General features: G+C 44.9%; 1 protein-coding gene across 2 annotated transcripts; it reads right to left on the bottom strand.

Moving 5' to 3' along the window:
- Positions 1-1,827: 1,827 nt before the first annotated feature.
- On the bottom strand, positions 1,828-29,859 carry LOC138676260 (carboxypeptidase A1-like). Of its 2 annotated transcripts, XM_069765373.1 has the most exons (12): positions 29,642-29,715; positions 27,988-28,055; positions 27,734-27,815; positions 27,000-27,134; positions 25,616-25,720; positions 17,411-17,512; positions 16,087-16,185; positions 14,762-14,872; positions 14,551-14,641; positions 14,227-14,426; positions 14,018-14,102; positions 1,828-3,470 (listed from the first exon to the last, which is right to left on the bottom strand). In XM_069765373.1, the coding sequence occupies exons 4-12, from the start codon at positions 27,063-27,065 to the stop codon at positions 3,286-3,288; spliced, it is 1,044 nt and encodes a 347-aa protein (XP_069621474.1). In that variant the 5' UTR covers positions 27,066-27,134; positions 27,734-27,815; positions 27,988-28,055; positions 29,642-29,715; the 3' UTR covers positions 1,828-3,285. The 2 variants fall into 2 exon arrangements, with proteins under 2 accessions (XP_069621474.1, XP_069621473.1); XM_069765372.1 differs by lacking the exon at positions 27,988-28,055 and having other exon boundaries at positions 29,642-29,859.
- Positions 29,860-72,089: the final 42,230 nt, after the last annotated feature.

Raw genomic sequence — 72,089 nt, forward strand, 5'->3', positions numbered from 1 at the left:
AAACTTCACCCCGTGCTTTATCGTCCAAACAAATCCCGCCTTCCTTCTCCTTTTCGGTTTCCACGGACACCGACACGGGCTCAGATGCGCTACTGGGCGACAATGCACCCCCTCCCGACACTCCAAAACCCAAATCCGTGGGACCAACCCACACGGCCGGGGACGGCACCGACCTAACGCCTCCCAATCGTGCGAGCAACTCACGGACACTAGACAACAACTCATCCACCCCTTCGTTCCCTGAAACCGACCGAACCCCCCCTGCTCCCCCATAACCGCTGCCCCACTCGCCTGACTAACCCCAACCGCTGGGGAAAAAGATAGCGCCGGTAACAAAACAGACATAGAGTCTTGCTTACCAGGCTGCAGGGGAGCCAGGATCCCCCCAGCCGCAGATGTCCCGCTCGTCCAGCGGCTGGGGGGATCCCATCCGCTCCGTGGAACCCCGCGAGGCTGCGTCTCACCGCGTGATGAGGGACGTGAAGATCCGGCCCCGTCCAGACCCGCTACTGATGATCCCGATGCGGCCCGGAAGGAAAGGACACCCGGCGTAGGCCCACCGTAGGATGCAGGCTCCTCGGACCTCCGACCACGGCTCCTTCTGGATTCGGCTGACGACCCTGGCGACCATCCCAGCTCGCTGGACGGGCCCGGCAGCCCCGAACTGCAGTAGTGGCTCTCCCCTGCTGTCTCTGTGCTGTGGCAGAAGCAGGTCACCCGGCGGCAGCTGCACCGCGGCGACCCGCCGTGACGTCACCGGCAGTTGACGATCCGGCGCGTGGAGGCCCCGCCCCCGAAGTGAGGGCAAAGCAGGCCTCTCCACCGCCGCAGGCCCCAGCGCAGCAGGCTGATTCCTCCTGGACCGGGCCCTGCGGGCGGGCGCTCGGTCCGGAGGGTCCCTGGAGGGGCTCCTGCTCCTGCGCTGGGGTTGGAGGGCATCCGGGGACAGCCGCTCCAGAGGCCGTACGTGCCGAGAGCGCCACTCACCTCCCGATGCCGCCTGTACGCTCCCGCTGCTGCCGCTCAGGATTCCGGCCACCTGGGCTTCCAGCCAGCCAGGAGGCTGATGCTCCGCCGCCGCCCACAGCTGCTGCAGCACGCCGTCCACGCCCGACTTTGTGCTGGTGTCTCCGTGAGGCCTCCAGAGCGGGAACTGGTAAGACCCACCCTCCCACCCTATAAACCCCCTCCTCATGCATATGACTCCCCTACCATAATTAACCCCCACCCCCTCTGACCTTCTGCTCCCAAACCCCTGTCATGACTGCCTGCACGTACGCCGTCTGTGGGGGGAGGGGACGGCTCGCTCCGGCCTGCTCTTTCCAAAACGTCACTCCTTCTTTACTGAGCTCTGTCGTATCACAAACAGCAGATTATCTCAACATATGGGTTGTCTGCATATTCAGGAGAAATTGCACAACAAATTTTGGGTTCCATTTTCTCCTGTTACCCTTGTGAAAATATAAAAATGGGGCTAAAATAACATTTTTGAGAGAAAAATTTGATTTTGTTATGTTCATTTTTCTAGGTTATAAACTTCTGTAAAACACCTGGGGGGTTTCATGGTGCTCATCACACATCTAGATAAGTTCCCTGATGGGGTCTAGTTTCCAAAATAGTGTCACTTTTGGGGGATTTCTACTGTTTAGGCACACCAGAGGCTCTCCAAATTCATCATGGCATCGGCCAATTATTCCAGCAAATGTTGCTTTCAAAAAGTCACATGGTGTCCCTACCCTTTCAAGCTTTGCTGTGCACCCAAACATTAGTTTTCCTCCACATATTGGGTATCGGCATACTCAGGATAAATTGCACAACAGACTGTATGGTATAATTTCTGGTGTTACTTTTATTGAAAATGCAAAATTTGGAGCTAAAAACATTTTTATGGGAAAAATTTGATTTTTTTTATTTTCACAGCTCAATGTTATAAACTTCTGTGAAGCACTTGGGGGTTCAAAGTGCTCACCACACACCTACATAAGTTTGCTGAAGGGTCTAGTTTCCAAAATGGTGTCACTTGTGAAGGGTTTCCACTGTTTAGGCACATCAGGGGCTCTCCAAATGCTACATGGCATCCGCTAATTATTTCAGCAAATTTTTCTTTCCAAAAGTCAAATTGCGCTCCTTCCCTTGCGAGCCCTGCCATGCGCCCAAACAGAGGTTTTCCGCAACATATAAGGTATCGGCATGCTCAGGAGAAATTGTACAACAAACTTTGGGTCTATTTTTTCATTTTACTCTTGTGAAAATAAAAAAAATTTGTGACTAAATTAAAATTTTTGTGAAAAAAAGTAAAATGTTAATTTTTTTCTTCCACATTCATGTGAAGCAGCTGAAGGGTTAACAATCTTCTTGAATGTGGTTTTGAGCACAATGAAGGGTGCAGTTTTTAGAATGGTGTCACTTTTGGGTATTTTCTGTCATTTAGATCCGTCAAAGTCACTTCAAATATAATGTGGTCCCTGAAAAATTATTTTTGTAAATTTTGTTGAAAAATTGAGAAATCGCTGGTCAACTTTTAACCCTTATAACTTCCTAACAACAAAAAATTATGTTTTAAAAATTGCGCTGATGTAAAGTAGACATGTGGGAAATGTTATTTATTAACTATTCTGTGTTACACATCTCTCTAATTTAAGGGCATAAAAATTTAGAAAATTGCAAAATTTAATTTTTTTTTTCACAAATAAATGCAACTCATATCGAATAAGGCTGCCGTCACGCTAGCAGTATTTGGTCAGTATTTTACATCAGTATTTGTAAGCCAAAACCAGGAGTGGGTGATAAATACAGAAGTGGTGCATATGTTTCTATTATACTTTTCCTCTATTTGTTCCACTCCTGGTTTTGGCTTACAAATACTGATGTAAAATACTGACCAAATACTGATAGTGTGACGGCAGCCTAAATGTTACCACTATCATGAAGTACAATATGTCAAGAAAAAAATCAGAATCAGTGGGATCCGTTGAAGCATTTCAGAGTTATTAGCTCATAAAGTGAGACTGGTCAGAATTGTAAAATTTGGCCTGGTCAGGAAGGTGAAAACAGGCTTGGGGGTTGAAGGGGATAAGATCTAGTCTAACTTAAAGATAGAAAACCAGACTTTTGCTAACTGGACTGCATTGATACATTTTGCCTATGTTAGAAGAGCATAGGAATAATTTATTTGCCTAGACTTTTGGTATATGTTTTTACATGATATATTTCAATATCATTTGGAATATTCCAACAACATGATCTTTAGTCTCAGTAATAATTTTTATTGCATTGCACGTTTTATTACGAGTTATCACGAGTGTGCTCAATAATCTTAGTAAGGGCCAGCCAGGTCTCCTCAGCGGTTGGGATAATCTGGTTGGCTGGCAGGGTAAAGCCGTAACGGCCGGTATCACGAAGCTCAAAGGTGTAAGAGTACTTGATGCCCTGGTTGTAGGTCCAGTCAACGGTACCTCCACTGGCTTGGTCTGTAAAACAAGAATAGTATGTAAAGATCACTGACAGTGTCCATAACATGATACCTTATCTAAAAGGAACAGAAATCCAGTCTGGTGCAGGCGCTCCCGAAAATTGTAACGTGATAGATCGGCTTATTAAAAAAATAAAATTTAAAAAAGATTTTTATTCTGAAATGTACCAAGTTAAAAACAACACGTTTCGACTTTAAAAAAAGCAGTATTTGGTCAGTATTTTACATCAGTATTTATAAGCCAAAACCAGGAATGGGTGATAAACACAGAAGTGGTGCATATGTTTCTATTATACTTTCCTCTAATTGTTCCACTCCTGATTTTGACTTACAAATACTGATGTAAAATACTGACCAAATACTGCTAGTACTAGTATGACGGCAGCCTAATAATGGTAATCATAAAATAAGAGACATCCTTGAAAAATGTTGGTACCTTTTAATTAAAGACCCCATCTTAAAGAATTTGTTACCGAAAAAACTGGCATTACCTTTAAGAGGGGTCGCACCATAAGGCCGGGATCACACATGCGAGAAACACGCGTGCGGCTCCATGTGTTCCTATGCGGCCGCACGCTCCGCTCTGGAGTGCCGGCGCCAGAGCTTGGATTTCACATGCGAGACACGGACGTGTTTCTCGCATGTGTGATCCCGGCCTAAGAAAGTTAATAGCGCCCAGCAACCTAAAAAAACCCCACAGATTCCACTTGTGGGTTTTCAAAAGCTGCCTCTAGAAATTCATCTCCGGGCGTCTACAAATGTGGATCGAGAAATTGCTATACATGCAACATCTTACAACATGGGGCTTGCTCGATCACTTCATATAGTATGGGTGAGGTCTTTGAGATTAGGCAACATCTGTCTTCGACAGTGACTATGTTGTTTACGAGACCACGTGTTGTTGCGGCCTCCAATATGTTGGCTGCACAACACAAACTATCATAGCAAGAATGAATGGACACCGTCATAGTACTAAAATCGGTTTCCTTCAGCATAGTTTATCGCGGCACATTTTATTAATGCACAACAGAAAATTCCAAATAACAGTTACACCAGTAGAAATGATACCTTCTGGAGTGATGAATCGCAATCAAATATTAAACAAGAAGGAATCTTTTTGGATTTTTCGGTTACAAACCCTGTGCCCGAATGGTTTGAACGATGTGATCGAGAAAGTTTAGAGATGCTATACCTATTGACATGGCGATTAGGTTTATTATAAAAAAAATTTGGGGTGATGCTGCTTTATTTCTTTATTTATTGATTTGTGGGTTTTTTTCTTTGCTTTATAATGGATTATTACCTTTCACTAGAGCATAATTTTTTAAGTTATGTGAATTATGTCTTTTATCCACCTGTGCTAAAGAGTTAAACCAATTAAGAGGAGTATGCAAATTAAGTGAAGGATTGGTGCTAGTAACAAACACCCCTCCCTTTCCATTTGTAAAAAGGCTTTATAAAGACATGGTATGTATATATGTATATTTTACCTGATGAACGATTTTTTTTAAAGCCGAAACGCGTTGTTTTTACTTCGTACATTTCAGAATAAAAATCTTTTTACATTTTTTTTTCTTAAATAAGCCAATCTATCATGTTACAATTTTCGGCACCTGCACCAGACTGGATTTCTGTTCCTTTTATTCTTCACCTGCGGAAGACTGAGAATCGCCCCTTTGACCAGGAGCCGTGCAGCAGACCGTGTAACTAGGACCTTGGTTTGGGACACTCCCCCAGGGCCAATACGCTGTTCCTTCAACCTCAGTTTGGTGAGTGCATCAGCTTTGCACTTTTATTTGTGACATTTTTAATATTGCGCTTAGATCCTGCTCGGTGCTGTCCCTGTTATATTCCCTATCCTCAGGGTACTATGTATATGAAAATTATATCTTGTCTACCTGCTTAGTTTGTTTGATAATTATATACAGTACAGACCAAAAATTTTGACACACCTTCTTATTTAAAGATTTTTCTGTATTTTCATGGCTATGAAAATTGTACATTCACACTGAAGGCATCAAAACTATGAATTAACACATGTGGTATTATATACTTAACAAAAAAGTGTGAAACATCTAAAATTATGTCTTATATTCTAGGTTTTTCAAAGCAGCCACCTTTTGCTTTTATGACTGCTTTGCACACTTTTGGCATTCTCTTGATGAGCTTCAAGAGATAGTCACTGGGAATGGTCTTCCAACAATCTTGAAGGAGTTCCCAGAGATGCTTAGCACTTGGTTTTCACTTCACAGGTGTGCCCTGTCAGGTTTAATAAGTGGGATTTCTTGCCTTATAAATGGGGTTGGGACCATCAGTTTTGTTGTGCAGAAGTCTGGTGGATAAACAGCTGATAGTCCTACTGAATAGACTGTTAGAATTTGTATTATGGCAAGAAAAAAGCAGCTAAGTAAAGAAAAATGAGTGGCCATCATTACTTTAAGAAATGAAGGTCAGTCAGTCCAAAAATTGGGAAAACTTTGAAAGTGTCCCCAAGTGCAGTGGCAAAAACCATCAAGCGCTACAAAGAAACTGGCTCACATGAGGGCCACCCCAGGAAAGGAAGACCAAGAGTCTCCTCTGCTTCTGAGGATAAGTTTATCCAAGTAACCAGCCTCAGAAATCACAGGTTAACAGCAGCTCAGATTAGAGACCAGGTCAATGCCACACAGAGTAGAACTCTGTGTGGCATTGACCTGGTCTCTAATCTGAGCTGATTGTGGTGTGGGGGTGCTTTGCTGGTGACACTGTTGGGGATTTATTCAAAAAATTGAAGGCATACTGAACTAGCATGGCTACCACAGCATCTTGCAGCGGCATGCTATTCCATCCGGTTTAGTTGGACCATCATTTATTTTTCAAAAGGACAATGACCCCAAACACACCTCCAGGCTGTGTAAGGGCTATTTGACCAAGAAGGAAGAGTGATGGGGTGCTACGCCAGATGACCTGGCCTCGACAGTCACCAGACCTGAACCCAATCGAGATGGTTTGGGGTGAGCTGGACTGCAGAGTGAAGGCAAAAGGGCCAACAAGTGCTAAGCATCTCTGGGAACTCCTTCAAGATTGTTGGAAGACCATTCCCGGTGACTACCTCTTGAAGCTCATCAAGAGAACGCCAAGAGTGTGCAAAGCAGTCATCAAAGCAAAAGGTGGCTACTTTGAAGAACCTAGAATATAAGACATAATTTCAGTTGTTTCACACTTTTTTGTTAAGTATATAATTCCACATGTGTTAATTCATAGTTTTGATGCCTTCAGTGTGAATGTATTACTTTCATAGTCATGAAACTACAGAAAAATCTTTAACCCCTTCATGACCCAGCCTATTTTGACCTTAAAGACCTTGCCGTTTTTTGCAATTCTGACCAGTGTCCCTTTATGAGGTAATAACTCAGGAACGCTTCAACGGATCCTAGCGGTTCTGAGACTGTTTTTTCGTGACATATTGGGCTTCATGTTAGTTGTAAATGTAGGTCAATAAATTCTGCGTTTATTTGTGATAAAAACAGAAATTTGGCGAAAATTTTGAAAATTTTGCAATTTTCACCTTTGAATTTTTATTCTGTTAAACCAGAGAGTTATGTGACACAAAATAGTTAATAAATAACATTTCCCACATGTATACTTTACATCAGCACAATTTTGGAAACAAAATTTTTTTTTGCTAGGAAGTTATAAGGGTTAGAATTTGACCAGCGATTTCTCATTTTTACAACAAAATTTACAAAACCATTTTTTTTAGGGACCCCCTCACATTTGAAGTCAGTTTGAGGGGTCTATATGGCTGAAAATACCCAAAAGTGACACCATTCTAAAAACTGCACCCCTCAAGGTACTCAAAACCACATTCAAGAAGTTTATTAACCCTTCAGGTACTTCACAGCAGCAGAAGCAACATGGAAGGAAAAAATGAACATTTAACTTTTTAGTCACAAAAATTATCTTTTAGCAACAATTTTTTTATTTTCTCAATGGTAAAAGGAGAAACTGAACCACGAAAGTTGTTGTCCAATTTGTCCTGAGTACACTGATACCTCATATGTTGGGGTAAACCACTGTTTGGGCGCACGGCAGGGCTTGGAAGGGAAGGAGCGCCATTTGACTTTTTGAATGAAAAATTGGCTCCACTCTTTAGTGGACACCATGTCACGTTTGGAGAGCCCCCGTGTGCCTAAAAATTGGAGCTCCCCCACAAGTGACCCCATTTTGGAAACTAGACGCCCCAAGGAACTTATCTAGATGCACAGTGAGCACTTTGAACCCCCAGGTGCTTCACAAATTGATACGTAAAAATGAAAAAGTACTTTTTTTTCACAAAAAAATTATTTTAGCCTCAATTTTTTCATTTTCACATGGGCAACAGGATAAAATGGATCCTAAAATTTGTTGGGCAATTTCTCCCGAGTACACCAATACCTCACATATGGGGGTAAACCACTGTTTGGGCACATGGTAAGGCTCGGAAGGGAAGGAGCGCCATTTGACTTTTTGAATGAAAAATTATCTCCATTGTTAGCGGACACCATGTCGCGTTTGGAGAGCCCCTGTGTGCCTAAACATTGGAGCTCCCCCACAAGTGACCCCATTTTGCAAACTAGACCCCCCAAGGAACTTATCTAGATGCCTAGTGAGCCCTTTAAACCCTCAGGTGCTTCACAAATTGATCTGTAAAAATGAAAAAGTACTTTTTTTTCACAAAAAAATTCTTTTCACCTCAATTTTTTCATTTTCACATGGGCAATAGGATAAAATGGATCATAAAATTTGTTGGGCAATTTCTCCCGAGTACGCCGATACCTCATATGTGGGGGTAAACCACTGTTTGGGCACACGGCAGGGCTCGGAAGGGAAGGCGCGCCATTTGACTTTTTGAATGGAAAATTAGCTCCAATTGTTAGCGGACACCATGTCGCATTTGGAGAGCCCCTGTGTGCCTAAACATTAGAGATCCCCCACAAATGACCCCATTTTGGAAACTAGACCCCCAAAGGAACTAATCTAGATGTGTGGTGAGGACTTTGAACCCCCAAGTGCTTCACAGAAGTTTATAACGCAGAGCCATGAAAAAAAAAAAAAATTATTTCCTCAAAAATGATCTTTTAGCCTGCAATTTTGTATTTTCCCAAGGGTAACAGGAGAAATTTGACCCCAAAAGTTGTTGTCCAGTTTCTCCTGAGTACGCTGATACCCCATATGTGGGGGTAAACCACTGTTTGGGCACATGCCGGGGCTCGGAAGTGAAGTAGTGATGTTTTGAAATGCAGACTTTGATGGAATGCTCTGTGGGCGTCACGTTGCGTTTGCAGAGCCCCTGATGTGGCTAAACAGTAGAAACCCCCCACAAGTGACCCCATTTTGGAAACTAGACCCCGAAAGGAACTTATCTAGATGTGTGGTGAGGACTTTGAACCCCCAAGTGCTTCACAGAAGTTTATAACGCAGAGCCATGAAAATAAAAAATAAAAATTATTTTCTCAAAAATGATCTTTTAGCCTGCAATTTTTTATTTTCCCAAGGGTAACAGGAGAAATTTCACCCCAAAAGTTGTTGTCCAGTTTCTCCTGAGTACGCTGATACCCTATATGTGGGGGTAAACCACTGTTTGGGCACACGTCGGGGCTCAGAAGGGAAGTAGTGACTTTTGAAATGCAGACTTTGATGGAATGGTCTGCGGGCGTCAGGTTGCGTTTGCAGAGCCCCTGGTGTGCCTAAACAGTAGAAACCCCCCACAAGTGACCCCATTTTAGAAACTAGACCCCGAAAGGAACTAATCTAGATATGTGGTGAGAACTTTGAACCCCCAAGTGCTTCACAGACGTTTACAATGCAGAGCCGTGAAAATAAAAAATCATTTTTCTTTCCTCAAAAATGATGTTTTAGCAAGCATTTTTTATTTTCACAAGGATAACAGAAGAAATTGGACCCCAATAATTGTTGCGCAGTTTGTCCTGAGTATGCTGATACCCCATATGTGGGGGTAAACCACTGTTTGGGCACACATCGGGGCTCGGAAGTGAGGGAGCACCATTTGACTTTTTGAATACAAGATTGGCTGGAATCAATGGTGGCGCCATGTTGCGTTTGGAGACCCCTGATGTGCCTAAACAGTGGAAACCCCTCAATTCTACCTCCAACACTAACCCCAACACACCCCTAACCCTTATCCAACTGTAGCCATAACCCTAATCACAACCCTAACCGCAACCCTAATTCCAACCCTAACCCTAAGGCTATGTGCCCACGTTGCGGATTCGTGTGAGATTTTTCCGCACCATTTTTGAAAAATCCGCGGGTAAAAGGCACTGCGTTTTACCTGCGGATTTACCGTGGATTTCCAGTGTTTTTTGTGCGGATTTCACCTGTGGATTCCTATTGAGGAACAGGTGTAAAACGCTGCGGAATCCGCACAAAGAATTGACATGCTGCGGAAAATACAACGCAGCGTTTCCGCGCGGTATTTTCCGCACCATGGGCACAGCGGATTTGGTTTTCCATATGTTTACATGGTACTGTAAACCTGATGGAACACTGCTGCGGATCCGCAGCCAAATCCGCACCGTGTGCACATAGCCTAATTCTAAAGGTATGTGCACACGCTGCGGAAAACGCTGCGGATCCGCAGCAGTTTCCCATGAGTTTACAGTTCAATGTAAACCTATGGGAAACAAAAATCGCTGTACACATGCTGCAGAAAAACTGCATGAAAACGCAGCGGTTTACATTCCGCAGCATGTCGCTTCTTTCTGCGGATTCCGCAGCGGTTTTACAACTGCTCCAATAGAAAACCGCAGTTGTAAGACCGCAGTGAAATGCGCAGAAAAAACACGGTAAATCCGCGATAAATCCACAGCGGTTTAGCACTGCGGATGTATCAAATCCACAGCGAAAAAATCCGCAGAGGAACAGAATACGTGGGCACATACCGAAACCCTAAGCCTACCCCTAACCCTACCCCTAACCCTACCCCTAACCCTAACCCTCCCCCTAACCCTAGCCCTAACCCTACCCCTAACCCTAACCCTAACCCTACCCCTAACCCTAACCCTACCCCTAACCCTAGCCCTAACCCTAATCCTACCCCTAACCCTACCCCTAACCCTACCCCTAACCCTACCCCTAACCCTAACCCTACCCCTAACCCTAACCCTAGCCCTATTCTAACATTAGTGGAAAAAAAAAATTCTTTATTTTTTTTATTGTCCCTACCTATGGGGGTGACAAAGGGGGGGGGGGTAATTTATTATTTTTTTATTTTGATCACTGGGATAGATTATATCTCAGTGATCAAAATGCACTTTGAACGAATCTGCCGGCCGGCAGATTCGGCGGGCGCACTGCGCATGCGCCCGCCATTTTGGAAGATGCCGGCACCCGGGGAGAAGACGGACGGACCCCGGCAGGATCGGTAAGCATGATGGGGTGGGAGGGAAGCACGGGGGGGGGGATCGGAGCATGGGGGGGTGGATTGGAACGCGGGAGGGGTGGAACGGAGCACGGGGGGGTGGATCGGAGTGCAGGGGGGGTGATTGGAGCACGGGGGGGTGATTGGAGCACGGGGGTGAGCGGACAAGAGCACGGGGGGGAGCGGAGCACAGGACGGAGGGGAGCGGGGCAGTGTACCGGGGCACCGACTTTCATGACGCATACGCTGTGTCACAAATCGGGAAGGGGTTAAATGAGAAGGTGTGTCCAAACTTTTGGTCTGTACTGTATGTGTCCAAATAAAACTTGATTTATCCAGAACTCATCTACCTTCTCTATAATAATGAGGGCATTTGTCTGTACGGTTGTTTAGTGGTTATTGTTTTCCTGTGAATTTATTCATAGCTATGAATATGAGTGGTTGGATCGCTCAAAACGCATCAGTTTTTATGTTCCCCTGTATGTGCGTTTTTGTTTTTCATTTTTTAATGGATCCTCAATGAAACAACTTTTTTATGCTATCTGCAGATGGTTGTGTAGAAATTCTTCCTCTATTGCCCATTCATATAGCCATCATGTAACACATACTTACCAACTGTCCCAAATTTTTACTGTCCCAGCAAAATTGGGCTGTCATAGGCCAAAATGGGGCAGAGTTTATGTAAACCTCACCCAAAAAGCTGGCAGTCCTGGGCAGGTTTGGGTGTTTTCAGGAGTTTCAAGTCCAAAACTTAAATATCCCTAGTAGTGATGAGAGAGTGTGCTCGTTACTCAAGTTTTCCGAACATGCTCAGGTGTTTTTCTGAGTATCTTGGGCGAGCTCGTAGATTATGTTTGTGTCCCCGCAGCTGTAAAATTTCCGGCTGTTAGACAACCTAAACACATGCAGGGATTGCCTGTTTATTAGGGAATTCTCACATGTATTCAGGCTGTCTAGCAGCCACACATCATGCAGCTGCGGAGACACAAACATAATCTACAAGCATAACCAAAATACTCGGAGAACACCCGGGCATACTCGGAAAACCGGAGTAACGAGCATACTCACTCATCACTAATCCCTAGTTTCCCAACATTATTGGTGGTACTCCTAGTAATGTAGCATTTCTTGTGTTTAGCCTGGCATTGATCCATGATGGGCGTAACTATAATAGTTGTAGGAGCAGGGCTGGCGTCAGCACCCGGCGTACCCGGGCAAGTGCCGGGGCCCTGGCGAGACGGGGCCCATTCAGGGCCGGCGTTAGGGGCAGGCAGGCATCTGCCAGTGCCTAGGACCACCAGGAGGGGGAGCGGCTGGGGGCTGTCTAATTATACTCACCTACTCCTGGCGGCTGGCACGGTCCCTGCAGGTCCCTGGCTCCTCAGCTTCTTCCCGTACTGAGCGGTCACATGGTACCGCTCATTACAGTAATGAATATGCAGCTCTACCTCCCATAAGGGTGGAGCTGCATATTCATTACTGTAATGAGCGGTAACGGTGACCGCTCAATACAGGAAGAAGCTGCCGAGCAGGGACTGCACCGCTCCAGGAGCAGGTGAGTATAACGGGGAGGGAAGCGCTGCGCTGCGTTATACTCACCTGCTCCTCGTTCCAGCCGCCGCTCTGCCTCCGTCTTCAGCGTCTTCTGCAGTGACGCTAAGGTCAGAGGGCACGGTGACGTGGTTAGTGCGCGCCCTCTGCTTGGCGTCAGTGCAGAAGACGCTGAAGAAGATGGAGCGGCGGCTGGAATGAGGACAGGTGAATCTTGAAAGTGCCGAGGCCTGAGCGACGGAGAGGTGAGTATGTGATTTTTTTTTTTGATCGCAGCAACAGCAAATGGGGCAAGTGACTGTATGGAGCATATTATGGGGCCATAACGTTTGTGCAGCACTATATGGGGCAAGAGTCTATATGGGGCCATAACGTTTGTGCAGCGTTATATGGGGCAAGTGTCTATATGGGGCCATAACGTTTGTGCAGCACTATATGGGGCAAGTGTCTATATGGGGCCATAATGTTTGTGCAGCACTATATAGGGCAAGTATCTGTATGGGGCCATAACGTTTGTGCAGCACTATATAGGGCAAGTGTCTGTATGGGGCCATAACGTTTATGCAGCACTATATGGGGCAAGTGTCTATATGGGGCCATAACATTTGTGCAGCACTATATGGGGCAAGTGTCTGTATGGGGCCATAACGTTTGTGCAGCACTATATAGGGCAAGTGTCTGTATGGGGCCATAATGTTTGTGCCGCACTATATGGGCTAAGTGTCTGTATGGAGCATCTTATGGGGCAATAACGTTTGTGCAGCACTATATGGGGTAAGTGTCTATATGGAGCATCTTATGGGGCCATAATCAACGTTTGTGTAGCACTATATGGGGCAAGTGTCTGTATGGAGCATCTATGGGGCCATAACGTTTGTGCAGCACTATATGGGGCAAGTGTCTCTATGGCTCATAGCTGTTCTATATACTAGGTGGGCTGTTATATGCTACGTGGGCTGTGCTATATACTATGTGGCTGTGCTATATACTAGATGGGCTGTTATATGCTACGTGGGCTGTGCTATATACTACGTGGCTGTGTTATATGCTACGTGGCTCTGCTATATACTACGTGGGCTGTGTTATATACTACATGGCTGTGTTTATATGCGATCATGAATCGTGGTATGTGTTAAAGGGGGGGCCCACTGAGACTCTTTCGCCCGGGGCCCTCAAAAACCTGGAGCCGGTCCTGTGTAGGGGTTACAATTCCACACGGTTCCTGGAGACTAGAGGGGCCACAAAGATCCCTTTGCCCCATATAAAAAGTCTATTACTATTAAAGACCTGTGTCAGTTGGGGTCCATATTGGAGATTTTACATTATGGCCCACAATCTTCAAGTTATGCCACTGGTTCCCCCAACAGCTGATCTTCCTGAGATAACCTTTTTTTATATATATTATCTGTCTGCTTATTCTGCTGTCCTATGGTCTTTTTGTTCTGTTTTGGCTACTAGGAGTCTGGACCCATAACTGTAACATACTGTCCTTCATAGGAGAGCATATTATCCTGACGCATCCACTTTAATAAAAGCACATTTCCTCTATATTTTGAGAGAAAAAAAGTGCGCCGAGTAAAAACATTACTTACAGATGGTGGTGATGATGGTTCCATATGTGTACTTTGTTCCATACAGAGAAGTCAATGCATTTACTGCCGCTTTAGCAACACTGTCCTGTGTACAGAGGCAGAATAAGATGAAATATCGATAATAAAAATCAGATTCCTATATATTCATAAACAAATTATATATTTTTTATTTATTATAATACATTATAAAAAATGTTTAAAAAATGTACCAATTCAGCATTATCTGGGGTACGAACAGACGTGTAGCCGTATGGATAGAGGAGCATCTGGGAATAACTGTGGATGGAAACAAATCCCTTGATTTTGCCATGGCTCTTCACAAAGTCAACAATAGACTTGACTTCTGGCTCAGAATGAGCAGAACGTCCACGGTAGGTCTCAGAGCAAGGGTTTGAGCTTGATCCACCACCTAGATATTAACGGTATAATGTAATTAGAAAAGAAGTCTCTTATTTGGTTATTAGGTCCTGATATTGTGGTTTATATACTGTATATTCCTGATTGATAACACATGAATAAAATCAGCATGTTACCTCCAAAGCCAGCATCCCAGTTTCTGTTGGGGTCAGTTCCAATACAGGTAGAGCCAGAGTTTGAAGATCTGGTCTTTCGCCACATACGGTTCTGTCATGTAATAATGATAATGAGTGAAGAGCTTCATATCAATTCAAAAATATCCACCACCACTGTTATAAATTGTGACACATGTAAAGAAGGAAGACATTGAGCTCAGAAGATATTTACTGAGGTGTGGGTGTAAACAAAGCCATCGGGGTTGGTCACAATCTCCAGGAAGATATCCATTTTGTTCAAAGTGGCAGTAAGAGATGGGTCATTTCCATAATCCTTAACGATCTACAGATAATAAAATACAGAAGATCATTAATGTCTCATAACAGTTACCTTTTGCTGTCCCCCACATACTGTATGTCTTAAGCCCCCACATACATATGTGCTTCATTTTTTTTCCCTAATGCTGTGGTTCCTAATTGTAATCATTGTTCCAATATTGAAACAAATAATGTTCACATTAATAAATTGGTTAAATAAAATTTACAGCCTTTTATCTCCATAAAATGTAAGGAACAAACATAAAGGGGTATTCCTATCTCCAAGAGCCTATGTAGATGTAATAATAATAATATTAGCAAAAGCCTCTAATTAGAAATGTAGCATAGTTCTTCTGATTCACTATGTTGCTTACCACATGCGCAGGGCATTGCAGGACCTTAAGTATCCATGGTTACCACCACTCATATAGTGAGATAGTTGTTAGTGGTTATAACCATGGATGCCTAAGCCACTACCATTCCCTGCACATAGCTTATCAGAATACCTATATTAAATTTCTAATTGGAAGTATTTGCCTATGTAATTATTATTGCACCTACTACAAACTTTCTACTTTTATTCTGTCAGTCTCCATATTGATCCCTAGATTTCATCCTGCATCTTATTTCTCCAAGTTTTGCTATAAATCCCATGATCATGATGCATCTGTACAGCATCACATGATCGAATACAGCCAGCAGTTCCATTTCTGTCTGTTGGGACGATGCTGTGATCATTCTTCCCTCTATATTCTCCTAAATAAACCGATATAGGTATACCAACAGGGGGGCTGAACTGTGATATTCTACATTAATATTGTGTGATAGGCACTGTGCAGTCATCATCATTATCGTTGATATGCGCTTCTTCCCCTGCCTATCCTGGTACAGTCCATGAAAATCATTATATAACAACTTCTGATTACTAAGGTGGTGACCCCTTTCAGAAAACATAAAGCCATGTAATTCCCAGGGTGGTGGTCACCATGTGATTACATGACCTAATTTAAGATAAGTATGCCATGAATTTCAAGTTAGAAATTGAGAACTAAATAAATTTAGAATATGCTGTATTAATTTTATGTTGAGGGACTAATGACTAGTTGAATTAAAAAAACAAACTTGGAGTGCTACTTTAAGAAGCTCAATTATAATAATTGTCAAGCCATGATATATAAATATATTATAACATATTTCTCCACTCAACATAAACAAGTGTAAAAAAATGTGATTACATACCTTCTTAGCAAACCATAGACCACTGGCCTGAGTAACCCACTCACGGGAGTGAATTCCAGTATCAATCCAGAAAGCTGGTCGGTTAGAGCCAGTGCTGAACTAAAATAGAAAACAAAATGCAAAATTACTGTACCAGTATCCTGACCGAAGCAGCAGGGGACGGGTGTAGAAGTATTAAAATTTTTTTTTTAATGTAGTGTGGTGTCATTATACTGTATGGAGCACTATGTGAGGTTATTATACTGTATGGATAACTATATGAGGCTATTATACTGTATGGAGCACTATTTGAGGCTATTATACTGTATGGAGGACTGTGCGAGGCCATTATACTGCATGGAGGACTGTGTAAGACAATTAAACTGTATGGAGCAATAAATATGTGAGGCAATTATACTGTGTGGAGGACTATATGAGGCTATTATACTGTATGGAGCACTATGTAAGGCCATTATTCTGTATGGAGCACTAGGTGGTACTATTATTCTGTATGGGAGACTATGTGGTGCTATTAAACTGTATGGAGGACTATGCAGGATCCATTATTCTACATGGGTGACTATGTGGGGCCATTATCCTATATGAAATGATAAGGAAAAACTTTCTCAATTGGAGCCATGTTTTGAATAAATATCAAGGTTGGCTCATGACTTTGTCCAAGTTTTTCATTTTGGCCCTCTGCATATTTGAGTTTGACATCCTTGCTCTATAAGAATGTAGGGGATGATGAAACGCATGGGATGGGGTGGGCATTCTTGTTCCTTACCTGTGGTCTGTATTATGTATATGCACTTCTCTATACCATTCTTCAGCTAATGTCCACATGTTATGGTCTCTAGTTATGGTTTATGCATGGTGTCTGATGTGCAATGTTATCGTTTTTGTTACTGGTACTGAGTCTGATTTACTATCGATGAATTCATTCCATGTACTTATACATCATTCCCATATTTATTATTATATCTGATAAGTGCAATTTGTTCACTATCTTCCTATGATACGACCTTCAGATGCCTGCAGCAATATATGCATATCTGTAGGGTCTCAAGTTGTTCCACCTTTTTTATTCATTTTGTGGATTCATTTTTTATCTCTTTTTTTCCATTAGTTTTATTCATATATTTTATCAATAAAGATTATGATTTTTTCATCTGGTCGTTTTTCATGCCTTATTCATAGATTTGGTGTATTTCTAGTGCACAAGACCTTATGTACATATGTCTTTGAATTATATTGGTCACAACAATATATAAAATGATCACAAAACTCACTTGCCTAATTATTGTGCACACAGTGTATGTCAGCAGTTTTAGACCACTCTTACCTTCAGAACGTTCAGTGGGCGACCCTCGGTACTTTTGCCAATCTGAATTTTGCTGACAAATCCAGGATTTTCAGCCACCAGAGTGTCAATAAAGCTGTTAATCTATGAACACATAAAATCTGAGCATTACATTGATCTTTTTATAAGACTTTTATTATTTTTCCTTAACAACTTTACTTATCCAGATTTTCAGACAGATTCATGTAATGCAACTTTTACCAAATGTCACATTTTTTGGCGCATCTCCCTCCAGTCTCTGGCCGGAGTAACGTTTCTGGAGGAATTTTTATTTTGGGGTTGTTTGGTCTAAATTGCTAAGTCCCTTTGTGTGACTGCAGACCTATGAATCCCCCCAGAGCACGCGCTGTGAGGATTCACCAGTTTGTGAGCCAGGACCAACGGGTACGTATGCGTTATGCATACTCCTGCCCAGAGCCGTCTAATGGGCTTGTATAGAGTGATGCCACACCCCATCTAGTGATGTGTCCGCCTAGTGGGCATGCCCGTCCAGTGGGCATCAATACAAGTGTAGGAAGCGACGCCACGCCTATTATTCAGCCCCTGGCTGGGAGTATGTTTAACTCATACACACCCTCTGATCCCGGGTCAGAAGCCAGCGAATCCCCACAGCGCACAGTGCATGTGCTGGGGGGATTCATAAGTCTGCAGTCACACAGAGTGACTGCAGACTTATCAACTTAGATCGGACAACCCCTTCAACTAAAATTATTAAAGTGAAGCAGGAAGTGGTGTAAGAGGGTGAACTGTAGTCCCACTGAGAGGGCACTAGGACCCTGTGGTTTTTGCCTATTGCAGAAGAGAACAGACCGTGCAAAACTCCCAGAGACAGTGTGTGCTGCTGGGTGGGGTCTGGTGTCTCGGGTGTAAAGTGAAACTAGGAAGTGAGAGCTGAGAGAGAAAAAGGCGGGAAGCAAAGGCAGAAGCTGCTGTGATATCTTAAAGAGAGACTGTGTGTGGATTTACTGCAAGTGTTTTTGGAGGAAAAGAAGCTTTTGAGAGACTTTTTGTTGCTAACGTTCCCCTGGAGAAGAATTAACCTTTTGTTTAACTCTGTGAGAGACTTGTGTGGATAACGTTTCCTGGAGAGGAGTTAACCCTTTATTTAACAAAAGACTGAGACTTTACTAAGAACCCAGTACGTATTTGGAAGTCTGTGGATTCCCTGTGCATTGAGTGGAGAACCAAGTCTGGACAGACTGCTGATACAGAGACGGACGGATTGTCGTGGAACCATTCCTAGGAGCTACAGAAGCAGAGACAACATCGTGAGACCACTAAGTCCCCGGCGTTTGGGCTCGGCATCGGCCGACAAGACAAGAGGAGCTTGCTGTAACTTATTGGCGCTGAAGATAAGGATTGGCTGCAGCCTGTGCGGATTCCTGCCTGAGAGGAAATCCATCTCAGGATACGGTACCATAGTTATAGATACCCGGGTATCTCTGCTCAGAGTGTTAGATTGTTACTTTAGAGGTGTATCTTATATTAGAGTTGTGTAAGTTATACTCAATGTGCCATTCCAGGGGCTCCCTTAATAACACTACATTCAATTTACACTTGTTCCTGTTTTTAGTTGCCTGTTAGGTAAATTTCTTACTAGTCTGTTGTAGTACACAGTTCTCAGGAGACCTTGGAGTGGCACAGTGATTTCAGCTGCTGCTGAATTAGTGTATCTTTGGGGTGCATCTGCCTTAATATTCTCCATATTACCTTGATTAATTTGCCTTTGAGTAAATACCGTTGGAGATTTCTGCCTTGGTCTTGGTTTGTGACTCACTGGATCTTATTCGGACCTCTGGTCATTACATTTTTGGCGTAGTCGGCAGGATCCAGTGTTTGTCATGGACGGGGGCGAGGGTGGAAATGACCCCGCTGTATCCGCATCCTCCTCGGGGGTTGGGGTTCCCCTGGCAGCCGCTGCGACTTCGGGAGGGTATGTGCCTGTAAGAGCTTTACTTCAGCACATGCCGAAATACGATGGGCGCAATATGGCGTTGCAAGATTGGGCTGAGAGAATCCGGAGTATTCTGCGCATGTGTAATTTGACCCCCGCGTTACGCGCTGAGCTGGCATTAAATGCACTGGAGGGTGATATTAGGCGTATGGTGATGGTGCGCCCAGAATCAGAGAGGGATACATTAGAAAAGATTTTGGAACTGTTAGAGGGGAGTTTGGGGGGCCGAGTGCGTGTGGCCCAGCTTCGGTCCCTATTCTTTAATCGTCCCCAGAGAGAGTGTGAGTCCCTGATGCAGTACTCTAATATTTTGCAAGAGATGTTGAATGAGATGCAGCGACTAGACCCGGGGGCCATGGGGGCATTCCGGGAGGTAGACCGCTTGCTCCGGGACCAATTCATCACCGGTGTAGCCAATAGACTTCTCCGGGACAAACTGTTGGAAATGGCCCGGGTTGCACCAGAGTTATCTTTCTGGCAGATTTACCGAGCTGCAGTGGAAAGGGAAGAGAAATCAGCCTATGTTCCCGAGGGGTCAGTGAACAGTGCCCAGCTGGAGGAAGGTGGTTCATCAGGGTCGGGGGGAGAGGGGCTGGTAAGCGTGGTACAAGCTCTGCGTGCTGAGGTGAAGGAGTTGAAGCTGAAATTGTCTCAACTGACAATTGATCCCGCCTCTACCTCCTCACAGGAACCTCCTGCCCCACCCCCTGGAACGGTGACCCCGCAAATGGCCAGGTCGTCCTATCAGAATGAGTCAAGCCCTCGCCCACGAGGAACAATCACCTGCTGGAAGTGTGGCCGCCAGGGACACATCTCGCGTTACTGCCGGGCGCTTACAGCCCCAGAAACCCCGTCGCCGGCTTTAAACTTCCGGCCGCTGCCATGAGAGGGCAAGCAGCAGCGGCCCCACCCACACAAAGCCCTCGACGGAATGAACAAGATTTGTTTGCATGTAGTCCAGTGATAGAAGCAGAGTTTGAAGGGCGGAAGATGAGGTGCTTGGTTGACACGGGATCCGAATGTACTATAATGCCTCTAGAAGTATATGAGAGATACTTCAGTCGACTAGTGATTCCAGAGGATGGCCGAGTGATACGACTGACCGCCGCAAATAATGGTCAATTGTCAGTAAAAGGGATCGTGTGGATGCAACTAAAAATGTTTGGTCAAGAGCTGGGGCAGAAAGGGGTAGTACTGGTGGATCACCCCCCTAGAAGAGGGATGGAAGTGACGCTCGGAATGAACGTGCTGCGAGATTTGAATCACCAGATGTATGCCAGTGAAGGACCCCGATACTGGGCCCGTGCGACAAGACACCGACCCACACAGAGAATTCTACACCGTCTAGTGCTGAGTTGCGACTTGCTGAAAAGTGCGGTCCCAGGTGGCCGGGTGGGCCGGGTCCGAGTGACTTCGAGGGCCCCGATCCTGCTGGGACCCAGACAAGAGGAACTCTTAATGCTGCCTGTGGGAGCTGCACAGAGATTGAATGGGCTTGAAGTGCTACTTGAGCCCGCCCGAGAGGGTTCCTCATTTGCCAAGGTACATGTGGCCCGTTCTTTGGCGATTGTGAAGAATGGACGAGTACCGGTCCGATGCATCAATGTTTTAGATGAAGCTGTTGCAATTCCCGCTGGGACCATACTGGCTGAACTGTTCGTACCGGCAGAGAAGGTGCCGGAAAATGCAGGGTTCGAACTGCGACCAGACCAACAGTCATCCTGGACATTCGCGGTCGAGGTAGGCCGGACTGAACCTCCTACGGAGGAATGGAATGTTCATGTGATCATGGAGCAGATGGGAGTGGATCGGGAGAAGCTGACCCCCGTGCAGTTGGAGCAGTTGGAGAGAGTTTTGTGGGAACATCAAGAGACCTTTTCCCGACATGGAGAGGACTTCGGGTGTACCCAGACGATTGAGCATGAGATTCCAACGGGGGATACTCCACCCATTAGAGAAAGATATCGCCAAATTCCTCCGGCGCTCTATCAAGAGGTGAAGAGCATGGTGGCCAGTATGCTGGACAACCAAGTGATCCGAGAGAGCCGGAGTCCCTGGGCGGCCCCTGTAGTCTTGGTCCGCAAGAAGGATGGGACACTCCGATTTTGTGTGGACTATCGGAAATTGAATGCCCACACCGTACGGGACGCATATCCTTTACCCCGTATTGAAGAATCCCTGTCGGCCCTGGGTCGGGCCAAGTATTTCTCAACGTTGGATTTGGCAAGCGGGTACTGGCAGGTCCCAATGGCTGAAAAAGATCGGGCCAAGACGGCGTTTGTATTGCCAATGGGGCTCTTTGAGTTCAACCGGATGCCCTTTGGCCTCGCTACCGCCCCGGGAACCTTCCAACGCCTGATGGAACATTGCTTGGGCGATCTAAATTTTGAATCAGTCCTGATATATTTGGACGACATTGTGGTGTTCGGAATCTCATTTGAAGATCATCTGGAGAAGCTGCGTCAAGTTCTCCGGCGGCTCAAGAGCTACGGCCTGAAAATAAAGCCAAAAAAATGTCAGCTGTTACGAAACCAGATTGAATATTTGGGGCATCTGGTGACCCCGGACGGGGTACTACCTTTAGCCAGTAAGATTAAGGCGGTACAAGAGTGGCCACCTCCTTGTGACCTGCGAGAAGTGCGGGCCTTCCTGGGCCTAGCAGGATACTATCGGCGGTTTGTGCCTAAATTCTCACAAGTGGTGAGTCCCTTGAATGAACTTTTGAGAGGGACAGCGCTGGGTCCTCGAAATCGCCCCATTCCATGGGGGCCCCTACAGAAAAAGGCATTTGATGGAGTGATAACCGCCCTAACGAGTGCCGCATTGCTGGCCTACGCCCGGTTTGACACCCCTTTTTTGTTGTATACCGATGGTAGTCTTCATGGGTTGGGGGCAGTACTAGCACAGGTGCAGGACGGCCGAGAGCGAGTGATTTCTTATGGCAGCAGATCTTTAAGAGACTCCGAGCGAAATCCGGCTAACTACAGCTCATTCCGGCTGGAATTGCTGGCCCTGGTGTGGGCAATGACAGAACGCTTCGCCGAGTATCTAACAGGAGCTGAGGTGCTAGTCATGACAGATAACAACCCGCTAGCTCACTTAGAGAATGCAAAACTGGGGGCGTTGGAGCAGCGGTGGGTCGCCAGACTGGCCAAGTTCAATTACCGCATTAAATTTCGCTCTGGTCGAGAGAACGGCAATGCAGATGCATTGTCAAGAATGCCCCTTGGGTCATCCGGGGAAGATGTTGATGAACAACTTGAGGATACTGAAACTCCAGCTTTGGGGCAAATACCTATCTTCCAAAGTGTGGTACACTCAAGTGGGGTGGCCACCGGGATGCCCTGTGTCCTGGGTAAAACACCCTCAGATTGGACAAGAGTCCAGGATGAGTGTCCGGACGTTGCACTTGTGCGCCGTTGGGTACAAAACAAGGCCTGGCCCAGTGCAGAGGACAAGGCTCAGTTGTCCATGGAAGGAATGAAACTCCTTCGACAATGGGATAAATTGTGTGTGGAACAAGGTCTTTTGTATCGTAAGGTGTACCTGCCATCGGAGCTGCAGCATCGGTACCAACTGATAATTCCTGTGGGGATGGGGCCGGTGGTCGCTCGTGAGGCGCATGAGAAGGGGGCCCATTTTGGAAGTGAAAAGACACTTCAGTGGTTGCAGCGAGTCCTCTACTGCCCTGAGTTGGGAGGGATGGTGGCCGACGCGTGTCGGCAGTGCCGAATTTGTGGGCTCAACAAAAGCCCTGAGCAGCGGGCTCCCACACAGTCTATTAAGACTTCAGCTCCACTGGAACTACTCATGATTGACTACGTGTTGATAGGGTACTCTACATCAGGGTACTCCTACTGCCTGGTGATGACAGATCACTTTACCAAGTATGCTGTAGCGGTGCCGACAAGAGATCAGACGGCCAAGTCGGCGGCTGAGGCAGTGTGCCGACATTTCTTCCAAGTGTTCGGGTGTCCGCAGAGAATACATTCAGATCAAGGGGCCTGCTTTCAGGGAACGCTGATGAAAGAGTTGCACCAGCTCTATGGTATCGAGCAGTCGAGAACAACGCCTTACCACCCTCAGGGTAACGGGGCGTGTGAGCGTTTTAATCGGACCCTGTTGCAAATGTTGAGGTCCTTAGAGAGTCAGCAACAGACATGCTGGCCTGAGTATCTCCCCGAATTGATGTGGGCTTACAATAACAGGGTGCACAGTACTACTGGTTACTCACCACACATGTTGATGTTTGGTAGACCTGGCCGAGACATTGAGGATGTGAGCATGCCAGATCCCTCCTCCGCCCCCCTTCGGACTGCATCCGAGTGGGTACGAGAGCATCGGCGGCGGTTGAGGGTGGTGCATCAGGTGGTGGGTGACCGCCTTCGCCAGGTGGTCCATAAGGACACGCGACCTGTACAAACAGAGCTGTTCTCTCCGGGAGACAGAGTGTTGGTGAGGACAAAACGACGGTCAGGAAAGCTGAGTGACCGATGGGAGGCGATACCGTATCTGATAAAAAAACAGGTGAACCCTGAGATTCCAGTGTACGAGGTCGAACCGGTGGGGACAGGGGGGCCAACCCGTAATTTGCATCGTAACATGTTACAGCGGTGCTGGTTTGAAGATTCGGCGCCTACCCCCCTAGAGCCAGAGGCCATGTTTCAAGGGGCGGAAGCTCTGAATGATCTTGAGTTTGATGGTGTGCTTACTCCTGCGCCTGCTTATTTGCCCCCTGTGACCGATCTGGCCTCGGGTGATGAGAATGTTGGGGATATGGAGGATGTTGTTGAGGAGAGTGCATCAGGTCAACTGCTTGGTCCTGACGCTGTATCACAGGACATCGAGCAGCAGGAGGAGACAACTCCACTTACGCCCACTAACACGACCATGGAAGAGACTCTAGCTCCCTCTAAGGTCGCACCTGTTGATGTAGGACTCAGGAGAACTACACGATCTACGGCAGGAATACCGCCTCAGCGATATGCTCAAGATGAATTTGAGTGGGAAGGTATGTCGAGGACGCCAACCTCTAGTGGGGTGGCATGTAAGAGGGTGAACTGTAGTCCCACTGAGAGGGCACTAGGACCCTGTGGTTTTTGCCTATTGCAGAAGAGAACAGACCGTGCAAAACTCCCAGAGACAGTGTGTGCTGCTGGGTGGGGTCTGGTGTCTCGGGTGTAAAGTGAAACTAGGAAGTGAGAGCTGAGAGAGAAAAAGGCGGGAAGCAAAGGCAGAAGCTGCTGTGATATCTTAAAGAGAGACTGTGTGTGGATTTACTGCAAGTGTTTTTGGAGGAAAAGAAGCTTTTGAGAGACTTTTTGTTGCTAACGTTCCCCTGGAGAAGAATTAACCTTTTGTTTAACTCTGTGAGAGACTTGTGTGGATAACGTTTCCTGGAGAGGAGTTAACCCTTTATTTAACAAAAGACTGAGACTTTACTAAGAACCCAGTACGTATTTGGAAGTCTGTGGATTCCCTGTGCATTGAGTGGAGAACCAAGTCTGGACAGACTGCTGATACAGAGACGGACGGATTGTCGTGGAACCATTCCTAGGAGCTACAGAAGCAGAGACAACATCGTGAGACCACTAAGTCCCCGGCGTTTGGGCTCGGCATCGGCCGACAAGACAAGAGGAGCTTGCTGTAACTTATTGGCGCTGAAGATAAGGATTGGCTGCAGCCTGTGCGGATTCCTGCCTGAGAGGAAATCCATCTCAGGATACGGTACCATAGTTATAGATACCCGGGTATCTCTGCTCAGAGTGTTAGATTGTTACTTTAGAGGTGTATCTTATATTAGAGTTGTGTAAGTTATACTCAATGTGCCATTCCAGGGGCTCCCTTAATAACACTACATTCAATTTACACTTGTTCCTGTTTTTAGTTGCCTGTTAGGTAAATTTCTTACTAGTCTGTTGTAGTACACAGTTCTCAGGAGACCTTGGAGTGGCACAGTGATTTCAGCTGCTGCTGAATTAGTGTATCTTTGGGGTGCATCTGCCTTAATATTCTCCATATTACCTTGATTAATTTGCCTTTGAGTAAATACCGTTGGAGATTTCTGCCTTGGTCTTGGTTTGTGACTCACTGGATCTTATTCGGACCTCTGGTCATTACATTTTGTGGGAAGACAGGATCCTGACCAGTATACTCCAGTATACAAGCATTGCTTACAGCATGCACCCAGTTAATAAAATGAGCATGATGGTTGTAGTAAAGTACTGACTTACCTCATCGAAGGTGTGGTATGTGGCATAGTTAAACGTATCAGTAGAACGGGCATTTTCCATGGAACGTCCAAGTTTCATGTCTCTCCTTTCTTCATTTAGCAAGCTCTGTTAAGAATAGAAAAAATACCTGAAGCTATTTGGCAGTATACACTCGCTAGCAGAATTCAATTTCATACTTTAACAAATGAAATGTTTAATGTTTCACATGCAAAACATTGGTAGTGGTAAATATATATTAAATAATACGCAACCCTACATTTCTTCTAATGATTGTATCATTGTACCCAAGTCTTGCTGTTTCCAACCTATATTACATTTTTTCCACATAAATAAGATATCCAGAGTAGTGATGAGCGAGTGCGCTCGTTGCTCGGGTTTTCCCGTGCACGCTTGGGTGATCTCCGAGTATTTGTAAGTGCTCGGAGATGTAGTTTTCGTTGCCACAGCTGCATGATTTATGGCTGCTAGACAGGCTGAGGAATGCCTGTTTGTTAGGGAATTCCCACATGTATTCAGGCTGTCCAGCAGCCGTAAATCATGCAGCTGAGGCGAGGAAAACTAAATCTCCGGGCACTAACATATACTCGGAGACCACCCAAAGGTGCTCGGAAAACCCGAGCAACGAGTATACTCGCTCATCAATAATCCAGAGGTTTATTGCAAGTGTTAGACTGCTACCTTATTACATAACCAATACAGTTAACATGTTAACATTTGGCTTACAAAATAAGTAAAATACAGAGCTTCAGATTGTCATCTTGTTACCTAAAGGGGTTGCCAGGACTAATCTATTATTTTACTACGAGGCTAAGAACTAACAGGCAGGTAATTGCTAACTATCTGCCTTTTCTGCCTGCTGCCAATCTCTGCTGGCTCAAAGTGGTCATAGACCTCTCCTGCCGGCGATTCTGCGGCTTCCGCTGACGTCACGTAAATAGAGCAGCTGCTTGTATTCTGCCCTGCTTTGTTGATGGGGCATGACTGCAGATGTCATACTGATTGATAACAGGCTCCCTGCTACCTAACTGCTGGAAGCCGGCTGTTAATTAACATGACACCAGCAGTCACTCCCCATCGACAGAGCAGCTCGGAAGAGGAAGAGCTGCTCTGTTTCATTGAGTAGCAGAATCACTGGCAGGAGCCGCCTGTGACCACTATGATTCAGCGCCGGGTAGAACAGGTAGGTAGTTAGTAGCTACCTGCCTGATAGTTCTTAGGCCAATAGTAAAAAAAAAACAATAGTCCCGGAACACGCCTTTAACTAGTTATGATGCCATTGTCAACCATGGTTGCATCCCATATCTGTTTCTTCTACTTACTACTTTCCATTTTGCTAAACAGAGAGAGAGCATGAATCCATTCTCTTGTGGAAAGCAGCACCTACCTGCAGGTCTTTAATCATGATGCTGTACTGGATATTGTTAGACTCCAGATAGACCTTTACATCCATAAGACTGAAGAACGGTACACGGACGTCAATAAATCTCTCGGGTCTGGAAGGTCCTTGCCAGAAGTCCAGCTGTAAAGCCAAACATGAATGGATTAATACAATAATTTATAGAAGTAGAATTGCAGCACCTGCGTTTGCTTCCTAGTGCATAAAATGCCCTAATAAAATGTCAGAAAGATCTGAGGACCACATTGGAGAGATTTATTTGGACTGATGTCCTGTTGTGAGGCATTCCAACAGGGACAGGCAGGGTAAGCTTTAAAAGTTGTAGAAAGATCAGAATCAGTCATGCTTTAATGGGAAGCTGTCAGCACAGATTTATAAATGGAAGTAGGGGCACTTGTCCCATAATAGAAGTGTTGTCTTCACAGCGATCCGATGTTCCAGTCCTGAGAATTCTAGAGCAGAACCTTATGCACCTTGTGAAGAGCAGTGGAGGTGTATCAGTGTACTTTAATTGCATCCACCAAGTGCATTGACACCCCCCAGTGCACTTACAACCTGATTTGCATATGGATTCGACCATAGATTTCTCATCAGATCTCTATAAAAAAAAAGGTATAATTTTCATTGAGGGGCAAGTGCCCACACAGCCAATCCACTACTTCCATGTAAAAACATGCTGGCAGGTTCCCTTCAAGTATCTAGAATGTAATTTATTTTTTTACCTGCAGATCCTCAAAGTTTTCCAGGTCACGAACCAGTTCCACCTGTTCTTCATTGGCTGGGAGGATTCGGAGGACCTGTTGCCTGTAGAGACATTGAGGAGTAATATAGAATTAGTATCCAGTGACATATCCCTAACATTCTTAATGGTGTTGTACACTGTAAAACAATCCAAGTCTCAGCTTCAGTGAGTAATTCTCTGATTATGAGCGTACATGTCTCTACTAGAGATGAGCGAACATGAACTTTTACGTACCGGACACTGTCTGGTGCTAAAGTCTGAACATGAACTTCTCCCGTAAGTCCGTTTTAATGTTCGGAGTTCTGCAGGAAGTCGGGGGTAGAGAGAATTTATTCCACCCCAAGGTTCGGGAGCTCATTGATTTCAATGGGGTTTGGGTTCTGGTTCAAATTCGGCGACAGTTCTGATACCCGAACCGAACTTTGGACTAAAATATTCCAAAGATGTGTCACTTACTGGGCTGCTTGCTGTAGTCTTGATAATATCACAGTTTTATCAATAGAAAAAAAGGAAAAATATCAGCTCACCAAAAGGTAGGTCACGGCAATATGTAGTCCATGTAATGATGCCTGGAACAGACGAGGCCACTGTTCCCAGCACAGGAATAAAAAAACATAGGAAGAATTCCAGTACCAATGAATAAATACAATGTCGAAATGTATTTATGTTCCATAAAATGATGCATCCAAAAATATGAAAAAGGGGAAAGAAAAAGCAAAAAACATGGTGGAATGGGGGGAACCTTATGCGTTTCAGACAACAATGTCCTTATTTCTATGTAAATACCTATGATTAAGGACAATTTAGTCCAAAACAAGTAACGTTTCCCCATTCCCGCATGTTTTTTCATATTTTTGGATGTGTGATTTTATGGAGCATAAATAAATTTCAACATTTTATTTTTTTTTTGTTGGTGCTGGAATTTCTTTGTTTTTTTTGTCAACAGTTTTATCAGCAGGAAAATTATCATTAGATGGCTAATTACTTGTCATTCTACATATTGTGAGCTCTATAGAGACAGGAAAAACACATAAGGCTACTAAGGAAAAGTCTAATCATTACAAATGAACACGTTTTAACCATATGTAGGAAAATAGCCTATATAATGGAACGGTGTGGGGGTGGGCGGGGGACAGCGTGACATCCTGTTCATTTCCATCTGATAGGTTTCTCTTATACCTGCAACTAAGGGCTTGTTTCCATTTGCGAGAAACACGTTCGTGTCTCGCATGTGAAATCCAAGCTCTGGTGCCGGCACTCCAGAGCGGAGCGTGCAGCTCCATGTGTTGCTATGCGGCCGCACGCTCCGCTCCGGAGTGCCGGCACCAGAGCTTCGTTTCCACATGCGAGACACGGACGTGTTTCTCGCAAATGTCCCATACTATGCGTTTTGTTGCCAATTTGAGCCCACTCATTTGTCAGCGACCTTTTTTGAACACCAATAAAAATCTCTTTGGATCATTTGTTCATTTTGGACTACCGCACTGTGGTTCTTTTGTGGTTTTTCTTATATTATGAGCTCTGCGTAGCCCCGCTCCATCACCTATTGGCAGCTTTCTGCCTATGCACAGTGAATCAGTGGTCTGTGCATTTTCCAGTGCTTAGCCTCCAGAGAACTGGTAGATCTGCAGCAGAAAAAAACAGTGATTTTATCAAAACTAACAAGCAAGTTAGTGATACATTGCTGGAATCAGGGTCTCTGCCCTTACATCATTCTGCTCCCAGATCGAACATCAGGAAACTGCTGTCAGATTCCTTTCAACAGTGTCTGCAGTTTGTATTGTGGCAGATACATTTTGAAAATAGAGAACTATAACAGCACAGAAAAACCACGCTGCTAGAGCTTTTACATGTACCCCCAAAATATGAGCAGAAATGTTGTACTTACCCGCTGAAATCCTCCATGCTGGTGGCAGCTGCCACCAAGGCAAGTAACACCAGAACACCCCTCATCTTGAACTCTGCAGAGTGTTAGCAGGCAGGGTGCTGTATATATACTGTCCTGCGGTCACAGAATACAGGGTGCCCACTTTGGGATTGGCCAGCGTCTGTTGTACACCTGCTTTTATTCCCACTTGTACCTGATTAACATGGCGGGAACGAACCACCTGCTGGCTCGGATACTATATTTAAATGCTATGTTTATCATCAGGAGTCCTTCCATGAAATTACAATTTCATGCTATTTTGTGGCAACATACCAGGTAATAAGATGATTATGCATTTTCTTCTGAATACTGATGTGTTTGAATAGTTGAACATCTCAAGATGGTCGATAGGAAATCTTAGCCTTTTTTTTAATTGGTCAAGGGGGCTGAGAAGATCGTCACCCAATGTCACCCTTCTCTACTCTCTATACTGTCCTCCTGTATAATTGTTCTTCTTGGTCTCTGTCCCACTTTGTCATGCTGGCAACGTTTTCTTCCAGGGTCACTTCACAGGTGCCCAAGCAGGTTCTACAGAATTCCAGGTTGCGGTGTGACAGCTCCTGAATGGGTCAGGTAACTCTCTGCTAAGAAAATTTCACGCCAAAAAATGACAACAATTTCTAGGAGATTGCATGGGAAGACTTTTCAAAATCTTATTCACAGGTAGTGAAAATATATGTAGAGATCTTACAGCTTGTTGTACATTATAAAATAAATGTCGTCCAGATTTGTTGGCCGTGTTACATTTAGGGTATGTGCCCACGTTGCGGATTCTCTGCGGATCCGCAGCGTTTTTTGAGGTGCAGAAACGCTGCAGATCCGCAATTGATTTACAGTACAATGTAAATCAATGAGAAAAAAAAAATGCTGTGCAGAATTTGCGGAAAATCCGCTGCGGAAACGCTGCGGTTTAAAAGAAGTAGCATGTCACTACTTTTTTGTGAATCTGCAGCGTTTTTGTACCCATTCCATTATAGAAAACCGCAGGGGTAAAAAACGCAGCAAATCCGCAGCAAAAATGCACAAAAAACGCTGCGGAACCGCACAAAAAACGCAACAAATCCGCATGTGCGTTTTCGGCCAGGAGAGGCAGAATCCGCACCAGAAATTCCTAAGCCTAATCCGCAACGTGTGCACATAGCCTTACAGATCAGCTTAACAGAAGTGAATGGAACATTGCTGCAGTAATACACTCTGAACAGGTGTGGTGCCCTTTCTGGAAGAGTACTGCAATATTTTCCCTACTCCGTGTATGACTGCAGTGAGGAAGTGATTGAAAAGAGCAGCGGTTGAACGCTATCTGATAATACTCAGACATTCCCACAAAACAAATAGATGTGGGGGTACTGGATGGGGTGCCATGTATCCCTGGATGGAGTGCCATGTATACCTGGATGGGGGGACCATTTATATCTGGATTAGGGGAAATATATACCTTGATGGGGACATATATATCATAATGGGGGGCATATATATCAGGATGGTGAATATTAGTACAGAATTTGGGGACATTACCCCTATAAAGTGTCAGTAGCAGATCCCCCCATCCCCCCATAACAGTGTGTCATGACCACATATTTTGCTTAATTTTTTTTCTATTTTCGTGCTCTAAAACCTGTGTGCGTCTTGTGGTCCGGCGAGTCCTAGAGTCCGAAAAATAAGGTATCTTTGATCATTCTGGCCAAAGACTTCTATTTTTAACTCATGGGTCCACAGAACTTCCTTCCAAAATGCATCAGGCTTGTTTAGATTTTTTTGCATACTTGTGACACTGAATTTTATGGTGAGGACGCAGGAACGGTTTTCTTCTGATGACTCTTCCATGAAGGCCATATTTGAACAGGTGTCTCTGAACAGTAGAACAATGTACCGCAACTCCAGAATCTGCTATATCTTTCTCAAGGTCTTTTGCAGTCAAGCAGGGGTCCTGATTTGCCTCTCTAGCAATCCTACAAGAAGCTCAAACTGAAATATTGCTTGGACTTCCAGGCCTCATCTTTTTCCTGTTAACTGCTATTTCTTAATTACATTTTGAACTGAGGAAAGGGCAACTTGAAAATGCTTTGCTGTCTTCTTATTCTCCTGCTTTATGGGGCTCCATCATTTTTATTTTCAGAGTGCTAGGCAGCTGCTTAAAAGAACCCATGGCTGCTTTTTCTTGACACAAGGTTAGGCCAGTCTCACACGTCCAGATAATTCCGGTACAGGAGAAAACGGTACCGGAGTTATCCGTGTCCGTGTGCTCACGTAGGCTATCCGTGTGGGATCTGTGTGATGTCCGTGAGTACGTTTTTAGGGTCCGTGTGCTGTACGTGTGTCCGTGTCCATGTATTGCAACAATTTTTACAATTTTAAACCTATGACAGGAAAAACGCACACGGACAGCACACGGATGGCACACAGACAGCATCCGTGTGTGGTACTTGTTTACACGGACCCATTGACTTTAATGGGTCCGTGTGATCTGTGCGCTCTCACGAACACTGACATGTCTCCGTGTTTTGCAAACAGACATGCAGCGCCCCAGAGACCTGGTCGTTGCAGTATGACACTCTGCCGCTAAGGGGAGTGATGGTACATCTGATGGCACTAAAGGAGTTCTTCTGACCAGGTATCACCAGCACACATTACACTTCACCCTGTGAGAAAAAGGCTTTATTTATTGGGCCACTCCTCACACTGGTAAAACTAGGGGTTGGATAGGAAGTTAGTCAGAAGCTGACTGGGTTGGATTCAGGCAACATCCCGTGGCAGGGGGTGTTGCAGGGAGAAGATTCAGGGGGGTCCCTGTCAGGCGTGGGAACCTGGCAGGTACCTAGCGAAGAGAACAGAACGTTACGGAACCGCGCCTGCACTACCTTGCGGCGGTATCCTAAGGAAGAGACACGAAGCGAAGGATATTGTGGAACAGTGAGAAACGAGATCAAGCACAAAGGAGAGACAGTAGGAGTCGTGCCCCGAGAACGGCAACATCCTACTGAGGCGCGTAGCCGGTGGCCGGAACACCGAGGAAGTAACTGACTCTATGCCTTACTTCAAACTCCGCAGGACAGTTAATTATAGGTTGGCTGTCTACCTTAAATTTCCTACGCAGACATAGGGGGCAACGCGTGGAGAGGGGCGTCTCTAGGGTCCCGGAAGAGCTCCGAGCCATCCTGTCATACGGGTGCGTCCTAGCCATAACATACCTGGGGGACGAGAAACTAGAAACATCTGGAACGAAAGAGAAAGAATTAGAAAGAACTAGAAAGAACGAACGAACGAGAACAGAAGTTGTGAGGACTATTCCAAATACTCAGCAGGGTAGCACTACAACACACAGGCGCTATTGGTAGGCAACGATTTCCACCTGCAAAGGGAACTTTGGAGGTGCCATCGGACTGGCCGGTCTCAGACAGCCCTGTTAACTGTGCTCTGGATTGCGGATCCTGAAGTCTTCAGTAAAGAGGTAAAGAGACTGCAACCTTGTGTCCTCGTTATTGTCTGCACCTCACACCATCACCATCTACATTACTGGGAAGCCCTGGGGACATACTTCACCTGTGGGAAGGTATACCATCTAGCTGCCATTCCATCACCCCAGCGGACCCCAAGCAGCTTTGGTCACCCTGACCGAATACCACAGGTGGCGTCACGAAATCTTGACAGACTCGCATCACCTTTCATTGGACGCCCCTTAGCAGGGTCACGGACCGGGTCCACCCACCGTGACAACCCCAGAACTGAGACAGAAAGGACCGGTACCGAGTAACCTGTGGCCCTGTGTCTGGGGCGCTCCAGACACACAGTCCGTAAAAACACGCTGATATGTGCAGAGACACATTTATTTTAATGTGTCTACGTGAGTCAGTGTCTCCGGTACGTGAAGAAACTGTCACCACACGTACCGGAGCCACTGACGTGTGAAACCGGCCTTAGAGAAGGTTCGGTTTTTCATAAAGCTGGGAAATTTGCATCACCTGGCCTTTCCTACCGATGATATTGATCAAGCCATAACCCTAAGAGGCTAATTAAGGTCTGAAACCTTGGCCAAAGCTATCCGAGCACACAAATCACCAAGGTGGCCAAACTTTTGCATTGACCCATTTTCCTTTCTGTAGTTTGTAAAATAAAAAAAAAGACATACAGCTCTGGCAAAAATTAAGAGACCACTACACAGTTTTGTAAAATAATCAGCTTCTCAACATGTCTGACAGCCATTAAATTTCAGTGTCAGTTCTACACTTCAGTACACCTCAGTACACCTCATTCTACTTAATGTGCTTCTGATTAGGTGATCACCTGAACCAAATCTTATTTAACGAAGGAAAGTATAAAAAACACTGCTGGGGTGTTCACAATCCTCTTGCAATAGGACAAGCTGGATGGCAAAACAAGTGCTAGTAATATCCCAAAAGTAATAGGAATGAAAAAATAACATTTAACCATGCCAAAGGAGTTGAAAAGAAAAGTCTGAAAGTCTTGAGTGAGAAAAAGAAGGGCTCAATTCTGGCTTTACTAACAGAGGGACACAGTGAGCGTCATGTTGACTCCATCCTTAAAATTTTTAAGACGGCAGTCAATTACAACAAGGTCAAGCAGCAGACATTGGGGACAACAAAGCTACAGACCAGCAGAGGGCGAAAATGACTCTCCACTGACCGGGATGACCGTCATCTTATTCGAATGTCACTCAGCAACTGCAGGATGGTATCAAGTGACCTACAAAAGGAATGGCAGTTGGCAGCTGGGGTGAAGTGCACGGCAAGAACAGTTCGTAACAGGCTCCTAGAGGCAGGGCTCAAGTCATGTAAAGCTAGAAAAAAAAGCCTTTAATCAATGAGAAGGAAAGAAGAGCCAGGCTGAAGTTTGCCAAAGACCATAAGGATTGGACCATAGAGGACTGGCGTAAGGTAATCTTCTCTGATGAGTCTAATTTTCAGTTTTGCCCAACACCTGGTCATCTAATGGTTAGACGGAGACCTGGAGAGGCGTACAAGCCACAGTGTCTTGCACCCACTGTGAAATTTAGTGGAGCATCGGTGATGATTTGGGGATGCTTCAGCAAGGCTGGAATTGGGCAGGTTGTTCTTTGCGAAGGACGCATGAATCAAGTCGCATACAAGGTTTTCCTGGAAAAACAATTCCTTCTGCTCAGGCAATGTTCCCCAACTCGGAGGACTGTTTCTACCAGCAGGACAATGAGCCATGCCAAACAGCTAGGTCAATCAAGGTATGGATAACGGAGCACCACATCAAATCCCTGTCACGGCCAGCCCAATCTCCAGACCTGAACCCCATTGAAAACCTCTGGATGTAATCAAGAGAAAGATGGATAGTCACAAGCCATCAAACAAAGAACTGCTTACATTGTTTTACCAGGAGTGGCATAAGGTCACCCAGAAGCAATGTGAAAGACTGGTGGAAAGCGTGCCAAGACGCATGAAAGCTGTGATTAAAAATCATGGTTATTCCACAAAATATTGATTTCTGAACTCTTCCTGAGTTAAAACATTAGTATTGTTGTTTCTAAATGATTATTAACTTGTTATTTTTGCATTATTTGAGGTCTGCAAGCAATGTATATGTTTGTTATTTTAACCATTTCTCATTTTCAGAAAATGAATACAAAATGTATTGCTTGGAACTTCGTAGGCATGTTGTCAGTAGTTTACAGAATAAAAGAACAATTTACATTTTACTCAAAAATATACCTATAAAGAGAAAAATCAGACAAACTGAAAATTTTGCATTGATCTTTTAATTTTTGCCAGAGCTGTGTATATATATATCTATATATATATAATTGTCTAAGGGTTTTTCTGTCTGTCTGTCTTTCTGTCTGTCTGTCTGTCTGTCTGTCTTTCTGTCTGTCTGTCTGTCCTGGAAATCCCGCGTCTCTGATTGGTCGAGGCCGCCAGGCCTCGACCAATCAGCAACGGGCACAGCGACGATGATGTCATAAAGGATGTAGAAATCCCACGTTTCTGATTCAGCAACGGGCACAGTATCGACGTAGATGTCATAATGGTTGCCATGGCGACGATGATGTCATAAAGGTTGCCTTGAACAATCAGCGACGGGCACAGTCTGCCGCGAATTCTGGGATCATCATTGTCCATATACTACGGGGACATGCATATTCTAGAATACCCGATGCGTTAGAATCGGGCCACAATCTAGTCTATATATATAATTGCCTAAGGGTTTTTCCGTCTGTCTGTCTGTCTTTCTGTCTGTCCTGGAAATCCCGACTCTCTGACTGGTCGAGGCCGCCATGCCTCGACCAATCAGAGACCGGCACAGCATCGACGTAGAAATCCCGCGTCTCTGATTGGTCGAGGCCGCCAGGCCTCGACCAATCAGCAACGGGCACAGCGACGATGATGTCATAAAGGACGTAGAAATCCCGCGTCTGATTGGTCGAGGCCGCCAGGCCTCGACCAATCAGCAACGGGCACAGCGACGATGATGTCATAATGGTTGCCATGGCGACGATGATGTCATAATGGTTGCCTCGACCAATCAGCGACGGGCACAGTCTGCCGTGAATTCTGGAATCATCATTGTCCATAGACTACGGGGACATGCATATTCTAGAATACCCGATGCGTTAGAATCGGGCCACAGTCTAGTATATATATAATTGTCTAAGGGTTTTTCCGTCTGTCTGTCTTTCTGTCTGTCTGTCTTTCTGTCTGTCTGTCTGTCTTGGAAATCCCGCCTCTCTGATTGGTCGAGGCCGCAAGGCCTCGACCAATCAGCGACTGGCACAGCATCAACGTAGAAATCCCGCGTCTCTGATTGGTCGAGGCCGCCAGGCCTCGACCAATCAGCGACGAGCACAGCGACGATGATGTCATAAAGGACGTAGATATCCCGCGTCTCTGATTGGTCGAGGCCGCCAGGCCTCGACCAATCAGTGACGGGCACAGCGACGAGGACGTCATAAAGGACGTAGAAATCCCACGTTTCTGATTCAGCGACGGGCACAGTATCGACGTAGATGTCATAATGGTTGCCATGGCGACGATGATGTCATAAAGGTTGCCCCGACCAATCAGCGACGGGCACAGTCTGCCGCGAATTCTGGAATCATCATTGTCCATATACTACGGGCACAGCATGGCGACGATGATGTCATAAAGGTTGCCTCGACCAATCAGCGACGGGCACAGTCTGCCACGAATTCGCCTCGACCAATCAGCGACGGGCACAGTATCGACGTAAATGTCATAATGGTTGCCATGGCGACGATGATGTCATAAAGGTTGCCTCGACCAAGCAGCGACGGGCACAGTCTGCCGCGAATTCTGGAATCATCATTGTCCATATACTACGGGGACATACATATTCTAGAATACCCGATGCGTTAGAATCGGGCCACAATCAGATTGGTCTGAGGTTCACTTCAGAGATTGATTCTAGATCAATAAATTTTCTGGATATTAACATCGAAAAGAAGAACGATGGGCACCTAGAGACCAAAATATATAGGAAACCCACCTCGACCAACAGTCCTCTAGACTGGAGGAGTCACCATCCATTAAATCTACGCAGAGGCATCCCTAAGGGACAGTATTTTTGAGTTAAGCGCAACTGCTCTAATCCCTCCACCTTTCATACTCAGGCTGGGGACTTGAGAGGTAGATTTTTAGAAAGGGGCTACCCAAAAAGGGTCTTGCAGCTGGCCTTTAAGGAGGCAGAGACACGCACCAGACTGAGTCTCTTACAGCCCAAAGAGAAACCCGATGATGAGTTTGTACGAATAATAGGGAACTATGACAAATGCTCATCGGAGGTCAGGAGCATCATACTCAAACACTGGGACATTTTGAAAGCGGACAGGGAGATCTGTGATTTTTTGCCTGACACTCCTGCTATTACATTCTGAAGGGGCAGGTCTATTGGTGACCAGTTGGTCCATAGTGTCTATACACCACCACCAAAAGAAAACACATGGTTGGAAAGACGAGAGCTGGGCACCTTTAGATGTGGCAAATGCTCCTTCTGTAGGTATATATGTGTCTGCAAGCAATTTAGCAGTGCCTCTACCGGCAGGATATACCAGAGTAGGCATTTTGCTAGCTGCAGAACATCAGGTGTTATATATTTACTTAAATGTTCGTGCCCCCTTAACTATGTGGGTAAAACCAAAAGGGAGCTCAGGAGACGCATTGGGGAGCACATTGGCGATATCCGGCATGCAAGGGATACCCCAGTGTCAAGACACATTAGAGAAGTACATGCGGGCAATCTGGATTCCTTTAACTTTAGCGTCATTGAGGTTATTGCTCCGTAAATAAGAGGGGGAGATTGGAATAAGACCATTTTACAGAAAGAACAAAAATGGATATATAGACTGTGGTCCGTATCCCCATATGGTCTAAATGAACAATTACAGTGGACAATATAGGGGCCCAGGATGGGGTCAATAAATAAAGTGGCCCAGGATCGGAGACCTTATCTATATATATAATTGTCTAAGGGTTTTTCCGTCTGTCTGTCTGTCTGTCCTGGAAATCCCACGTCTCTGATTGGTCGAGGCCATCAGGCCTCGACCAATCAGCGACGGGCACAGCGACGATGATGTCATAAAGGACATAGAAATCCCACGTTTCTGATTCAGCGACGGGCACAGTATCGACGTAGATGTCATAATGGTTGCCATGGCGACGATGATTTCATAAAGGTTGCCTCGACCAATCAGCGGCGGGCACAGTCTGCCGCGAATTTGCCTCGACCAATCAGCGACGGGCACAGTATCGACGTAGATGTCATAATGGTTGCCATGGCGATGATGATGTCATAAAGGTTGCCTCGACCAATCAGCGACGGGCACAGTCTGCCGCGAATTCTGAAATCATCATTGTCCATATACTATGGGGACATGCATATTCTAGAATACCCGCTGCGTTAGAATCGGGCCACAATCTAATATATATATATAATATATATATATATATATATATACACACTATATGATTGTCTAAGGGTCAATTCCGTCTTTCTGTCTGTCCTTCTGTCTTTCTGTCACGGATATTCATTGGTCGCAGCCTCTGTCTGTCATGGAATCCAAGTCGCTGATTGGTCGTGGCAAAACGCCCACACCCATTGCCACGACCAATCAGCGACTGGCACAGTCCAGCGGCAACATGGCCGCTCCTTCCTCCTCGCAGTCAGTGCCTGCTCCATACTCCCCTCCAGTCAGCGCTCACACAGGGTTAATGGCAGCGCTAATGGACCGCGTCATGCCGCGCTGTAACGCACTCCATTAACGCTGCTATTAAACCTGTGTGACCAACTTTTTTACTATTGATGCTGCCTATGCAGCATCAATAGTAAAATGTTCTAATGTTAAAAATAATAAAAAAAATTAAAAATCATCATATACTCACCTTCCGGTGCCTTTCCTGCTCCTCGTGACGCTCCGGTGACTGGTCCATGCATTGCGATCTCGCAAGACCACAATGCACTCTTGAGACCGGAGCGCACGAGGAGCGTCGGTAAACGCTTACTGGATCCAGGGGCCAACGGAAGGTGACTATATAACTATTTTTTATTTTAATTCTTTTTTTAACAGGGATATGATGCCCACATTGCTATATACTACGTGGGCTGTGCAATATACTACGTGGGCTGGGCAATATACTTCGCGGGCTGGGCAATGTACTACGCGGGCTGTGCAATATACTACGCGTGCTGGACAATATGCTATGCGGGCTGGGCAATATACTACGTGGGCTGGGTAATATACTACGCAGGCTGGGCAATATACTACGCGGGCTGGGCAATATACTATGCGGGCTGGGCAATATACAACGCGGGCTGTGCAATATACTACGTGGGCTGGGCAATATGCTATGCGGGCTGGGCAATATACTACGCGGGCTGGGCAATATACTACGCTGGCTGGGCAATATACTACGCAGGCTGGGCAATATACTACGCGGGCTGGGCAATATACTATGCGGGCTGTGCAATATACTACGTGGGCTGTGCAATATACTACGTGACTGGGCAATATACTACGTGACTGGGCAATATACTACATGGCTGGGCAATATACTATGTGGCTGGGCAATATACTACGTGGCTGGGCAATATACTACGTGACTGTGCAATATACTATGTGGCTGGGCAATATACTACGTGCCTTGGCAATATACTATGTGGCTGGGCAATATAGTATGTGACTGGGCAATATAGTACGTGACTGGGCAGTATACTACGTGACTGGGCAATAGACTACGTGGCTGGGCAATATACTACGTGACTGGGCAATATACTATGTGGTTGGGCAATATAGTACGTGACTGGGCAATATAGTACGTGACTGGGCAATATAGTACGTGACTGGGCAATATACTACGTGGCTGGGCAATATACTACGCGGGCTGGGCAATATACTACGCTGGCTGGGCAATATACTACGCAGGCTGGGCAATATACTACGCGGGCTGGGCAATATACTATGCGGGCTGTGCGATATACTATGCGGGCTGTGCAATATACTACGCGGGCTGTGCAATATACTACGCGGGCTGTGCAATATACTACGTGACTGGGCAATATACTACGTGGCTGGGCAATATACTATGTGGCTGGGCAATATACTACGTGGCTGGGCAATATACTACGTGCCTTGGCAATATACTATGTGGCTGGGCAATATAGTACATGACTGGGCAATATAGTACGTGACTGGGCAGTATACTACGTGACTGGGCAATATACTACGTGGCTGGGCAATATACTACGTGACTGGGCAATATACTACGTGGCTGGGCAATATAGTACGTGACTGGGCAATATATTACGTGACTGGGCAATATACTATGTGGCTGGGCAATATACTACGTGGCTGGGCAATATACTACGTGACTGGGCAATATACTATGTGGCTGGGCAATATACTATGTGGCTCTGTGCTGTATACTACGTCACTGGGCAATATACTACGTGACTGGGCAATATACTACGTAACTGGGCAATATACTACGTGGCTGGGCAATATACTACGTGACTGGGCAATATACTATGTGGTTGGGCAATATACTATGTGGCTGGGCAATATACTATGTCGCTGGGCAATATACTACGCAGCTGGGCAATATACTACGTGGCTGGGCAATATACTACGTGGCTGTGCAATATACTATGTGGCTGGGCAATATAATACGTGACTGGGCAATATACTACGTGGCTGGGCAATATACTATGTTGGCTGTGCAATATACTTCGTGGACATGCATATTCTAGAATACCCGATGCGTTAGAATCGGGCCACCATCTAATATATATATATATATATATATATATATATATATATTTATTTATTTTTGTTCGCCTAAAATACAAAGGAAACATGTCATCTTTAACTTTAAGCCCTTTAGAGATCACTTCATCTTCAACTTGCTTAGCTGTTTACAACAACAGTAATTTTGACCAAGTGTGCCCCAAAGTTTGCATGCCACTGTATATCTATTGGTTTTGATGGTTAAATCAGTAGATTTAGAATAGTACATCTTTGATTATCTTTATTGATCTACAAAAAATTCTCCACCCAAATTTGATGAAACTAACCTCTTAATGACTTTAACCGTACATGTACGGCACTTGTTCAGAAAAGTCTAAGCTATCAAAAAATAAAAACAATTAGCTCAATTGCTAAACACTAGTGATGAGCGAATATACTCGCTACTTGAGATTTCCCAATCACGCTCGGGTGTCCTCTGAGTATTTTTAATTGTTCGGAGATTACGTTTTTGTTGACGCAGCTGCATGATTTACAGCTACTAGCCAGCTGGGTACATGTGGGGGTTGCCTGGTTGCTAGGGAATCCCCACATGTAATCAAGCTGGCTAACAGATGTAAATCATTCAGCTACTAAACACCATAAGGGAAAAAAATCAAGAAACCAAAATTAATTTTTTTTGGTCACCACAATTCCACAAAATAGGCAGTAACAAGCGATTAAAAGGTCACCGCTTTCTGAAAATGGAACTAATAAAACTGATGTCTTGTCATTACACAGCTCATTTGGCTGAAAAATAAAAACGTTCCGGATCTTGTAATACGGTGACACAACCCAAAACATTTTTTTTTGCAAACTTCTGATTTTTTTCCCCACAACTAAAATAATAGAAAAACTATACATGAGTATCACCTTCATTGTACTGATGAGGAGTACCATATTTCAAGGTCATTTTTAGTACAAAATGTACACCATAAAAACAGTTCCCAAAAAATAATGTCAGAATTGCGTTTTTTCACAATTTCACCACACTTGGAATTTTTTCCCCATTTTCCAGTACACTATGTGGTAAAATGAATGGTGTCAATCAAAAGTACGACTCGTCTTGCAAAAGCAACCCCTCATATGTCTGTGTGGACATAAAAATAGAAGGGTTAAGGCTCTGGCTCTGGACAAAAAAAATAAAATCGATATGGCTCTGGGAAGAAGGTGGAGGAAAAAATGGAAACACAAAAAAAGGAAATAGGCTGTGGCGTGAAGGGGTTAATACAAATATAAAGAACCAAAACAAGTTTCTTCCATCTCTACTCTAAGGTACAATAACAGCAAGGTAATACATAAACCACAAATGAGGGAATTGTGAAAAAAACACCAAAAAGGGTCCGAGGTAATTAAAAATAAAATGTTTGTTAAACCATAAATCATAACAAAAAATACTATGCAAAATATGATAGGAAAGAGGTTCTGCTAAAAACATAACGGTAGTGTATAATAGTAATGAGCTAAAAAAAGAGGGAAATTGTATATTCCCTATAAGGAGTCCCCTATAACTAAGCTCAAGAGTGGTGATATGCTCCATGTATAGGATGAAAGAGTTTATTGATTGCCCTAAATATAACGTTTTGTGCGCCGCCATCTGCGACACACAAATCCCAGCAGGGAGCTTTCCTGGCACTGCACTGCAGATAATTCAGAATGTCAGCGCAGCTCCACAAGAGTCCCCGTTGTGTCTGCTGTGACAGCGTGATGACGTCATCAGCTGGTGCCGGCACGATAACATCATCGTGCTAGCATGTACGCACTGCCCAGACCAGAAGTGGAGCCGCAGGGACCGCAGCAGAACGCCAGGGGAACTGGAGTGAAGTGAGTGTTCTGTTTTTTTTAAATAATATGTGCATGAGACGCGAGGACCCACACTGTATACAGGAAGCTATATAAGGGTTCATACTGTATACAGGAGGCTATGTAAGGGTTAATACTGTATACAGGAGGCTATGTAAGGGTTCGTACTGTATACAGGAGGCTATGTAAGGGTTCATACTGTATACAGGAGGCTATGTAAGGGTTCATACTGTATACAGGAGGCTATGTAAGGGTTCATACTGTATACAGGAGGCTATGTAAGGGTTCGTACTGTATACAGGAGGCTATGTAAGGGTTCATACTGTATACAGGAGGCTATGTAAGGGTTCATACTGTATACAGGAGGCTATGTAAGGGTTCATACTGTATACAGGAGGCTATGTAAGGGTTCGTACTGTATACAGGAGGCTATGTAAGGGTTCATACTGTATACAGGAGGCTATGTAAGGGTTCATACTGTATACAGGAGGCTATATAGGGGCTCACACTTTATACAGGAAGCTATATGGGGGCTCACACTGTATACAGGAAGCTATATAGAGGCTCACAATGTATACAGGAGGCTATATAGGGGCTCACTCTGTATACAGGAGGCTATATAGAGGCTCACAATGTATACAGGAGGCTATATAGGGGCTCACATTGTATACAGGAGGCTATATAGAGGCTCACACTGTATTCAGGAGGCTATATAGAGGCTCACACTGTATACAGGAGGCTATATAGAGGCTCACACTGTATACAGGAGGCTATATAGGGGCTCACTCTGTATACAGGAGGCTATATAGGGGCTCACTCTGTATACAGGAGGCTATATAGGGGCTTACTCTGTATACAAGAGGCTGTACAGAGGCTCACACTGTATACAGGAGGCTATATAGAGGCTCACACTGTATACAGGAGGCTATATAGGGGCTCATACTGTATAAAGAAGGCTATATAGGGGCTCACTCTGTATACAGGAGGCTATATAGAGGCTCACACTGTATACAGGAGGCTATATAGGGGCTCACACTGTATACAGGAGGCTATGTAAGGGTTCATACTGTATACAGGAGGCTATATAGGGGCTCACACTTTATACAGGAAGCTATATGGGGGCTCACACTGTATACAGGAAGCTATATAGAGGCTCACAATGTATACAGGAGGCTATATAGGGGCTCACTCTGTATACAGGAGGCTATATAGAGGCTCACAATGTATACAGGAGGCTATATAGGGGCTCACATTGTATACAGGAGGCTATATAGAGGCTCACACTGTATACAGGAGGCTATATAGAGGCTCACACTGTATACAGGAGGCTATATAGAGGCTCACACTGTATACAGGAGGCTATATAGGGGCTCACTCTGTATACAGGAGGCTATATAGGGGCTCACTCTGTATACAGGAGGCTATATAGGGGCTTACTCTGTATACAAGAGGCTGTACAGAGGCTCACTCTGTATATAGGAGGCTATATAGAGGCTCACACTGTATACAGGAGGCTATGTAGAGGCTCACACTGTATACAGGAGGCTATATAGGGGCTCACTCTGTATACAGGAGGCTATATAGGGGCTCACTCTGTATACAGGAGGCTATATAGGGGCTTACTCTGTATACAAGAGGCTGTACAGAGGCTCACACTGTATACAGGAGGCTATATAGAGGCTCACACTGTATACAGGAGGCTATATAGGGGCTCATACTGAAGACACAAAAGAGAATAGTAAAACCAAAAACACTCAGTTTGAAAAAATGTTGCAGTAATCCGCAAGTGCTAGTAAAAGATGTAAAAAACAGGGTATTTGGTTGATACGTTTTTTGCAAAAAATGTATACTAAGCTGCTCTACCAATCTTCACGGTATACCCTTATCAGAGCAGTCCTAACTAATGTATGCAATCCCTATCTGATGTATTTAAAAACCTGATCATCTGTATATAACCTGTGTGAACAGGGTTCAGAGAGGAAAAATCCATGTGTGCATACAGGGTAGAACAGCTTTTGTGCAGATAGCCCAAGAGGAGTGGTGGAACTCCCCAGTCTTGTAGACACAAGAGAACAATTATGGAAACAGGAACACATGGGCTACTTGCACAGTGAACAAGTCTGTATGATCATGTTCACACACCACCAAGAAACCTGAAGACACAAAAGAGAATAGTAAAACCAAAAACACTCAGTTTGAAAAAATGTTGCAGTAATCCGCAAGTGCTAGTAAAAGATGTAAAAAACAGGGTATTTGGTTGATACGTTTTTTGCAAAAAATGTATACTAAGCTGCTCTACCAATCTTCACGGTATACCCTTATCAGAGCAGTCCTAACTAATGTATGCAATCCCTATCTGATGTATTTAAAAACCTGATCATCTGTATATAACCTGTGTGAACAGGGTTCAGAGAGGAAAAATCCATGTGTGCATACAGGGTAGAACAGCTTTTGTGCAGATAGCCCAAGAGGAGTGGTGGAACTCCCCAGTCTTGTAGACACAAGAGAACAATTATGGAAACAGGAACACATGGGCTACTTGCACAGTGAACAAGTCTGTATGATCATGTTCACACACCACCAAGAAACCTGAAGACACAAAAGAGAATAGTAAAACCAAAAACACTCAGTTTGAAAAAATGTTGCAGTAATCCGCAAGTGCTAGTAAAAGATGTAAAAAACAGGGTATTTGGTTGATACGTTTTTTGCAAAAAATGTATACTAAGCTGCTCTACCAATCTTCACGGTATACCCTTATCAGAGCAGTCCTAACTAATGTATGCAATCCCTATCTGATGTATTTAAAAACCTGATCATCTGTATATAACCTGTGTGAACAGGGTTCAGAGAGGAAAAATCCATGTGTGCATACAGGGTAGAACAGCTTTTGTGCAGATAGCCCAAGAGGAGTGGTGGAACTCCCCAGTCTTGTAGACACAAGAGAACAATTATGGAAACAGGAACACATGGGCTACTTGCACAGTGAACAAGTCTGTATGATCATGTTCACACACCACCAAGAAACCTGAAGACACAAAAGAGAATAGTAAAACCAAAAACACTCAGTTTGAAAAAATGTTGCAGTAATCCGCAAGTGCTAGTAAAAGATGTAAAAAACAGGGTATTTGGTTGATACGTTTTTTGCAAAAAATGTATACTAAGCTGCTCTACCAATCTTCACGGTATACCCTTATCAGAGCAGTCCTAACTAATGTATGCAATCCCTATCTGATGTATTTAAAAACCTGATCATCTGTATATAACCTGTGTGAACAGGGTTCAGAGAGGAAAAATCCATGTGTGCATACAGGGTAGAACAGCTTTTGTGCAGATAGCCCAAGAGGAGTGGTGGAACTCCCCAGTCTTGTAGACACAAGAGAACAATTATGGAAACAGGAACACATGGGCTACTTGCACAGTGAACAAGTCTGTATGATCATGTTCACACACCACCAAGAAACCTGAAGACACAAAAGAGAATAGTAAAACCAAAAACACTCAGTTTGAAAAAATGTTGCAGTAATCCGCAAGTGCTAGTAAAAGATGTAAAAAACAGGGTATTTGGTTGATACGTTTTTTGCACACTGTATACAGGAGGCTATATAGAGGCTCACACTGTATACAGGAGGCTATATAGGGGCTCATACTGTATAAAGAAGGCTATATAGGGGCTCACTCTGTATACAGGAGGCTATATAGAGGCTCACACTGTATACAGGAGGCTATATAGGGGCTCACACTGTATACAGGAGGCTATATAGAGGCTCACATTCTATACAGGAGTCTATATAGAGGCTCACACTGTATACAGGAGGCTATATAGAGGCTCACATTCTATACAGGAGGCTATATAGGGGCTCACACTGTATACAGGAGGCTATATAGAGGCTCACATTCTATACAGGAAGCTATATAGAGGCTCACACTGTATACAGGAGGCTATATAGGGGCTCATACTGTATACAGGAGGCTATATAGAGGCTCACATTCTATACAGGAAGCTATATAGGGGCTCACACTATACAGGAGGTTATATAGGGGCTCACACTGTATATAGGTTTGTTTAGTTGTGGATCCAACACTACAACATCCAAAAAGTGCTCAATAAAGGTGTATGACATAGACGTGCTCAACAGAGAATAAAGGATGAAATCTAGGATAATAGTGGAAACATGTATAGTTACTAACAACAGGAAGTAAAAAATGCATAAAAATTGTAGTCCCATCAGATGTATAAAAATGGCGCAATTTTGTAAAGAAAACACTTGAAACTGACTTTAGGCCTTCAGGTGCTATTGTATATAGGGTGATCATCCAACTTGTCTCCTTGCCGATGCTTACTTTTAATATCCCCACCTCTAATTCCCAGAGAGACATGCTCAATGCCACATACAGAAAATCCTTTAGGATTAGGCCGGGGTCACACTATGGAGTTTTACGGACGTATGAGAGGCGCAAAAGCTACGCATTGCACACGGACCAATGATTCTCTATGGGGCAGCTCCTATCTGCCGTATATTTCTCTGCCGTATTTTACGGCGTAGAAAATCGCAGCATGCTGCGTTTGTCAGCGTATTGCGCAAAAAATCCGCCAATGAAAGTCAATGGTGGAGAGAAAAATACACACGGACCATCAGTGTGACTTGCGAGAAATACGCAGCGGTGTTCTAGAGAAAAGCCGGCAATTCAGTGCGGTGTACAGTAAAATCACACTGACAGGTTTTATTAGAATAGATAGAATAAATGTCTACACATAGTATAGGGATATATATATATATATATATATATATATATATCAGTGAGACACACATACAGTGGGGCAAAAAAGTATTTAGTCAGTCAGCAATAGTGCAAGTTCCACCACTTAAAAAGATGAGAGGCATCTGTAATTTACATCATAGGTAGACCTCAACTATGGGAGACAAACTGAGAAAAAAAAATCCAGAAAATCACATTGTCTGTTTTTTTAACATTTTATTTGCATATTATGGTGGAAAATAAGTATTTGGTCAGAAACAAACAATCAAGATTTCTGGCTCTCACAGACCTGTAACTTCTTCTTTAAGAGTCTCCTCTTTCCTCCACTCATTACCTGTAGTAATGGCACCTGTTTAAACTTGTTATCAGTATAAAAAGACACCTGTGCACACCCTCAAACAGTCTGACTCCAAACTCCACTATGGTGAAGACAAAAGAGCTGTCAAAGGACACCAGAAACAAAATTGTAGCCCTGCACCAGGCTGGGAAGACTGAATCTGCAATAGCCAACCAGCTTGGAGTGAAGAAATCAACAGTGGGAGCAATAATTAGAAAATGGAAGACATACAAGACCACTGATAATCTCCCTCGATCTGGGGCTCCACGCAAAATCCCACCCCGTGGGGTCAGAATGATCACAAGAACGGTGAGCAAAAATCCCAGAACCACGCGGGGGGACCTAGTGAATGAACTGCAGAGAGCTGGGACCAATGTAACAAGGCCTACCATAAGTAACACACTACGCCACCATGGACTCAGATCCTGCAGTGTCAGACGTGTCCCACTGCTTAAGCCAGTACATGTCCGGGCCCGTCTGAAGTTTGCTAGAGAGCATTTGGATGATCCAGAGGAGTTTTGGGAGAATGTGCTATGGTCTGATGAAACCAAACTGGAACTGTTTGGTAGAAACACAACTTGTCGTGTTTGGAGGAAAAAGAATACTGAGTTGCATCCATCAAACACCATACCTACTGTAAAGCATGGTGGTGGAAACATCATGCTTTGGGGCTGTTTCTCTGCAAAGGGGCCAGGACGACTGATCCGGGTACCTGAAAGAATGAATGGGGCCATGTATCGTGAGATTTTGAGTGCAAACCTCCTTCCATCAGCAAGGGCATTGAAGATGAAACGTGGCTGGGTCTTTCAACATGACAATGATCCAAAGCACACCGCCAGGGCAACGAAGGAGTGGCTTCGTAAGAAGCATTTCAAGGTCTTGGAGTGGCCTAGCCAGTCTCCAGATCTCAACCCTATAGAAAACCTTTGGAGGAAGTTGAAAGTCCGTGTTGCCAAGCGAAAAGCCAAAAACATCACTGCTCTAGAGGAGATCTGCATGGAGGAATGGGCCAACATACCAACAACAGTGTGTGGCAACCTTGTGAAGACTTACAGAAAACGTTTGACCTCTGTCATTGCCAACAAAGGATATATTACAAAGTATTGAGATGAAATTTTGTTTCTGACCAAATACTTATTTTCCACCATAATATGCAAATAAAATGTTAAAAAAACAGACAATGTGATTTTCTGGATTTTTTTTTCTCAGTTTGTCTCCCATAGTTGAGGTCTACCTATGATGTAAATTACAGACGCCTCTCATCTTTTTAAGTGGTGGAACTTGCACTATTGCTGACTGACTAAATACTTTTTTGCCCCACTGTATATATATATATATATATATATATATATATATATATATATATATATATATAAATCAGCAAATGAAGGCAGCACTCCAAATCCTCATGCAGGTAAAAATGTGACTTTTATTGAACCCACATCTCTGTGCGACGTTTCGGCTCACACTGAGCCTTTTTCAAGCCGTGGCTTGAAAAAGGCTCAGTGTGAGCCGAAACGTCGCACAGAGATGTGGGTTCAATAAAAGTCACATTTTTACCTGCATGAGGATTTGGAGTGCTGCCTTCATTTGCTGATTTTTGTATTTATGTGGGCAGATGAGTGGACCATTCTGCCCAGGAGGCCAGGCACCCACCGGTGAGCATTGTGCTGTTCCAATTTTTAACGGTATATATATATATATATATATATATATATATATATATATATATATATTTATTTATATTTCATACAGCAATAGTAGTAAATGGTTAATAAAACACACACACATTATGAAAAAAGTATTTTATTGAAATAAAGACACAGGGTGTTGTAATATTTTATTATACTCTCAATCCAATTGAAGACCCTTGTCACCTGAAACAAAGTTAAAATAAAAAAACAACGATATCCCATACCTTTCCGCTGTTACAGTCATGTCCCACACTGTAAATCCATCTGAAGGGGTTAAATGCAGCCGCCCCTGCCTGTAAAAACTGGGGAATGAATGGAAAGCAGGGGAACGTAGCTACCTAGACTTGCGGTGCTGCGCCCCCTGCTGGTATAACCTCATATGAACTCTAACGTTAGACAATATACAGAAAAATTCCCATGCTCAATAAAATACTTTTTTCATAATGTGTGTGTGTTTTATTAACCATTTACTACTATTGGATTAATAATGGATAGCTGTCTTATTGACGCCTCTCCATTATTAACCTGGCTTAATGTCACCTTACAATAGCAAGGTGACATTAACCCTTCATTACCCCATATCCCACCGCTACTCGGGAATGGGAAGAGAGTGGCCAAGTGCCAGAATAGGCGCATCTTCCAGATGTGCCTTTTCTGGGGTGGCTGGGGGCAGATGTTTTTAGCCAGGGGGGGTTCTATAACCATGGTCCTCCTCCAGGCTATTAATATCTGCCCTCAGTCACTGGCTTTCCCACTCTGGCGGAGAAAATTGCGCGGGAGCCCACACCAATTTTTTCCGTGATTTAACCCTTTATTTTAACAGCTAGAGCCCCCAAATTTTACACACATACACTTGGAACATTATTAATGAGGAATATGTAAAAAAATAAGGGATATGAAATGGCTTACTGTATGTAAACCATGTCTCATATCCTGTCGGGTTAGAGAAAGAGATAGCAAAAGCCGGCAATTGAATTACTGGCTTTTAAGCTATCTAGCGCTGTATTAAATATATATATATATATATATATATATATATATACTGTATATATATGTGTGTGTGTGTCTCACTGCCATACGGATTACATACGGAGGTTTACATGCGCAAAATACGCTGCCACACCCTGCCTACGGATGACATACGGATCACTATTTTGGGAAAAGTTCTGTGTATTACGCATGTAAAATACGGACCGTATTTCCCTACACCGAGTGTGACCTCGGCTTTACAGTTATGGCCGAACAGTGCGAACAGTTTTCAATTTGTCTAAATCTTGACCGACGTAAGGGTGGCGGACTATACTGTCGCATTCCTTTCCACCAATGACACCAATTGCGTCAATGTTGTGTATTGTGAACAGTGTTTTGCATCTTTGTAAATATTGCGATGTGTAATACATTCCTGTGTAATGTATAGAATATGATAAGCGTATAAGTATATGCTTAGAGTACAGTAATGTAGGACATGGAGTACAGTGTAAGACTTCGCACCCACTCTCCCTTGTACATAACCCTTACCAAGTTACTGTTCAGTGAAGACTGTGTGATGATGAGAGTCTCCTTTATTGAACTTTGAAAGCTATGGTCCTGGTCGGCCAACACCATCGGCCACAGCTGGACTGCACAGGTGAAAGGGCCTCCCGGCACCAACATCAGCACCCACTCTTTCATGTAGCGCACAGGGGCGTGACAGGAGAAGACCAGTGCCTTGCCTGCAGCTAACGCCCCGCACCGCGCTACAGCGACATGCACTGTTCTATCTCCGTTGTGGTGCGGGTTGTTGTAACGTTGCTATGGTGATGGGCATGATGACAATGTCCTCTCTCCTATCATATGGGGCGCGGGCCAGCCCACTTCATCACGGGGGTGGAATATCATGATGGGAAGCGTGCTGATTTGTTGCACATTTCACTTTCATTATATAAATAGTGCCAATCTTTTAGCATTAGCCGCGCCTCCTGATGAAGCCCAGTGCGTTGAATAGTGTGTTTATGTGCTTGTGCTCCGCCTTTTGTGCTCCTCTTGGCTCTAATTGTACACCATGTCTTAGGGTATTAACAGCAAATGACCTTTATTCTCACTATTATTGGTAAGTCTTCTTTTTATGAGTGGTATTTTTGTAGTCATGAGCTTCTTCAGGCCTCCACTTTAGTATACCAGCTACATTTTTATTGATAATCCTTTTCCATACCCTGCTGCACTGACTTTAATGCACTGCATATAATCTAGCTTATAATATATTGTATATTCCAGTGGATTATGCATATTTTGAATATCAAATTTCATCCTATACATGGTGAATATCTCTGGAGCTTTGTTATAGGGGGGACTCTTTTGTTGCCTCTTATTATAGGGAATATATGATCTACCCTCTTTTTTGAGGTCTTTACTATTATACACCCTTTATGTTTCTAGCCATACCTCTTTCTTACCATATTTTGTATAGTATTTTTTTGTTTTATGGTTTAATTGCCTATATTTTTTGGTTACCATTGTCCCATTTTGCTGTTTTTCACCATTTTCTCAATTCTGTTTATGCATTACATTGCTGTTATTTCACCTTAGGGGAGCGATAGAAGAAACTCTTTTTTTATTATCTTTATACCTTTGAAATGTAGTTTTGTCTTAAGATCTAAGTTAAATTTTATCGCCATATTGAAGCAGTGGAGGCTGCAACTAAAATATAAAACATGGCATCTGCCTTTAGTTTAACTCGTCACCCAAAAATATCAATAAAATCTGATAAAAAAGGTTGTGTGTACACTAAGGGTATGTGCACGCGTTGCGGATTTTGTTGTGGATCCGCAGCGGATTGGCCACTGCAGATTCGCAGCAGTTTTCCATGAGTTTACAGTACCATGTAAACCTATGGAAAACAAAATCCACAGTGCACATGCTACGGAAAAAAACACGCGGAAAAAACGTGCGGAAACGTAGCATTGTTTATTCCGCAACATGTCAATTCTTTGGAGGATTTCACAGCGGTTTACACCTGCTCCAGGTGGAATCCGCACAAAATCCGCAAAAAAATCACTGTAAATCCGTGGTAATTCCAAAGGAAATCCGCAGTGTGGTTTACCTGCGGATTTACCAAAATCAGTCCGGAAAAATCCGCAGAGTAAAACGAAAACATGACCTCGTCCTGCGAAAGACCAGCCATTAGAAGGCTACATTATTGCTCTAAAAAAATCAGATGAAAAAACTCACAAGAAAATTGCTATTTCATAGAGGCAAAAACTGGCCGTGGCAGCTGTTAACCCCTATTTTCATTTTTGTGTTTTAGTTATTTGCTGTCATAACAGCTGACATGTGCTGGAAAAAATGTGGTCTCACCGCCGGAGCCCACATCAAAGGGAAGGAGTCCGTATTATTACACCCGATGTCGGAAAGGGGTTAATGAAGTATTTTGCACTGATGAAATTGGAAAGGTTTCTTGCTGAGAACTGCACCTAATTTATTAACGGCACATTCCTCCCAATAAATCTGGTATATCTGGAGCCATGTGTTGAAATATGTTGTTACTCTGGCATAAGTTGCTGTACATTTGCTCCACTAATATTTGCTGTATTTAACCTTGCCTTTGATAAAAGAAGCTAAAATTAGATGTGCAGCTCGAGCACAGTTACTTTTGTTGTCTGCTTTCCTTTTTTAGAGTGCTGTAAAGATGAATGTCGCAAGTTTTGTAGTGTTAGGGTAAATATCTATACTTTGCTTTGATTATTATTTGGACAATTAAATATACTTATATAACTTTGTTAATTCTGTATTTTAGTATTAAAACAATACAAAAACAAATGTAGTATAAAAACAATAACACAGGGCATTGTCTCTGATATAGAGGTATCTCTGTGTTGTGTTAAATATTTCTTTGTCTCTGAAAGTATAGTAAGCTGGGTATAACCAGTGTAAAAGGAATTTTGGCAGAATCCATCATGGATTACTTTCAGATAAACTTTATGTTTAGTAAACCAGTAAGTGCTGTGCAACCTTCACACATTTTTTTAACTATAATAATTAGTATTATCTATTCACACTTGGTTCCGGCCAACCCATATGTAGGCTTTGCTGACAGAGGTGTGCACATTCACCCAAGCATACAGACATTAGCCTTCGGTAAGTGTTCACATTTGGACAGGGAGGTCAGGGACCCATCAGATTAATGAGACCACCTTGACGATGGTTGATGGGCTCACACTATTTGGCCAAATCCTGTGCAAAGCGTCTCTCAAATATTTTTCCTAATGTTCAAAAGCCATTTTGCTATTCATATTTCATGTATTTCATATTAGACATGCTTTGGCACGATAGAGTGCAACCTTTTCTTGTATATTGTATATGGAGGTAGCTGCTCCTGGTATGCACCTATTCACACAAGTTTGGATGTGCCAGTCGTTTTTCTGTCATTTCTATGTTAGCTTACTGACTGCGCACTCCTCCCTTCACCATGTGTTTTTTAATTACATGTAATCACACTTGGTCCCGACCAACCCATATGTAGGCTTTGCTGACAGAGGTGTCCACATTCACCCAGGCATACAGACATTAGCCTTCGGTAAGTCTTCACATTTGGACAGGGAGGTCTGGGACCCATCAGTTTAATGAGACCACCTTGACGATGGTTGATGGGCTCACACTATTTGACCAAATCCTGTGCAAAGCGTCTCTCAAATATTTTTCCTAATGTTCAAAAGCCATTTTGCTATTCATATTTCATGTATTTAATATTAGACAATGCTTTGGCACGATAGAATGCAACCTTTTCTTGTATATCTAAAGGGAACCTGTCACTTCAAATTGGCGGGATATGTAAATGCCTTTTTTCTGGTCAGATGGGCGGCGTTTCGTCTTCATTTCTCCACCCCATCTGTCCCTGTTGTCCGCAATATGTTTGCGAATTAGAGTACTTGTCCTCCATAGTTCGCGCGTGCGCAATGCAATCTTCGCTCGCGCACGCACAGTATGCTTTGCCCAACTGCGGGCAAAGCCGAAAAGCATTACTGTGCATGTGTCCACGCACTACGTCCCAGAACACAGCAAAATACTTCCGGGACATAGTGCGCAGGCGCATGCACAGTAATGCTTTTCGGCTTTGCCCGCAGTTGGAAAAAAGGCATTCACATATCCCACCAATTTGAGGTGACAGGTTCCCTTTAAGGCTTATACAATAAAACCTTAAACAAATGTGTAATATAGTTGTAATCAAAATTATTTAAAACCCCTCCCAGATTAAATCAGGTTTATTAGTTAAATGTACAAATTTTCTGCTGTTTGCAATAAATCAATGGATCAATAATGTTTTAAATAGCTCAACCCAACTAATATGATAAGTGATTTCATCAAATGCCACTTTTACTGACTACCGCAGTCTTACAATTATTCAACGCCTTCCTGACAAGTATCTTCATTACTTAGGATTTTATGCCACGACCTACCAATATGGGTTTGAGATGTGTGTACATTTTTATTACTTGGGATGTCTGTAAGTGTTTATTGCACTGGATTTTAAAATTATGCAATAATGTATAAAAAAATATTTTGTACAGGAAATGAGTGCTGGAACTGTGTAGAGCATATTTGGCAGTTACGATGTGATGGAAAGGCTATGCCTAGGCAAACGCCAGCTTCTGGCAGCATTCTTGGGGAATCCTAGTTCATTCCTCAAGGGCAATTACTTCCAGCTCACTAATATTATTGGGGTTTGTGCTGTAAATGTCTGCATCTATGAGGTTCAAGTCAGGCGGCAACTCTGACGGCCACTCCAGAATCTTCCAAGTCTGGAGTCCAATTCATTTCTATCTATACCCTAGATTTGGCTATGCTATCTAGCAAATTTATTTGTTTTGACAGTAGGGGAAAAATTGGTAGAAAGTATGAGAGTTGTCAGGATCAGACTTCAAAGTATTTTCTGTTTGATAACATGGAGAAGCATAGTACATGTAGGATCTGTAGAAGCACAATAAGAAATTATTACCTAAGACTATTGAAAAATTGCTTAATTTTCAGTTAGTTGGGACAGTATAAAATAGTTTTGAAATTGTACATTGCCTTTAAAAGAAATGATCCTTTTGAACAGAAGACGTATTCATCACACAGGCAGTATTCCTTAGCTTGCACAGCTTATCAAGATGAGGCTTGTTTTGATGCTTGTATAGAAACAAGGCCACATGGGTTAGCGGGCCAAGAGCAAAATTATATTTACTAATCTGTTCCTAAAATGGAAAATCACAATGTGCTTCTTTCCCACACTTCAAAGGTAACTAATGTTTTCACCTGAGTCACTTATATAACATCCTTGCTTTTAGTTGTATGCAATGTTTTCAATGAAAATTATTATAAATACTTTTTGATCGAATTATGTGCTCAAAGCAAATATGGGTTTTCCTCTGGAAAGGCCATCAGTTGTTGTATTGTTCCGCTTTGAAAAATCTACCTCTTCCCTATTATGTGTACCTGTTGCTCCATGTAGTGAATTTCACTTATTCTACAGCGCTGCTCTGAGGGGCCCACAGGACAAAGCCACTGTCAGATCTTAGCTGTTCCCTCCTCTTTCCTGCATTGATTGATGTACTTTCTTGCAGATTTTATCCTATAGCATGGAGTTTACTCCTTATTTATCCTGTGGGAGAGTGACTAACTATGCAAGATGGAATTAAAATAAGCAACTCCCTGTCGTCCAAAAGTGCGTTCCCCAATTCTTGATGACAGTCTAATCCTGGGTGACCCACCCTTCTTAAAAAGAAGTTGCATAGATTTTTGGACTGGGGCCATTTTAATGGGATGGTATGAAATCCAAAGCAATTTTCTTAATTAATCCCTATCTAGTTAATGTCATAATCTAAACCATTCTCTAATATACTCAAATTAGAAAATCCCTATGTTTCCCTAACTACACTATCTAACTGATTTAGATTCCCTTATTTCCTTTTTAATGTTGCTTCGTTTGAGAATCCCAGTGATGCTGGGAAACTCAGCCAAAGCTTCATCAGGGGCAGAGGCAGCAGTAACTATTGCAGCCTCTGCCCCTTCCTAGAACGAAGCATCATCAGCGATGCCTGTTTCAGAGGATGGGCTAGTCACTGCGTGATGTGCTCTGTGTGATGTACAAAATGACAGCGCATTCTTTTGCCGGTTCAGATCAGCAGTGACAAGCTGGCAGCAGAGCGCGTTGTCGGAATACCCGATGTGAAGAGACCAAAGCCGACCCCGCAAGTGATTTGCCTCCACTTGCGGAGGCAAAGGCAGTCTAGTAGTCATGTGGCCAGGGGTTTACATGTCACATACTTGCGGTCACATGACCATCATTCCTGGCTCTGACATCGGAGAATCCTTATATCACCCAGTTTATGTGATGTGAGGATTCACAAATCTACAGTAACATAGAGTAACTGCAGACTTGTTGTTTTAGACCAGACAACCTCTTTAAGGTTGTTTTTACTCTTGTTTTAATGGGTTTTATCATCATGTGTTTTCTGGAGCACAATGCTCTCCTGCCTCCTGGCTTCCAGCTTGCCAGGAGGTGGTGTGCTCCTTTGGCACCCCAGGAGTTCGGGTACCACAGTAGTCTTGAGGAGGGTAGTGCTATGTCTGGAGACAAGTGATATTCCCTTTGGTAGGTTATCACACACACAACACCTTCCAAATCCAGGCCAGGAGGGGGAGCTCAAAACCCTGTTTTAGGGCAGCTTCCCTGGATAAAGATCCTGGTTTGGAGGCGGAGTCAGTTCAGTTAGTGCAGACAGTCTGTGTGCCAGGACAGACAGGGACGGAGCACAGTGGAAATACAGGACTCCAGGAGTCCATGAGTAGGCCCCAGGGAGTCAGTACGCAGAGAATCCGGGAACCGGGAGCCCGAGTGGAAGGCCCCTACCTGACCTACCCAAGGGATCCCGCTTGTCTCTGGACTGCCCGGACTCCTAACCAACCTGTTGTTGCTGGTACCCTGGACTGTGGCCTGTCACCCACAAGTAAACCAGGTAAAGACTTATCACTTGTCTCCTCCATTTAGTCACCGGCTACACCATCTACGCCATCTACGCCACACACATCATAGGACCCCTGGGGACCCCGCTTCACCTGTGGGAAGTGTAACATCTGGGCTGCCGCAACATCCCCAGGGGACTCCTTTAATGCAGCATCGGTGCCACTACTGACCGAACTCCACAGGTGGCGTCACGACAATCCTTGAACATTTAACCCCCTTTAATGTTGATGCCCAGGGCCACGGACCAGGTCGCAGCCACCGTGACATCCCCCTTTGCGACCGGACCCGGCACCGAGTACCCCACTGCCCTGTGGGTGCATCAACTTTTGGCATCACGAACAGGATTTTGTGGCCTGGCATCGCCAGGTACTGTGTGCCAGTGACTGTGACAGTTTGCCGCCAAAATTTGCCATTGCCGCGCCGCGTGGAGTGCGAGGGGAAGGAGGAGACATACCTTCGTGGGTGGAGCCAGCCGAAAAGAGAGCAAAGAGGAGAAATGAGTGCCATGCTGCTGAGAGGAACGCCAGAAGTGAAGACGCCGTACAGCGATGCCAGAAATGAAGACACTGCAAAGTGCCGAGCGGCGAACCGGAGGAACCGCTGCAGACTCCAGAGAGGAGGCCTGGCTTGTACCAGGTTAGCGACGGGGAAGAGCCATGTCTGACTCGAGAGGAGAATTGGCGGCGGTCGCAGCCGCAGGCCCCATAGCACCTCCAGGCCCTGCAGTGGACGCACCTGCAGGCCCAGTGATGCCCCCAGGCCCCGCGGTGGAAGCAGCTGCAGGCCCCGTACCGCTACCAGGCCCCGCAGAGACTGCAGCTCCAGTAAGCCGGCCAGACACCGCCACAGCTACGGCGCCCATCATGCCCCACTCCATGCCGTATATACCTGGAGCAGCATGGCTCCCACAGTATTTTGGAGAGTCACATATGTTAAATGACTTTAAAGAAAGGCTCTGCAGCCTGTTTGAAGTTTATCCTTTGACAGAGCATCAGAAAATTAACATTTTGACTGGTCAGCTGGTTGGTGCGGCCCTGAGAGAGGTAAAATCCTTGCCAGATGTGGATAAAAGACTGTGCAGCAGATCTTTGCTAAACTCAAGGTCACCTTCGACACACACACCGCTGCAGAGATAAAAATGAAGTTCTTCGGGTCTAAGCAAAAGCTCAGGACCGTATACGGGACTATGCCCTTAATTTGCAGGAGGCGCTCCAGGCTGATAATCAAGTGGATCCTAACAGTGTACAGGATGGAGATAGACTCTTAAAAGAGCAGTTCATTGAGGGGCTCCAGTCTAGCACCTACAGGACTCATTTACGCATCCTGGCCTTGCAAAACCCTGACCTGGACTTTGCGCAATTTAAGGACAGAGTCATCCGGGTGCTACACGGACATCCACCCAGCCGTGCAGTGCCTCTTAAGCATCCAGCCCTCACGTACCACCAGGAGGTGGCATCATATCCTCAGGTCCCTGTTGAAGCTGATGCACAGGTCCTAGATGAGGATTCTTCTACAAGACTACGCCTCCAGGTGCAGGAGCTGACCAAGAGTGTTGCTGCATTGGCCCAGACCGTACAGTCTCTACAGGAATCACCTAAGGAGAAGATCAAGCTGGCTTCCAGACCACAGGACGTCCCATGGCGATGACAGAAGAGGATCCCGCCGACCAGAGGAAGAGACAACGACCGCTATCACCAGGATGGAAGACCCATCTGCCGCCGCTGCAACCAGGCAGGACACATTGCAAGGTACTGTCATTTAAACGAGCAACCCCTGGGGCAGAGGGCTAACCCCCAGGAATAGGATGACCAGGCCCACACAACTAGAGAGCCAAATACGTCGGAGGACGACCTGTTCTCCCCATTGTGATCGACGGCATCCCGATGAACGCTTTGTTGGACACCGGTTCACAAGTAACAACCATGCCTTACATCCTTTATAAGCGTTATTGGGCCAATACAGACATTACCCGTGGTCCAGATAGTGACTTAATGATAGTAGCCAGTAATGGTCAGCCTTTGCCGCAGGTGGGACACAAGGAGGTCACCATTAAAGTGGGGCGGGTAGAATTAAAAGCCTAAGGGTTGGTGATTGTTGATATTGATTGACGTGAATGTAACCCTATGATGACCATTGGTACTAATGTTATTGAAAATTGTCTGGCAGAGGTTATTGTCTTGTTACAACAGGTGGCAGAAACTGCTGGTTCCAGAGAACAGAGAATCCTGCAAAAGGAAATCAGAGCCCTGGTACAAAGACAGCAGGTAGAACTGTCTGGTGGAGAAATTGGCAGAGTCACAATGAGTGATCCAATCCCCATTGCAATACCCCCCCGAAGTGAAATGTTGATATGGTGTCAGGCAGCAATAGGTATCAGAGGTAAAGATTACCAGGCCCTGGTAGAACCTGTGTATTCGGACAGTAGGCCTACAATCCTGACAGCCAGAGGGGTGGTTGAAGTCTGCAAGGAGAGGGTACCAGTACGTGTTCTCAACTGTGGGGAGAAGGAGGTTCACTTAACCAGATATGCCACAATTGCCAAACTGTTTACTGTTGATAACAATGTGATACAGGTGACAGAACCCTTGGTCCCGTCAAACCAGGCGGAGGATAATGGCTCTACAGGTCAAATGGAAGATTGGTGTCAGAAACTATATGTGGGCACTGATTCTACACCTTCACACCAGAAACAAGGAGCTTACCGGGTGGTCCAAGAGTATGAATGGGTCTTTAGTAAACACCCACTAGATTTTGGGCAGGTAAAAGGGGTACAACATCACATCCCCACGGGAAGTCATCCACCCATCAAGGAGAGGTACCGGCCTGTACCTCTAGCTCATTACCAGTGTGCCAAAAGTATGTTGCGAGAGATAAAGGAGGCTAGGGTAATCAGAGATAGTTGTTGCCCCTGGGCAGCTCCATTAGTCCTCGTCAGGAAGAAAGACTGCACCATGAGAATGTGTGTAGATTATAGGCAAATAAACCGCATTACACACAAGGATGCATACCCGTTGCCTGGAATAGAAGAATCGTTGGCTGCATTAAAATCTGCTAATTACTTTTCTACCTTGGATCTCACCAGTGGGTACTGGCAGGTCCCCGTAGCAGTGGCGGACAAGGAGAAGACGGCCTTCACAACACCAATGGGTCTAGCTGAATTTAATTACATACCATTTGGACTGTGCAACGCCCCAGGGACATTTCAGAGAATGATGGAGCGCTGTCTCGGGTGTTATGACCTGGTGGTTAGGAGCACCAGGAATGACCTGATGGTTAAACTCACAGGACAAGCTCTGGGAAGTGGGAACTTTGCTGACCGCAATCCCTAATCCTATCACACACACTAGAAATAGCCGTGGAGCGTACCTAACAGGCCTAGACGCCTCGGCACAGCCTAAGAATTAGCTAGCCCTAGAGATAGAAAATAAAGCCTACCTTGCCTCAGAGAAATTCCCCCAAAGGAAAAGGCAGCCCCCCCACAAATATTAACTGTGAGTTAAGATGAAAGTCACAAACACAGAAATGAAACAGGTTTAGCAAAGGGAGGCCAGACTAACTAAATAGACAGAGGATAGGAAAGGTATCTTTGCGGTCAGCACAAAAACTACAAAAGACCACACAGAATGTGCAAAAAGACCCCCGCACCGACTCATGGTGCGGAGGCGCCACCCTGCATCCCAGAGCTTCCAGCTAGCAAGACAAAATCATGAAAGCAAGCTGGACTAGAAAACCATGAACAGAAAATAACAAACGGGGACTTAGCTTCTTGCAGGAAGAGACAGGTCTCCAGAAAAATCCAAGAGCGAACTGAACCAGCACAGGAACATTGACAGCTGGCATGGAGTAACGATCAGAGTGGAGTTAAATAGAGCAGCCAACCAAAGGATAAACCACGTCACCTGTGTAAGGAACCTCAGAAGCAGCAACTTCACTCATAGCCACCAGAGGGAGTCCATGGACAGAACTCGCCGAAGTACCATTCACGACCACAGGAGGGAGTTCAACAACAGAATTCACAACAGTACCCCCCCCTTGAGGAGGGGTCACCGAACCCTCACCAGAGCCCCCAGGCCGATCAGGATGAGCCAAATGAAAGGCACGAACTAGATCAGCAGCATGAACATCAGAGGCAAAAACCCAGGAATGATCTTCTTGACCATAACCCTTTCACTTGACCAGGTACTGGAGTTTCCGTCTCGAAACACGAGAATCCAAAATCTTCTCCACCACATACTCCAACTCCCCCTCGACCAACACCGGGGCAGGAGGATCAACGGAGGGAACCATAGGCACCAGGTATCTCCGCAACAACGACCTATGGAACACATTATGGATGGCAAAAGAAGCTGGAAGGTCCAAACGAAATGACACAGGATTAAGAACTTCAGAAATCTTATATGGCCCAATGAAACGAGGCTTAAACTTAGGAGAGGAAACCTTCATAGGAACATGACGAGATGACAACCAAACCAAATCCCCAACACGAAGTCGGGGATCCACACAGCGCTGGCGGTTAGCGAAACGTTGAGCCTACTCCTGGGACAATGTCAAATTGTCCACCACATGAGTCCAAATCTGCTGCAACCTGTCCACCACCGTATCCACACCAGGACAGTCCGAAGGCTCAACCTGCCCTGAAGAGAAACAAGGATGGAAACCAGAATTACAGAAAAAAGGAGAAACTAAAGTAGCTGAGCTGGCCCGATTATTAAGGGCGAACTCAGCCAAAGGCAAGAAGGACACCCAATCATCCTGATCAGCAGAAACAAAGCATCTCAGATATGTTTCCAAAGTCTGATTATAAGCAATAAATTACTTGGCATTCAGGAGAACTTGTTGCAAGATAAGAAGTAAATATTTCATTTATTTAGTGCATCCAGTTCCAAATTAAACGTTTTCGGTCTTATCACAAGACCTTCATCAGAAATAGTTTTTGAATACTGTAATACATACGTAAAAAAACAAAAGAGAATACTTTTAGAAAATTCATATGATGCACAGAACAAATACAGGTATAATACATTTTGCTCGGAAAAATCAATAAAATACATCACTAGTTATATGGCAGACAACAGCTGTGGCGGTCGAAAGGATCCGGCCTGGTGTTCCGTGAGTCGTGAGCCACGTTCAGGAGATGCTATAGACTGTGAACCAATTTAGGAAAATAGTGAAGGTATTAAGTCCTATCGAGGGACTAGACAAGAAGGATGCCCATTGACCACCCCAAAGGATACAGAGTGTGAGGTGACCTCCCAAGACGCGGGGTCACAGGGCTAAGGTGCAAGGTAAAGTGCCTAAAAACATAAAAACACGAACATATGAGTATACACACTAATGCCATTGTGCAAGAATCATGTGGTATGACTGAGTTTCAATGACCTTGTTAGGCCTTCTAGACTAATGGACCAACCCTTATGTGTGACCACCTGGAGCCTGAGAGTGCTAGTCAAAGGTATGTCTATGCAAACATATAGTGCAAAGTGTATATGACGAATAGTATGCCTCCAGAGGCCCCAAGGTAATACCTGGAAGACGTGGTAAATATATAAGGGCAATCAGAGGAGCCAGCGCCAGCTGGGTATCGGGACAAAAGAGCGCCTGAGAAAAAACAATAGGGAGGAGAGGTATGAGATATAGCATAATACTGGCTATCTGGAGCACCCCTACTATAGCCGCCATTACCTGAGAGACTGGAATTGTAGGGGAAAAAAGCGCTGTGCAGGGCGAGATGCTCGCAGGGGCGGTAGCGCTGTGGAGGGGAGAAGACAGGACATGAGTAATAAGGCCAAGGAGGGGGCAGGGAGGGAGACGAGCGCTGCTGGAAGCGAGCACAACTAATACCTGGGATCTCAGAGGACATCGGCGCCGTGCTGCAGGGGTCGCAGGGTTCCCGGGACTGGTGACAGACAGCGGCACTTCCGGGTTTAAGTGCGCGCTGCCTGGAGGTCACCTGACCCGTCGCGTCATAGAGGACACGTGACCGGGTAGGTTGCGCGTGCGCAGAGAGGAAACCGGCCTACAGGACGTGTGAGGTGTTCAGGACCTGCGGCGCCTGCGCGCAAGAGAAAAAAGCCACCGGGCTCTGTGTGTGATGATCGTAGCTGTATGTAGGCAGGGCTGCAGCGTAGGGTGGGTAAGAGAATGATAGGACCACCCACCAGGGGGATGAGGCTGCAGAGCAAGGTTAAGGTTAAAGAGTGGAAGCGCTCAGTATGAAAGCAAAGCTGACCCTCAAGTAGAGAACAGGACCCTGAATGGTGGTCACACAGGGGTGATATAGAGACATGGATAACACTCTATATAAAAAAAAATGGCATAGTGCAAGAATACTGTACCATATGGGGAAAGACCAGTGCTCGGTGCGTAGGGTGCAAATTAACGGTTCTGTGGGGAAAAGGCAAGACACAGTTAAAAAACATGGCACAACCAGTAAAATAAGGTCAATGCATCTAACAAAAGTACTAAACAATGCGCACAGTATATTACAAAAAAGCTGAGACATCGTAATCCCTATTTAATCCCTTTGGTTCTAGAGTCTGTAGTGTATAAATCCAATATGCTTCCCTCCTTTGGAGCATTTTGGTACGGTTTTGGCCCCTCCTAGGGATGTCCACTTGTTCTAGAACCTGGAACCGGAGTTGGGAAATGCTATGATTCTTGTCGGAAAAATGGTGTGGGAGGGGGAGGTGCGTTTTGTTACATCGGATGGTAGATTTGTGTTGGGCCACCCTATCCCTCACTGTTTGTGTGGTCTCGCCCACATAGGCCAGGCCACAAGGGCATTTGATGAGATAAACCACAAATGTGGACTCACAGGTGTAAAAACCTTTTATGGGGATGGCCTTGCCAGTTTGTGGGTGAAACACCGAGGGCCCCTTTTGTACACTGCTACATTGGAGACAGCTAAGGCAGGGGAATGTACCACGTCTCTGGGTTTGTAGGAAAGTTTGCTTGGGGACCATCGTGCCTGGGCCAACATCCGCCTTAACTAACCTATCCTTAAGGTTCCTAGCTCGCTTAAAACATGATAGGAAAGGCACTTGGAACTCTGCAATTGTTGGGTAACTTTTGGTTAAAATGTTCCAGTGTCTCCTGATGGTGGACTGCACTAGGCCAGAGAATGGGTGGAAAGTGGAAACAAAGGGGATTCTCTTATGATTATCCTTGGGTTTGCTGTGTGATAAATTCCGTCTGGCGTCCGACAGTACCCCATGGGGATAGCCCCTATCAGTAAATTTATGTTCCATCTCTATGAGCCTAGTTTTCTTGATATTTTCATCAGAGACAATTCTGTCCACCCTATGAAACTGTGATTTGGGAATGGAGTTCTTAATGGAGGGAGGGTGGCAGCTGGTAAAGTGCAAAAGACCATTGCGATCAGTAGGTTTTGTAAATAAATCAATTGCCAAGTGACCCTCCCTCTCTTTGTATATCAGGGTGTCTAGAAAGCTAATCCTGTGCGTGTCATGTTGTATAGAGAACTTGAGTTCAGGCCAGATACTGTTGATGTGTTGGTCAAAAGGCAGGAGTGATTCAATTGGACCGTCCCAAACGCAGAATATATCATCGATATATCTCCGCCAAACCCTACAGTGAGCCATAAATAAGGGATGATTGTATACAAAATCACTTTCAAAGGCCGCCATGTATGCTATAGCGTAAGGGGGCGCTACATTCGCGCCCATTGCTGTGCCTTGTTGTTGGGCATAAAAGGTGTCCTGAAACATGAAGTAGTTCTCCCTTAGTACCAAGCCCAAAAGGTCGGCACAGAGATGACGGATTTTGATATCTACCTTGTTCTCACTCAGGAGTCTATCTGTAGCTGCTAAGCCCTTCTCATGTACTATCGAAGTATATAAGCTGGTGACATCCCAGGTGATCAACAGGGAAGAGGGGGCTATAGGGCCCAAAAATTTGATGACTTGAATAAAGTCATTGGTATCCAGCAAGAAAGAGCGTGTGGTCTTGACTAGTGGTGTTAGAATTTTTTCCAGCACCATCGATAGAGGTGAAAGGACCGAATCGGTCAGGGACACGATAGGCCGGCCTGGTGGTTTAACTAATCTTATATGTATTTTGGGCAATACATAAAATATGGGAGTGATGGGGTCTCTTTTAATGAGGAAATCCCTCATCTTACTATCGATAGTGCCTTCTTGGAAATGGAATTCTATAATGGGCGCAATTTTTTGGACTAGCTGATTCAAAGGGTTATGTGGTATTACCTTGTATACCGTGGTGTCCCCCAGTTGTCTGAAGACTTCCTCGAGGTAATCAGATCTATCCATGACCATCGTTGCCCCACCCTTATCTGCTGGTTTAATAATTAAAGACTTATCCGACGATAGTTGCTCCAGTGAGAGTCTCTCTGGTTGTGAGAGATTAGTGTGGAACTGGAACTTCCCCCGGTCCATCTCCCGAGTCAATGTATGGATGTCTCTTTCAACAAGGGAAACGAAGGTTTCCACTGGTGGATTGGACCGTGGTGGCATGTAGGAGCTATGGGTCCGTAGCCCCAGATGATGGAGTTCAAGTAGAGTCTTGTCCTGCTTTGATGGATTCAAAGCGGGGGATTGCTCTGAGAAGTGGACACGAAGTCTGAGGTTGCGATAGAACCTCTGTAAATCCATGTTGAGTTCAAAGGAGTTGAACTTGTACATAGGGCAGAAGGATAAGCCCTTTTGAAGTACGGACAGTTGATGTGTGTCCAAGTTTTTTGAGGAAATGTTAACTACCAGTGGGAGGTCCTTACCTGTGAGCGAGTCGCCATCTGGTTTCTGGGTTCCCCGGCGGCATTGGCCCCCCCCCGCCTCGTTTTCCCTTTTGACGGCCGCGGCTGTTCCCTAAAAAAGAAGAGTGGGGGGTAGAAGAGTTTGAGGTTCCGGGCCTGCCGTCGATGGAACCAGAAGAGCTTAGAGAGCTGTGTTGCCTGGTGGAATGCCGAGTGTCCCGCCACTGGTAGACTCGGTTCTGTAAGTAGTCCTCGGTGTCTCTCAGAAACTTCGATCTTTTCCTCTTTTCTAATTCTGATCTGTGTGATCGCAATAATTCTTGATTCTTCGTCTTGAGTTCCTGGAACTCCTCTAGGGGCATCGTGCTGGTCAGTTAGCTCTCGATAGCGTTTATTTGGGCATTTACCGTATCCAGGTTCTTCTGGAGATAAGAGAGGGTTAAGGTCATCAGGTCTGCTGAACATTTGTTCAGAATGTGTTCAAACTTCGTGCAGTAATCTTTATCCTCCCTGAAGAAGGTCGGTTGTAAGGGGACCCGTAGGCCCCGCGGGATCCTCTGGACTCGGAGGTACTCAGCTATTGTAATAATGTGTAGTTCTAGGTTAACTGCTCTTCTGGACTCGCGTTCCAAGTCGCGATTCTTGAGCTCTTTAGTAGGAATTTGAAGGAAGTCGCTTGGTGCGGTTACTTTGGAAAGAATTTCCGCCGCTTCTGCTGCGTTGAAGGAGAAGGTCTCATTCAACATCGTCCGAGGTGCTCGTGTAAGGATAAAGCACGTTGCAATAGTAGACACGGCACTCAGGGCTTCTTGGAGGTGCACAAGTTAGGTATCCAACCCGTCAAATATAAGCAATAAATTACTTGGCACTCAGGAGAACTTGTTGCAAGATAAGAAGTAAATATTTCATTTATTTAGTGCATCCAGTTCCAAATTAAACGTTTTCGGTCTTATCACAAGACCTTCATCAGAAATAGTTTTTGAATACTGTAATACATACGTAAAAAAACAAAAGAGAATACTTTTAGAAAATTCATATGATGCACAGAACAAATACAGGTATAATACATTTTGCTCGGAAAAATCAATAAAATACATCACTAGTTATATGGCAGACAACAGCTGTGGCGGTCGAAAGGATCCGGCCTGGTGTTCCGTGAGTCGTGAGCCACGTTCAGGAGATGCTATAGACTGTGAACCAATTTAGGAAAATAGTGAAGGTATTAAGTCCTATCGAGGGACTAGACAAGAAGGATGCCCATTGACCACCCCAAAGGATACAGAGTGTGAGGTGACCTCCCAAGACGCGGGGTCACAGGGCTAAGGTGCAAGGTAAAGTGCCTAAAAACATAAAAACACGAACATATGAGTATACACACTAATGCCATTGTGCAAGAATCATGTGGTATGACTGAGTTTCAATGACCTTGTTAGGCCTTCTAGACTAATGGACCAACCCTTATGTGTGACCACCTGGAGCCTGAGAGTGCTAGTCAAAGGTATGTCTATGCAAACATATAGTGCAAAGTGTATATGACGAATAGTATGCCTCCAGAGGCCCCAAGGTAATACCTGGAAGACGTGGTAAATATATAAGGGCAATCAGAGGAGCCAGCGCCAGCTGGGTATCGGGACAAAAGAGCGCCTGAGAAAAAACAATAGGGAGGAGAGGTATGAGATATAGCATAATACTGGCTATCTGGAGCACCCCTACTATAGCCGCCATTACCTGAGAGACTGGAATTGTAGGGGAAAAAAGCGCTGTGCAGGGCGAGATGCTCGCAGGGGCGGTAGCGCTGTGGAGGGGAGAAGACAGGACATGAGTAATAAGGCCAAGGAGGGGGCAGGGAGGGAGACGAGCGCTGCTGGAAGCGAGCACAACTAATACCTGGGATCTCAGAGGACATCGGCGCCGTGCTGCAGGGGTCGCAGGGTTCCCGGGACTGGTGACAGACAGCGGCACTTCCGGGTTTAAGTGCGCGCTGCCTGGAGGTCACCTGACCCGTCGCGTCATAGAGGACACGTGACCGGGTAGGTTGCGCGTGCGCAGAGAGGAAACCGGCCTACAGGACGTGTGAGGTGTTCAGGACCTGCAGCGCCTGCGCGCAAGATAAAAAAGCCACCGGGCTCTGTGTGTGATGATCGTAGCTGTATGTAGGCAGGGCTGCAGCGTAGGGTGGGTAAGAGAATGATAGGACCACCCACCAGGGGGATGAGGCTGCAGAGCAAGGTTAAGGTTAAAGAGTGGAAGCGCTCAGTATGAAAGCAAAGCTGACCCTCAAGTAGAGAACAGGACCCTGAATGGTGGTCACACAGGGGTGATATAGAGACATGGATAACACTCTATATCAAAAAAATGGCATAGTGCAAGAATACTGTACCATATGGGGAAAGACCAGTGCTCGGTGCGTAGGGTGCAAATTAACGGTTCTGTGGGGAAAAGGCAAGACACAGTTAAAAAACATGGCACAACCAGTCAAATAAGGTCAATGCATCTAACAAATGTGCTAAACAATTTTTCCCCTACAATTCCAGTCTCTCAGGTAATGGCGGCTATAGTAGGGGTGCTCCAGATAGCCAGTATTATGCTATATCTCATACCTCTCCTCCCTATTGTTTTTTCTCAGGCGCTCTTTTGTCCCGATACCCAGCTGGCGCTGGCTCCTCTGATTGCCCTTATATATTTACCACGTCTTCCAGGTATTACCTTGGGGCCTCTGGAGGCATACTATTCGTCATATACACTTTGCACTATATGTTTGCATAGACATACCTTTGACTAGCACTCTCAGGCTCCAGGTGGTCACACATAAGGGTTGGTCCATTAGTCTAGAAGGCCTAACAAGGTCATTGAAACTCAGTCATACCACATGATTCTTGCACAATGGCATAAGTGTGTATACTCATATGTTCGTGTTTTTATGTTTTTAGGCACTTTACCTTGCACCTTAGCCCTGTGACCCCGCGTCTTGGGAGGTCACCTCACACTCTGTATCCTTTGGGGTGGTCAATGGGCATCCTTCTTGTCTAGTCCCTCGATAGGACTTAATACCTTCACTATTTTCCTAAATTGGTTCACAGTCTATAGCATCTCCTGAACGTGGCTCACGACTCACGGAACACCAGGCCGGATCCTTTCGACCGCCACAGCTGTTGTCTGCCATATAACTAGTGATGTATTTTATTGATTTTTCCGAGCAAAATGTATTATACCTGTATTTGTTCTGTGCATCATATGAATTTTCTAAAAGTATTCTCTTTTTTTTTTTTACGTATGTATTACAGTATTCAAAAACTATTTCTGATGAAGGTCTTGTGATAAGACCGAAAACGTTTAATTTGGAACTGGATGCACTAAATAAATGAAATATTTACTTCTTATCTTGCAACAAGTTCTCCTGAGTGCCAAGTAATTTATTGCTTATATTTGACGGGTTGGATACCTAACTTGTGCACCTCCAAGAAGCCCTGAGTGCCGTGTCTACTATTCCAAAGTCTGATTAGTTCGTTCAGTTTGGCCATTAGTCTGAGGATGGAAAGCCGAAGAAAAAGACAAATCAATGCCCATCTTAGCACAAAAGAACCGCCAAAACCTCGAAACAAACTGGGAACCTCTGTCCGAGACGATGTTCTCTGGAATGCCATGCAAACGAACCACATGCTGGAAAAACAATGGCACCAAATCAGAGGAGGAAGGCAATTTAAACAAGGGTACCAAATGGACCATCTTAGAGAAGCGATCACAAACCACCCAAATGACCGACATCCTTTGAGAAACAGGGAGATCAGAAATAAAATCCATGGAAATATGCGTCCAGGGCCTCTTCGGGACCGGCAAGGGCAAAAGCAACCCACTGGCACGAGAACAGCAGGGCTTAGCCCGAGCACAAGTCCCACAGGACTGCACAAAAGAACGCACATCCCGTGACAAAGAAGGCCACCAAAAGGATCTAGCCACCAAATCTCTGGTACCAAAGATTCCAGGATGACCAGCCAACACCGAACAATGAACCTCAGAGATAACTCTACTAGTCCATCTATCAGGGACAAACAGTCTCTCCGCTGGACAACGGTCAGGTCTATCAACCTGAAACTTCTGCAGCACGCGCCGCAAATCAGGGGAGATGGCAGACAAAACTACCCCCTCTTTAAGAATACCCGCCGGCTCTGGATCACCCGGAGAGTCAGGCACAAAACTCCTTGACAGGGCATCAGCCTTCACATTCTTAGATCCCGGAAGGTATGAAACCACAAAATCAAAATGGGAGAAAAAGATCGACCATTGAGCCTGTCTAGGATTCAACCGTTTGGCAGACTCGAGATAAGTCAAATTCTTGTGATCCGTCAAGACCACCACGCGATGTTTAGCTCCTTCAAGCCAATGTCGCCACTCCTCAAATGCCCACTTCATGGCCAACAACTCTCGATTGCCAACATCATAATTGCGCTCAGCAGGCGAGAATTTTCTAGAAAAGAAGGCACATGGTTTCATCACCGAGCCATCAGAACTTCTTTGCGACAAAACAGCGAAACATCTGGCTGGCACAACACAGGGGCAGAAGAAAAACGACGCTTCAACTCCTGAAAAGCCTCTACAGCCGCAGAGGACCAATTGACCACATCAGCACCTTTCTTGGTCAAATCAGTCAACGGTTTAGCAATACTAGAAAAATTAGCGATGAAGCGACGGTAAAAATTAGCAAATCCCAGGAACTTCTGCAGGCTCTTCACAGATGTCGGCTGAGTCCAATCATAAATGGCCTGAACTTTAACAGGGTCCATCTCGATAGTAGAAGGGGAAAAAATGAAACCCAAAAATGAAACCTTCTGAACTCCAAAGAGACACTTTGACCCCTTCACAAACAAGGAATTCGCACGAAGGACCAGGAATACCATTCTGACCTGCTTCACATGAGACTCCCAATCATCCGAAAAGACCAAAATGTCATCCAAATATACAATCATGAATCTATCCAGGTACTCTCGAAAGATGTCATGCATAAAGGACTGAAACACAGATGGAGCATTAGAAAGCCCGAATGGCATAACAAGGTACTCAAAATGGCCCTCGGGCGTATTAAATGCTGTTTTCCATTCATCGCCCTGTTTAATTCGCACAAGATTATACGCCCCTCGAAGATCTATCTTGGTGAACCAACTAGCCCCCTTAATCCGAGCAAACAAATCAGACAGGAGCGGCAAAGGATACTGAAATTTGACTGTGATTTTATTAAGAAGGCGGTAATCAATACAAGGTCTCAAAGAGCCATCCTTCTTGGCCACAAAAAAGAACCCTGCTCCCAATGGTGAAGACGACGGGCGAATATGACCCTTCTCCAAGGACTCCTTTATATAACTCCGCATAGTGGCGTGTTCTGGCACCGATAAATTGAACAGTCGACCCTTAGGAAACTTACTACCAGGAATCAAATCAATAGCACAATCACAATTCCTATGAGGAGGTGGGGCACCGGATTTGGGCTCATCAAATACATCCCGGTAATCCGACAAAAACTCAGGGACTTCAGAAGGAGTGGAAGACGAAATTGACAGCAATGGAACATCACCATGAACCCCTTGACAACCCCAGCTGGACACAGACATTGATTTCCAATCCAATACTGGGTTGTGGACCTGTAGCCATGGTAACCCCAAAACGACCACATCATGCAGATTATGCAACACCAAAAAGCGAATATCTTCCTGATGTGCAGGAGCCATGCACATGGTCAAATGAGTCCAGTACTGAGGCTTATTCTTGGCCAAAGGCGTAGCATCAATTCCTCTCAATGGAATAGGATACTGCAAGGGCTCCAAGAGAAAACCACAGC

Source organism: Ranitomeya imitator, chromosome 4, assembly GCF_032444005.1.
Source record: "Ranitomeya imitator isolate aRanImi1 chromosome 4, aRanImi1.pri, whole genome shotgun sequence".
Lineage (NCBI taxonomy): Eukaryota > Metazoa > Chordata > Amphibia > Anura > Dendrobatidae > Ranitomeya > Ranitomeya imitator.

Bases quoted from the DNA above. Each gene is read 5' to 3' on its own strand.
- LOC138676260 (XM_069765372.1), bottom strand. From the start codon at position 29,706: ATGAGGGGTGTTCTGGTGTTACTTGCCTTGGTGGCAGCTGCCACCAGC. The intron at 17,513-25,615 runs GTAAGTCAGTAC...ATGTGTTCATAG, and splicing joins CATACCACACCTTCGATGAG to ATTAACAGCTTTATTGACAC. The intron at 16,186-17,410 runs GTAAGAGTGGTC...TTTCTATTTTAG, and splicing joins GCCCACTGAACGTTCTGAAG to TTCAGCACTGGCTCTAACCG.